Consider the following 53,363-nt stretch of genomic DNA (forward strand, 5'->3'; position numbering starts at 1 on the left):
TAAAAAACAATTTCAGAGGAAGTTAGGAATGAATTTAAGATAATGGCCAAAGGAAATCACTGAAATTCAAAGAGACCAAAATGGTTCTGAAAGTAGATTTCTCACAGGAAGATTTACTCAAAGGAATTGCCAGTATCCTTTCGACAAATCAAAAGTATAAATATAACAGGCATCACAAAACTTTTCTATGAGATCCTCCACAAGTGCCATGGGATAAGCATCAAATTTGGTGACGCTGTTAAGAGATCTATAATCTAACCTAACTGTACCATCTTTCTTACCCACTAACACAATCGGCATTGCCCATGGACTTTTAGTTTGTCTAATAATACCTAATTTTAGCATTTTATCTAACTCTTCTCTTACTGTGTACTATACTTGTGGTAACTTGTATGGATTCTGACGTGAGGAAAGTCTTTCCAATTAACCACTTCATGTTCCCCCAATCCAGTCAGTCCTGGTGTATATGTAAACTACTCACCATAACACTCTAGTAACTGTAATACCTCTGCACTTTTGTCAGATTGTCATATATGTTCCTTACTTTTTTTTCTTTCTTCCACTATATCGACGAAACATGCGTCTAATACATCATTTTCTTCTTTGACTACTTCTACTATATCCACAAAGCATGCAGTTTCCTTGCTTTTCTTCCAAGGCCTCAACATATTAATATGGTACACTCCACAAGTTTTCCCTCGACTACCAACATCCACCTCATAATCTACAGTTGCCATTGTCCTTGTTATTCGAAATGGTCCTTCTGCCTGTAACTTCTGACGTCTTGATGGAATATCTCCCTTCCACTCTTCTTTCAAAACAGCCAGAGGTCTCCCGTCCACTATCCCTTTAACACAGCCAGAGGTTCTCTTACATGTCTTCCGTATAATAACTTAAATGGAGCAAATCATGTGCTTTCTTGTGGAACATCTCGGTGAGCAAAACACATATCACTTATAAGTTTAGACATAAAATTTGTTCCTTGACCACTAAGTAACACTTTTGGAATGCCTACTTGACAAAATCTCAATTAAACAATCTACTACTGTTTCAGCTTCCATATTTGGAATTTGTAAAGATTCAGGATATCTAGTAGCACAATCACACAACACCAATATATATTTATTACCTGTTTTACTTCTTGGTAAAGACCCTACCAGATCTATTGCTACCTTCTGATATGATACATCCACAATTGGCATTGATATCATCATAGCACTTTTTATGAGCATGTCTCTTAGCATATTGTTCAGCACACATTCTGCAATAATGTGCAGCATCTGAGAATATCCCTGGCCAATAAACATGATCCAGTAATCTTTGTTTTGTGTACCTAAAAGACTAGCTAAAGGAATATCATGAGTAATCCTTAACAACTCGCCTCTACACTTTAACGGGACCACCAAGTGAGTCACCTCAGCTGCTTCAGAGTTCATGACGAAATAATAGACCAGCTTTCAAAACAAAAAAACACCTCTATTTGCTATCACCACTACTACAAGGACAATGTCAATGTTACATTTGATTGCTGCAATTGTATCTAACTCCTCTCGTCCCAATTTGAATACGTCAAATACTTCATCATCACTTACTGGTAACGGAATCTCATCTTTATGATTCTCAACTTTATCTAACTCACCTTGATCATCTATGCTGTCATTAGTATCACCAACACCAAAAACACTTTCTGGCAGTTGCTCCACTGGTCTTGCATGAACACCTGTGAATTGTTCATTACACCTTACCTTAGCATTTTTCTCTTAATGCTTTACTTTTTCCTCTTGTGACAACATAAGCTGCACTCTCTTGACTATCTGTAGTCATACATACATACTCATTATCCAAGATAACATCTTCAGCTAAGGCATCTAAACACCTACATCCGGTTTTCAATATTCAATTCAAATGCACTCTTACAAGTATGCACGTTTTCATACAACCTTGACGTTATCAATGTCTGAGTACAACCTGTGTCCTGTAAAACTAAAACTTATCTAATTCATCAGTCCCTTGCACCTATGTACATCCATAAAACTACCATATGAACAATTGTCTACAGTTTTCTACATTCACCAACAGAATAAAATACTCCACTGCCCTTGCCTGATCCACTATTTGGTCCCGGCTTAAGATTCATAGGACTTGTTGTACTAATATGACCAGCTTTACCACACACATGAGTTTAATGATGTATTAGCTTGACTATTCTTTTTAGATTATGAACAGAATTAGATTGCCAATTTATATTTTTTTCATTTGATGCCATTGACTTATCTGCTTTAGGTTTACCACGAGCAGCAATATACTGCTCAGCTAATTTAATTTAATGACCTCATCTTTTGATTTAGGTTCAAATTCAAATTCCATTTTGGCACCCCATTCGGTAAACGACCCACATCCCACTTACACTCCTAAATCTGCTCTGGTATTTCTCTGCTGTCAACTCACATTTCTGAAAGATAGCTGCTTTAACTAAATCATAATCATTAGAGTCCTTATTTTTTTTTTATTAATTATCACTCATATTAGAAAATGCAGCCCGTGCTTTACCCGATAAATGAACTACCAATTTCAAAGCCCACATGTCTCTTAATATGTTCTTAAAATGAGAAATGTTAGGATCCTTGTCTACAATTTCAGTATTATCTGTACTATGCTCCCTACCTTCCATACGTAACTTCTCTAATTCACAATCCTGCAACTTCATTTTCTCTTCACGTTTTCTCTTTACTCCTCGACAATACTTACTACTTCCATGTTTCCCTTCTTTAGCTTCTGTTTAATTATAACCATCTGCAATTCATATTCATGCTCTTCGCGCCTGAGCCTCACTGTATCATGATGCTTTGGATCCCGATCCTGCAAGTCCTTATTTAAATCCCAAATCAGAATGTGGTGGTCCCCCCTAAAATAATCAGCAGCATCCCCTGTAACATTCATGCTCACAACTCGCACACTGACAAGTATAAAATGCAGCTATGGTACTCACCTATCAACGCATTGAAGGTAGGCATAACAACCACCAGTTGCTAAGCGAGTGAAGTATCCTCACGAGATGTTCCATACAATGTATCAATATCAATATGCAAATAACTAAATAAACGTCATAGCCTCAACTCATCACAGGGATCCAATCTCTTATATTAGCATTGATGCAACGTACCCTGCTTTTGTAGTCAGAAGCGGGAACTTGTGATTTGGGTGTCCTCCTCTGTCCTTACGTGCGCCCTTCCATCGTCATTTCTCAGACTTGCCGGGATCGATTTGTATCAGAGTTGGTACAATACACGTAGATTGACGGCTATTTTTCCCGGCAAAAACACCTTAATCGATATATGACAAAGTTATCTCATTCAAACTTGTAATTGTCATAAATTAAGCTAAGTTGCTGAAGTAAGTCTTTTTGTTTCGCTATGTAAATCAATGTTGGTGACTGGCGGACATTTACTCGTTTTTCTGATACATTTTAAAATTAGTCCCATGGGTGATTGATAACGATGTTGGTTTAAAGAAATCAAGTATTCCAAAGTTCTAAAATGCAATATAGTACAAGCATATTCGAGCCTTATGGGTGCATCTTTCTCGCTCTACAGACAAATTTGAATCACGACATTAGATAATGGAGCTACTATATTCGGAACATGAATGATTGAATTAAACAAGGCTAGATTGTCCATACACAGATCTGGCATGTTAATCAACATGACATGTTTAGTTTATGAAATAAGAGGTACTTCACAACTGTGTTGATATGTAGTGTCAACAATATATCAACAAATTAATTATTGATAGACGCTTTAATACACAATTATTATGCCCAACAATCCACACTCTGACAAAATAAATCACCACCAGTCCGGAAGCAGTCAATCAACTAATCGTGTAAATAGTTGTTTCAGTGAGGACTGGCCAGTGGTTCGAGGGGTAAATATAGGTTTGTGTGCGGGATATTTTCCGCTTTTGGAAGGGTATATTTGCACGTTTGGATGCGTAATTGTATTTATTTTCATGTAGTAGGTAGCTTACAATGGGCCACTAAACAACTCCCACAGTTCACTTGGGCACATGTATTTTTGTTTGTCAATACTTACGTTCAGTACAACACATAGTCTGAGATCCCTTAGCAGGTAGGACATCCGTTCTTTTTACCCATCGCAACGACAATTGTGTAGTTTTCCTTTTGTGAGTGCAAAAGCTGTGTGTGTAGTGACGAAAGGGGAAGTTAAAATCGCCAAAGAGTGGACAAATTTGTAATTACACAGTGGGAGGGCACTTTCTGAATGGACTAGAGAAAGGAAACAACCGAGCAGCTTTTGGGGTACCATAACGTTCGTTAATAACATTCAAAATTGATAGGAACAATTACATGAGCATTACCAAATAATTTGAATAGAAATGCGCAAGATCACTCTTTGGCTGCTTTTAGCAGTTACAAATCTTCAAAAGCCTTATACACATAATTGCAAATAGTCTAGAAGCAAAAGTCGCCGATCACAAACATTCAGTCCAATTAATGCGATAATCCGAATACTGGCAACAGCAACACCTCAATGTTGCCCTGTTGTGACCAGCACCACACATATTTAACGTATATAATCCTACATTTATCAACATAAAGAACCATTACATAATTTATTTCATTTCACCCATTGCGAAAATGACTATCATACGATCTCTTAATATTTACAACCACGTATATTTGGCAAATTAGCGTCCCTAAAAACGGCTCATAGAATGGAGAACCGGAATTATTGTTTTTTCATAATTATGTATGTATATAATGATGAAGAACATGGTTGTTCATGAAACATAACTAAGCAATAGATGTTCACTAAATATTTTTTCCCGATCTCCTCTATATTTGCAATCGAACATGATCATTATCATAGATGAGCATCCATAAACGGATTAAACGTGAATTCCGTTACATAGATTAGAACATTTTTAACACTACAAACTACACATGACAAGTTCTTCCGTTTTAACTGTACAAACTTGATCAGATACATATAATACACACAGTTCTATAGATAATTTCCCGTTCACTCCGAGATCACGCGTAATGCATGAACGACGCGGATTGAACATCTGTCGCAAAACCGAATGATTTGACTTTAAACTTGTTAGGCGTGAAATAACCAACAATTTTGCGCTTTTCGAATCCCACATTCACTGCGACGCTATGACCTTAGTTTGTCCTGTTTTACGTTCGGTTTTGTACATAACGCGGGTCCTCTCAATGAATAAAAACAATTTGAAAGGTATTCTTAAAATTAATGAACATATTCTCATTTATCTAAAATAGAACACTCAATTTAAATCACAGTCAGTTTATGTACCACCAACAATATATAAAGATAGTAAGACAATATGAGGTTATTACGAGGATACCTCTAAGAAAAGACAGCTGGACGTGTTTATATCGCGCAATCTTTCTATATTTGGAATTTACGCTTCCTAAAAGAGTAGGATATAAAAACCACAACATTACGACACTCACAAGTATAGAGATACTCTGATTGATGTATACTACTATCATATATAGTAAGCAAGGTTTCAATTGATTCACAAGGAACAAAAGTATGCACATGCTATACACAAACATCAAGCGCTTCTCTCTCTGATCACAACTTGATATGGTTCAGGAACCAATGTTAGCCCTAAAACACCATCAGTGCTAGGTTTCTTGGCTCCGACCGGTAAGCTGAACTTGAATTGGTTTATCATGGCTGAGAAGTATAGAAACAATTCATGTTTTGCCAACTGTTCACCCATACATACACGTCGACCTGTAACGAACAGAACAATGAGTGGAACAACTACACACAAATATACTATAAGCAAATTGTACATACATAGGTATTTGATATTGTTACCTATACCACTGTTACCACTTTACTGTAAACCGTGGTATAAGTAACAATATCAAATACCTATGTATGCATGTATCAAATAGAAATCCACTGTGGCTAAATACTGTAGAACAATAATTATAAACTGTATGCAATGTGGCTTGGACATCCGTTTTATAATACCTGCAGAAAATGGCATGAAGTGCTCAGACTTCTTGAGTGCATTGTTCTTTTCATCATAAAACCTCATAGGGTCAAATTTGTCTGGATCTGGCCAAATAGTTGTCTCTCTGTGAATTGACCTGCGATAAAATTGTAAAATAACGTTGGTGTTAGGAATAGTAAACTCTCCGATGTCGAATATCTTCTTATGAATGTGTTGATAAAAAATCAAGATTTATTTATCTGTATAGACTAGACGTAGTGCAGCTACGAAAGTTCAAAGGAATACGTATATATAAAACCTACCACAGTGAAATAATTATTTCCGTCCCCTTAGGAATATTATATCCATCAAGCGAAGTGTCTTTCAACGCACAATGTGGTAGTGAGAATGGTGCAATACTACCAAATCGCTGTATTTCCAAAAGCGTGGCTTCTGTATAAGGCAAGTTTTTACGATCGTCAAGTCTCGGGAGACGGTTTTCTCCAACAACCTGGAATCATGAGAAACCGGGATTACAAACACCGTTCAACACAATGTCTCAATAGTTCGATGCAGATGTGGCTATTTCACAATTATGCGATTCAAGGAAAGATACATCAAGCTTAATTCGCACATGCATTGTGTATAGTACGTACCTGATCAATTTCATTAAACACTTTGTCCTGTATTTCTGGATGAAGAACCATTAATAGTAACCCCCATTTAAGTGTAGTCGCTGTTGTTTCAGTTCCGGCAGAAAAAAGGTCGACTAATGTGTGTTTTAACTGGTCGTCTGTAAGATCTTTATTGCCGTCTTGTTTCATTGTCTCAGCTAAGTATGCATCGATGAAATCACCGATGTTGTCTGGGTCGAATACTTCACGGTGTTCATCAATCTGCTGCTTGCAGAATTTCTTCAGATCAGCACCAAGTGTATTGTAGTTATGTATATTTGATCGATTAAATGGTCTTCGAAACGGTAGAAAATCAAGTTCGTACATAGTGCCCATGACCTCAAACCATTTGCCCATAGTGTCGATAATGAAATTGAATTTTGGGTCCGAATAGTTGAATCGTTTGCCAAACGTTATCGAACAAATTACGTTGGAAACACTTCTGTTAAGGATAGCGCCTGTGTCGATAGGTTTATCTTGAAGATCCTTAAAATATAACATAATACAATGGTGTGACATATAATATCGAGCAATTTCACAGACGGTGTTTTAGCTAAATATATCTTTGCAACCCCATGTACATTGACTTTACCACATAAACCTTTCTGGAAAAATTAGATCAAGTCTTACTTAATGCATGTAACACGAGTTCTGATTGGTTTGGCAGATGTATAGAGCGGATAGGGCCTGTGTCGATCGAATTTTAATACTGATCCTTACCCTAAATTCATCCAACAAGAAAGAGATTTCCTCACATATTTTACTCTCCATGCTTGTTTTACCAAATCCAAAGCCTCTAAGCGTTGTGTGGGCAAATTGTCGGCGACGTTGCCATTTTTCATTGAAGCGTCCATCAGCAATACCTGGCGATAGACGGACGGTTATTACATGAAATAAAACTATAGAGAACAAATGGCACTAATCTACTTTTTTTTATACAATAAGTGGTCCCAATCGTTGGCTGTTTTGAATTGTTTTTTTTAGTTAATTATTTACATTTGTAATTGATTTTAATTAGTACCTTCATATCTTGGATTATATTGTTCAACTATCCAAGAATATGGTCTATCAGCAAAATCGTTTCCCTTTTTTACCAGACATTCTTTTATGGCATTCACTCCATTTACAACAACGGATATGCGGGACCCCATCTTTACACTGTAAACATCACCATATGTCTTTGAGAGTTTCATCATGTCTTTGTGTATATCTGATCCGAAGTACATAAAGCTGCCAATGATAGGTAAGCCCCAAGGTCCGGGTGGGAAGTTCTTGCAAGGTGCCAGGTAGTGTTGGGTGGTTATCCATACTAACAACATTATCATCAACAACACCAGTAGTGATAGCGGATCAGTTGGCACAAACATCATTTTGGTACAACTTCACGAACGGATCAATCAATCAGATATTCTGTCAAAATAATAGTAAAATATTATAAAATATGTATAACATCTGGTAATACAAATGATATGTCAGCTAGTTATTAACATGCGAGTGAGACTACTACATAGACACAGAACGTAAGTGCCCACCAAGGTAATCATTATTTGGCGGTAGAGTTATTCTGGAAGGTTATCAGTTGTTGGTAAGTGAGGCATTGGAAACATTAACCATTTTATATTTATTCGTATGAGCTGATTGCATGTTATGTAAAATAGACTTATGATTTGGGCCCGGCCATCTGGTGTCAATTATCTGACAAACAGATTTCAGTCAAATTTGGTATTGACATCATACTTTATTTCAACATTCAACATTTTTATACACATACATTTTTTGTCAACTTTTGACCGACTTATCAAATTTTAATGAACATAGTGCATAGCTGCGCTGGGGTAATGCTCAGATCTGATTACATAATTTGCATATTAATTAGCCAATTTTAAGCATTGCACTTGTTTCTCACGTACCGTTCAATAGAATTTAATGAAACATGGTACATAGACATGGTCAAAATAATACATATTTCAATGATTATGCATGTAATAAACACAATCTTTGCTTTATGTGTATCAAATAAGTGCTTCTTATACAGTACATACAGTATTCCTTATATGTACTCCAATACCTTCTGCACACGGGAGTTCTTTCTAAGCTTTTTTTGATTTGTATATTGTCTCTTATTTTTCTGATACATGTAACCGAATTTACTTTAATTTGGCAAGGCAAGACATCATTTTCTAGTTCTTGCCGTTTTCTTTTTTGACAATTTACAAAAGATAGCTGGATAATACCATGTAAATTATCTTTTTCAGTCCCCATGTGCAAGGAGACAAGATTGAGTCCGCCATTTAAAACAGAGATTAAAACAAGTGAATATCTGTATTCGTGAAATCAGTCAACGCAGGTATGACACTGGCATGGCAATGATTGTCACCAGACACCATTCGACCATCTTGAATTGGTTAACCAAAGAAATGCGCGTCCATATGTGTGACATGGTACATGATATGTTGTGTGAATGTTATCTGTAAAGGCATCTCGGAGATATAGCCCCGTAAAAGTATCAATTTATACAATATGGCCGCTAGTGGGTCATTTAAAAAACTAAACTAAAACGTTAATTGGTTCCGATTAAACAAACAAAACGTGATATTTTCACTACAGTTTCTCTGAACTAATTCAGGTGACGCCATATTATTATTCATTATTGTGACATCCGCCTTCATCCTTGGGACATTGTCTTTATTTACGAGTAGCATTCTACCGTAAATAATACATGTTTAATGAAGATGAGATCAAAAATATAATAAATATTGAAAAAATATAAATTTACATCCCATGTAATTACAGCAAAGAGATATGACAGTTTGTTCAGTGTTCAGAATCGATATCCCATTATTCGTTGACCCCCGTGACTTCAAAAAACACTTTAATTTTTCGCTTAGTTTGATTACACATGATAGCAACAATATCCAGTTCACACTATTCGGTATTTACATTGTTCATATACTTATAGTATTTTGCCTTAGATTTGACCTCGAGACAACTGTCCCGTACGATAATTCTGTTCATAATTTAACGTTATTAATGTTCATTAGGTAAATTTGGCTCAAAGTCGTATCAATACTAGTACTGATACGACATTCAAAATGTAATATGTTTAATGGCAAGGTTATGTATAGCTTACATTACGTAATAATGACACAGAGAAGAACGACAGCATAATGAACACCGGTTACCAGCAATCTATACTACGTCAATAATTTCTGTTACGAAAGTACTCGACCGTACCTATACTACTCCAACATGTTACCTTGACTGACAGACAACATAAGTTCAGAGGACTGTTTGCTTGTCCGTTTGCCATGCGGATTGTTTGCATATCTTCCATATCGACTACATGTTTTTTGCAATGTATCCCGTTTAAAATCATCTGAGTAGCTACTATGCCGTAAATATACTGTATAGAGTGAGTAAAAAATATTACCTGTCGGTCGCAGCAGTGAACAAAAACTAATGTCCTCATTAAAAATGGCGGATAGGTCAAAGGTTCAGTGTAGTGCAATGCCCTGTACAAACATCATGCAAACCTGTGCTATCAGTTAGTCAATAGTGTTGATCCAGTGTGTGTGTGCCCAGGGTGTAGCCCCTTGTAAAAACAGTAAAGGTTACGCACTGATACTAAAATTTCATTGACCGGCAGCTGTGTGTGACTATTACTCATAAATTGTCGTATACTTGTATCCCATGGCTAAGTTAAAGGGTTGAATGCAGTTCATTGTCTTGAGACAGAGAAAGGTGTGTATGACCTCTATTTACCCAAATAACCCCATTTGCCGTGCATTTAAAGTCTAAATTACCTGATACCTTCTGTCTGGTTATCACCCACACCCACTCTCTAAACTAATAACACTAAACCTCTTCCTCATTGGTGTGCTGTTTTTGAAGACATACCATTCTGAATGCTAGAGTGCTACACAAAATTGTTTTAAAACATACAAATACATTATTAGTGAATAAATATGAAGAATGTTGGACACCTACGGCCATATGCACAAAGAGCATGAGATATAATGTTATATAAGCGCTTTGTTATCAAGTATCACTCGTTTTCATGAATACAAACTACGAACCATATACATATGATTGCCTGACTATATGATTATTGCAATTATTGGCAATTCTCATACGTTTATTTGGCTTCAACAAACTGACATTTAGAGGCTTTAATTGTTATATTACCTTTGTTATTATACTGGCGCTGTCAACAAGTATTGTTATTGCACTTCATGTTCAAAACAATAACCGCCGGTGAGATAAAACAGAATTAATGACACGTGCAGTTCTGATTGTCCTTACTGCGCGTGCGCGCTTGGTTTGTTCATATTATGGCGTCGTCTGCAACTTCGATTCTGTCTGCTGCCGGTGAGCCAAATTTTGATTTGGGATTTGATTTCTCAAATCTTGACGACTGAAATGCAGTCCCACGACATTTTGAGAGATGAATGACATGAGAGAACATATTCTCTCCCAGAAAACGAAGAAAGCAACTGCATGGAGTACGTACTGCATGGCAAGAACATCGGCAGTAATTTTGAAGACATTGACAAGGAGGAACATCGTTGTTGGCAGTGTTTTACATTGATGCTCGTAAAGTAAACGGATGCATTATTCTAAAACTTGCACGTTTTGTGATTATAACAAGCAATCAAAGCCATGACAGCTGAAGAAAGTTAGGAAAGTCAAAGTTAACCACCACCCAGAAATAGAACCTGACACCTCTCGTACTTTAGTACAGCGATATTCTTATCACTGAAAAACCAAGGGGATTGGAGAGGAAAGTATTTTTTGATCATATATTGTTCTTGTGTTGCCGAGGTCGTGAAAACCTGCTTTGTACGTCGTTTAGATGGCTTCGAATATATTTTCCAGGTAACCGATGAGATGGACAAAAAACCTGGAATTAATGACGGCATTAGTGATACGATTGGTGAATATCGCATTTATGTCGTTCCAACAAGAATCGAACAGAGACCCTAACAAACACTATTCATACAAGTAACCTGTAGAATACTGTGTGGGTAATATTTTTTATATCGATTTTTGTTGCATTTGCAGCAAATAGTTACCAAACAATGAGAAATCTATAGGATTGAATATACCCCACAGCTGGCTTCACATGCATTGTTCATAGTTCATATGGTGCTTACACCAGGATTTAATTACAGCACCTAGGCGGTATGTGGTTACAGCTTAATGTTCGAGTAATCGCAAGAAATTGACATGACAATAGAAATTCATTAAAGACTGCCACTCCCATGGAATTAACAGCGAGTGAAATTCCTGGGATTGAAACATATATTTTGAAGTCACTGATGTAGGCAACGAATAACTGCAGGTTGACATAAAGACGAGGTAGTTTATTTAATCAGTGGTCAACTAGAGGCTGAAATTATAATTAATTTGTTTATTTCAATTTCTCCTGACGTCAAATAGAATACACTGGTGAAACACGGTAGTAACTGTGGGTGAAAGGATGTTTTGGTGTGTAGTTTACATTGTATATGGAGTGGTAGGGTCGGGTGTAATGTGTTCATTTCAAACTATTATGAAGTCACGTAGAATTTCACTTAATTTATTTTTTCTGACATGTTTTCAAGCATTACATGTGAATCCAATTTTCACTGCGCTGTGTCTCAATAGAGTATGAGGGAAATGGCATATTCACTGGAATTTATTTCAGGGGAAAAATGTTTTCAGTGATAATGAAGTATTATGACAGATACCCTCCCCGTGGCTTTCATTGCGTATGGAAGTTATTTTCACGAGTGATGCGGTGTATCCTGCTGCCGTACTTTCACAAGCGAAGCCACGGGGAGGGTGTGGGGTTCTGTTATTATACACATGTCCCATATTTGATTAATTCATATTGAAAAAAGAACGTGCAACAAACCGGGATAGAAATTTAGATCGGGGAACCCAATTGCCCATTAATATGCTCCAAGACAGTGCTGCGACCTGGCAACGCTTGTCTATGGAAAGCCACAGCTATCTTAAGTCGTGAAATATTATGTCATGTAGTGCATTTACCATGTTGTGTAGTGCATTTACTATGTTGTGTAGTGCATTTACCTTGTTGTGTAGTGCATTTACCATGTTATGTAGTGCATTTACCTTGTTGTGTAGTGCATTTACCTTGTTGTGTAGTGCATTTACCTTGTTGTGTAGTGCATTTACCATGTTGTGTGGTGCATTTACCTTGTTGTGTCGTGCATTTACCTTGTTGTGTAGTGCATTTACCATGTTATGTAGTGCATTTACCTTGTTGTGTGGTGCATTTACCATGTTATGTAGTGCATTCACCATGTTGTGTGGTGCATTTACCATGTTATGTAGTGCATTTACCATGTTGTGTAGTGCATTTACCTTGTTGTGTAGTGCATTTACCTTGTTGTGTAGTGCATTTACCTTGTTGTGTAGTGCATTTACCTTGTTATGTAGTGCATTTACCTTGTTGTGTGGTGCATTTACCATGTTATGTAGTGCATTCACCATGTTGTGTGGTGCATTTACCATGTTGTGTAGTGTAGTTCGTAACCAGTCTTGTGATTGGTTCTTGAAAAATTCTGAACAGGCCACGCCACCTGTGCGTGCTTTCTGTGTAACCGTTAATTGTTCGTAAATGGATTCAATTTTTGTAGTTTTCTTGATTTATTCTAGTGATATCGGTAAAATAAGTCTTTGGCGAAATTTGAAAGAGCAACTAATATTGTTCAAGCTCGTATTTTTTATAGATTTTATTTTTTATTCTTTCCGTCTGTTTTTCGAGTTTAAAAAATATGGGCTCACTGGACCCTTCATCCCTTGTCTATTTCTTACACTAGATACCAGCCGATACCTCCACCGCCCCGCTCATAGTTACTGTGTACAGTTGATTATAGTTCCTGGGCTCCCTGTGGTCAGCCATGCCAGATACTATTTGTGGATCTATTGTTTTCTGCCTGGAAATTTTGCAGTATTGTATCCAATTCCAGCTCATACTTGATTTTACGATGTTTGCTGCAAAGGACCGCGCGAAGTGAGAGAATTATGATGTCATGCGTAAGAACCGTATTACGGCGTCGCAAAATTTTCATTGCCGTATTTCATTTTACGACTCACAGCACAACATGGTGAATGCACCACATAACGAGACGAATGGACATCATAACACAGTGTACCACAAGACAACATGACAAACGCACCACCCAACAAGACGAAAGGACATCACAACAAGATGAAATCACAGCATAACATGGCGGATAGTATGCATTTTTACGATATGATTTAGACTTGCATACAGTCTCTTGTTTATTTTGTTGATGTTTATAAATCCTATATATAAAATATGTTTTTGAAATTCAGTCCCTCACCCCTTGGCTATTATCGCCGATTTTTCGTCGCCGAAGTGATTTACATCGTCAATTTTGGTTCCCGAATGTCTGTAATAAATAACCTATTTAACCGCTTGACTGAATTAATGATATTATCTAAAAATTATAGAAGATTTTGCGAAAATCGGTCGTTTGTGGACGCATTTTCGCTCGGAAACGCAAGGGCGATGAGACTCCATTTTCAAGGACGCAGGTTGTTTGGATCGGACTTTTTGTTTTGTATCAAGTTCGTTGTAAGTCAAGAGACATAACAACGTTGTTTTAGTGAATACAGAATATGTGCTGTTTCAATACAGGATTTTGATATAGGGCAATTTTAACATTTCTTACTGGAGCGTCCCCTGTATAAATGGTTCTCTACTCTTCAAAAAATGGCAATGGTACTAGTCCAGAATAGACTTCCTGTTCAGCGGAATGGATGGAAATACCAGTTACATCACCCATGAAGATTGATGATTTGATTGCTGGCCGGGATAGATGTATTTAGTGTTCATTTCTATGCAATATGTCTACACTTGCGATTCTCAATTTCGATGTGTAAAATCATATCGCTGCTATGGACGCCGACGGCTGATGTTTTGGTTCTGCGCATGGCATGGGCACCGTCCCTCAACACGGTGGCATGGGCAATTGATTTTTGGGCTTCTTTTCTTTTGATATTCTGACGTTTACTTGGTTGTATTTGTTTATATACTAGTTAGACACTGACAACAAGTAAGTAAACTGGCCGAGACATAGTTTACATTACAATCTCATGCTTCCGAACAATCCGATATTTATGCTGGAGAACAAAGTATACAAGTACTGTCTACGATATACTGCAAAGTGGAAATAATATACCTATGTAACCGTTGTTGATTTGTACCAAATTCCAGGAACACAAAACAAAACAACTAACAACAATCGACAAAACAAAAAACACTACCCAGTCACTGTAGCCACGCCAGTGAGAAAAATATACTGTGGAACTCATGGCAAATGTAAATACAGAATAAATATATGTCAGTAAATACAATATGTATATATAAAAAATTGCAGTTTGCAGCCTCTATGGATAAGTTCACAGTTGTGAGCTGAACTTAAAATGTCATTAGGATTTCAACATGAAGTTACACAGATCGAAAAAAATGCAATATTAAGACAAGGAAAATGCTTTCTTGTCAAGGCTATATACTAAATTCCCTTATCCTGGGGGTATTTTTGTGAGCGTACATGCATGCATTAAAATTATCAAAACTTTAAACGTAATCATAGTACAAATGTAAAGTAAACAAAATTATCGAGTGATTTTGGATTTGGTGGGAAAGTAGCCGAAATGCTGTGAGATTGCCTGATTGGTGGTGGGAATTGCCAAGCCAGTTTATAAAATAGTGAACAGTGAAACATTTTCGTAAATATTACTGACCGCGAAAGTCGCCCACCGCGAAGTGTCTTGTTTACTAAAATAAATATAGATTTCACGCAGAGAAAAAACAAAAACACAAGATATCGATCAGATATATTCTCATTATTTTACACTCATTTCAGATTAACAAAAAGTTGTTTGTGGTTATTTTTTAAAAAAATATTTAGAAACTCAACATAGCGGTTGGAACCCATCCGACAAACGACATAAACTTTGAATGTGACATCGCATTGATTTGAGAGCCCACCGATCAGTTTCCTACATAGGGTGTGGTATCGAATCTATACAACTGCATTTATAAGTGTTTATACAAATATACAGTAACAGCAACCACAGGTAACCCCAAATTAAATTTGTTTATAATTAATACGATTTAATTTTATCGAGTGCGTAATTGATCGATGCACTACATAACGTGGTAAATGCACTACATAACATGATAAATGCACTACATAACATGGTCAATGCACTACATAACATGGTAAATGCACTACATACCATAGTGAATTCACTACATAACATAGTAAATGCACTACACAACATCGTAAATGCACTACACAACATGATGAAAGCACTACACAGCATGATGAATGCACTACACAACATGATGAATGCACTACACAACATGATGAATGCACTACACAACATGATAAATGCACTACATAACATGATAAATGCACTACATAACATAGTAAATGCACTACACAACATCGTAAATGCACTACACAACATGATGAAAGCACTACACAACATGATGAATGCACTACACAACATGATAAATGCACTACATAACATGATAAATGCACTACATAACATGATAAATGCACTACATAACATAGTAAATGCACTACACAACATGATAAATGCACTACATAACATGATAAATGCACTACATAACATGATAAATACACTACATAACATAGTAAATGCACTACACAACATCGCAAATGCACTATATAACATGGTAAATGCACTACACAACATGATAAATGCACTACACAACATGGTAAATGCACTACACAACATGATAAATGCACTACATAACATGGTAAATGCACTACACAACATGATAAATGCACTACACAGCATGATAAATGCACTACATAACATGATAAATGCACTACATAACATAGTAAATGCACTACACAACATCGTAAATGCACTACACAACATGATAAATGCACTACCTAACATGGTAAATGCACTACACAACATGGTAAATGCACTACATAACATGGTAAATGCACTACATAACATGGTAAATGCACTACATAACATGATAAATGCACCGCATGACATGGTAAATGCACTACACAACAAGGTAAATGCACTACATAACATGATAAATGCACCGCATGACATGGTAAATGCACTACACAATATGATATTGTACGACTTAAGATAGCTGTGGCTTTCCATACTAGTCGGTGTAGAACGCGTGTCGCTGTACGTGTGAAAATAAAATAATCAGACGTCTAATTTAAGTCATTGTCCGAATAAATAACTTGTGGATGTTTAAGCGCGGTGGTCGTAGCGCAGCGCGTGTTCGAATTTCATGTAAATAAACAATGTATTTTACACGCGTTGTATACGTCGCTATGAGTCCCATATCGAACAGGACGCGACACGACGACTGTCGCCCTTTAGTTGGGACCACGACAGAACCAGAACTTAAACTTGGCGACTACGATACACGGTTGATGTTGAAGTTAAAAGTTCCTCCACAGATCTGTGCATTGGCAAACATGCCGTGCAACTGCGGTACTCACCGGGTACTCCACTGACGGAATGACTTTCGTTGAAATCGGTCGTCGCTGACTCGTGAGCTGCACACTACAACCTCGTTTGTGATGTTGCTTGCTTGTCGTGGATAGACTGAGTCTTGGTTACCGGTTAAATTTTGCTAATTTGGCGTTGGTAATCTTTATTTGGAACTGAGTAACGCCGCAACGTCGCCAGCAGAAACCTCATGGTATATCGATGTTGATGGTTGCGGCTCCATATTAATCGGAGATTTTACTGCGGGTCCAGGCAGCGGGTGGATCTTCCGAGAGCCCTTCAAGATTTATAAAACTCAGATTCCAGGTGGTCAACAAACATTAAGTTCTCCCAATCCTAGTATTCTATGTGATGTACATCTAACATGCCAAAAATGCTGGTGAACGATTTGAACCTGACAAAAATACTTGAAATAGATACCAGGAAGGGGAGGGGGGTAAAAGAAAAGTTATATAACATTTTATTATTCAATAATTTATTAAAATACATAAGTTTGTCCAACTCCCTGTGATACAACACCTCAGACATAGCTCATTGTACTCGGCTTGAGTGTGGGCAAAAAGTTACTGTTTGAATTTTTGATATCTTTTTTCATTAATGAGAAAGTTGACCCCGAAGTTAGAGTAACTGTTCAGCAGGAATGGCTTTTTAACTCTTCTGTGATTTGTTTTGGCTTGGCTGATTTTGTCACGGTTCATACTTGACAGGCAGGTCGTACCATCACTAATTGGAAAAACAATCCTGACCCACCGCTACCATGGCAACAGCCAAAGTCTTGTAATAGCAGTGCCCAAATGATCATGCCTTTTATTTTGGCTACGTTGCGCACTGGTAAGAGATCACCGGCGCCGACATTGTTACCACTGTCAACGGAATCCCAACGCAGCTTTGAACTTTGAATAAAATGTAAATGCTGCCTCCAATCTAGAAAATGACTGCCATGTTATTTTGCGAACCTCGTATAAGGTGCCCGGTTTTAGTTATAAACAGACGTTAGCTTCACGTTCATGACCCTTCTATGATAACAGCCGAAAACATATTGCTTGTTTTTTACCGGTTTTCATTGGCAACCGAAGTATTTTTATTTTGTAAACACATTTTCGTCTGCTATTTTTATTCAGTTCAAATCGTTCAGCAACATTTTTGGCATATTAGGTGTACATCACATGGAATACTACGATTGAGAGAACTTGATGTATGTTGACTGATTTTTATCATAGTACGAAGTACCAGGAAGTTACAACATTTGACTGGTAATCAAGACTCATGTAATCCATGGCTAACAGGCAACATCACAAGCGAAGTTGTAGCATGCAGTACTAGTAAGTCATCCCGTCAGTGGAGTAGCGCAGTAACACGGCATGTTTGCCATCAGCATTGTATTCAAACGAATCACGTGGTGTGCCGTTCTCGTTCAGACCCGGGATTCGATCAATAGGGGAGTCCCATTAAAAAAACACATTGCAAATCATGCAAGTTCAACATTTTCAAACCAATATACTAAAACAGAAATGCTCAGAGATGCAAATGAAGGATAGATATTACTTTTCACTATACACATCTCTGTTGATACTATCCCTCACATATTCTACTCCCAATTACTCCTGCGTAAAATGGACTAGCCTCTTTTCATGTTGACATTCAGACTAAAATCACGTGACAGGCTGTTAAAATTGGCTGTTGCATACTCTTTCGCCGGTCTGGAAAATGTTTTTAATTAACTCACATTCAAGCAACAATGCAGATTTCCCAGTGGGAGTGAGACTATTCGACTCTGCCACTAAAAAATAGGGGTGTTTTCAGCAAAAAACGAATAACCCTGGAATACACACAATATACTGAATTTCGGAACAAATCGTGCATTACTTACAGCAGCAGAATACCACAGAAATATCAGACGAAACATGAAAACACTATATATTGTATTTCAGCCTGAACCCTCTATATTGCAATTCAAGGAATTAGCCCCATATGTGCATCCATTTCCCACCTTGGTATCACCCACCCCTGAAAACAAACTCTTAATACCACGCTGAAGCGTTTGGTAACAAGGATCCGATGTGAATAGCGCCCCCAAGAGTTGACTTTTGTTTAGATGTCTGGCCAATAACTATTTAAGTAGCACTTTATTCAACCAAATGCACTTACTCAATATGTGTAGAACTAATAAATAGAATTGTTCTATATATTGTCAAAACACATCTTTGTTGCCACATTTTTTCCCCAAAATTTAATTTAATTGATTTTTAATTATGATTTCATAATAATTTCTCTGTACATAGTTCAGTGGATAAAATAAATGTTGGTGGGAGGGCGGTGCGATTTTTGCACGTTTAGATTGCCAAAGAGAGATTTTTAATTACATAGTGGGAAGGCATTTTGTGAATAGAGTTGAGGGAGGAATCATAGAAGCAACATAGAAGCAAGACTCAGAAAGTCGCCGATCACAAACATTCAATCAAATTAATGCAACATATTTAGTGTTTTTTTACTACTAATGTTGGATGTCCACCTCAATGTGACCCAGTTGTGATGAGCATCACACATATTAACGTATATAATCCTACATTTATCAACTTAAGAAATCATTACATAATGTATAAGATTAATAATCGGAGTAATCTATTATTTCATTTCACTCAGTGCTCGTATTGTGCTCGACCAGTGCTCGACAGTGACTATTATACGACCTCTAGATACTCCTCCAAAAAATGACAACCACGTTTAGCGTCCTCAAAAACGGCTCAAAGAATGGCAAATGATGAACCAGACTTAGTGGTTCTTGATAATTATGTATGTACATAATAAGGAAGCCCGTGGCTGTCCAGTTGGAACATAACTCACGAATGGAAGTTCACTAAATAGTTTTTTTTTCGATCTCCTCCATATTTGCAATTGAACAATGCAGTGATTATTATCATGGATGAGCATTCATAAACGGATTAAACGTTGATCCCTTCACATGGATTAGAAAATATTTAACACTACAAACAACACATGACTAGTTATTCCGTTTTAACTGTACGATTTTGATCAGAGACATATAATACACACAGTTTTATAGATAATTGTCCGTTCACTCCGAGATCTCGCGCAATGCACGAACGACGAGGATTGAACATCTGCCGCAAAAAATCGAATGATTTTACTTTAAACTTGTTCGGCGTGAAATAAAGAACAATTTTGCTTTTGGCGAAACCCACGTTGAAGTCACTGCGACGCTATGGCCTTTTTTGTTCTGTTTTACTTTTCCTTCCAAATTGGGTAGGATATAAAAGAAATACGCTGATTGATGTATATTACTATCATATATAGTAAGCAAGGTTTTTATATTCAGACATGTTGCATTGATTCACAAGGAACAAAAGGTATGCACATGTTATACACAAACATCAAGCGTTTCTCTCTCTGATCACAACTTGATATGGTTCAGGAACCAATGTTAGCCCTAAAACACCATCAGTGCTAGGTTTCTTGGCTCCGACTGGTAAGCTGAACTTGAATTGGTTTATCATGGCTGAGAAGTATAGAAACAATTCATGTTTTGCCAACTGTTCACCCATACAGACACGTCGACCTGTAACGAACAAAACAATGATACTTTAAGCAAATTGTTGGTTTTCAGTAAAGTGGTAACAGTGGTATATGTAACAGTATCAAATACTTTTGTATGCATGTGTCGAATAGAAATCCCCTGTGGCTAAACACTATCAAACAATTATTATAAAATGTATCAATGTGGCGCGGACATGTTTGAAATCCGCTTTGTATCAGTGTCGTGGAGTTAGCTTTGCTACTGTTTCTGAGTTAAGATAGGCTACTGATTTGTAAACATAACAACATGCACTTACCTGCTGAAAATGGCATGAAATTCTCAGACTTCTTGACTGCATTGTTCTTCTCATCATAAAACCTCATAGGGTCAAATTTGTCTGGATCTGGCCAAATAGTTGGCTCTTTGTGAATTGACCTGCAATAAAATAACGTTTCTGTTAGGAATAGAAAACTCTCAGATGTCGAATATTTTAAAATTCTATACTGTTTAAATACGCATAAATATGAATGTCACAGTTTATCTGTTTATCTATACATGTATAGCCTCTAGATTGTACATGTGTATTTAAAACAGCCAGGTAGGAAGATTTTTGTGCAATTCGTACACTTTGCAGTCAGGACATCACGATGCAACCTAGGTATGCTCCTGGCAAAACATTGTAGTTTATAAACGTGTGTTTATGAAAAACGACGTATTTACAAAAACGTAAGAATTACTACCAAACCGTATCACTGCCTTGGCAGAATGACATTGCGAATCATTGCCAAATTGTATAGGAAACTAGATGATGAGGTCACTGACCTGACTACTGGAACAAAGGATTGAAATAACCTTTGTCCCTACTCCTGCACTCCTCCTGTAGAACCCCCAGTGTAATTGGCGACCGAGGTGTGAGCAGGTTGTGGTAATGGTCTATCTCTGAGAGTCGGGCCATGCTGCATGAAGACTGATCAAAAGAGCTCTACTAGGCCGATAACGGAAGCCACTAATAGTGATGTGAATATGCCAAGCCACGAAATTAGGCAGTGGGTTCTTCGAACCCACCTATTCACATAGTTCATACCCACCATAGACTCCGGTCAGTCAAAATGTGGGTCTACGGGGTCGATAAGGCGTCCCTGAGTCAGCAGTGTTATGTATGTTGGGAGCTCCACAGCTGAAAACAGCTGGGACTGACAACACAGCTAGGACTGACACTGATGGGGAACGCGTCCCCCTCCTTGTAGGAGACCATCGCTGTGTTGTCTGTGTGGAGCAGAACTCTGTGGTCTCAAACTACAGGTAGAAAGTGTGGTAGTGCTAAGTGCACTGCTTTCAGTTCGAGCCAGTTGATATGGCAGTCCCAAAACTAATGCAGGGGCCATATACATTGGTCTTGATCGTCCAATTGATGCGCTCCCAACCCAAGGGAGGCATCTGTTACCAGAGTCATAGCTGTGGTGAGTGGGTCCAAGGGGACCTCCTGTCCGATGCTGGCAAGTGACGACAACCAGGGCAGGGCTTCCTTCGCTTGGTCCGAGATCAATACCCACCTGTCTAGTTCCCGTAGGTGAGCTCGGTGTTGAAGCAATAAGCATTGTACCCTTTGAGCCGCATTAGTTCTTGCAGGGACACTGAGGGAATGCTGACCAGCTGTTCGGCTAGGCTGCTTAGCACCAAGCAACATGCTTGAAATAGACATACCAAGCCTACCTATGTGTCAAACTCAATGCCCAGGAGCACCAACTGTTGCATTGGGTAGGAATGGAACTTGTCTGATTTACTAAAGAGCCCAACTGGTGAAGTCAATTCTGTGTAAGCCTTACTTGCTTGGCTAATAATCGCTTGTTTGAGTTATGTAATAACCAGTCGTCTAGGTACGGATTGATGTGTACCGACGTTTGGTGAAGCAGCAGCACCACCTGTTCCATCCATTCTGGTGAAACGAAGCGGGCTGTGCATAACCTGAAGGGGGCACCCGAGATTAAAATACATGGCCCAACTGGCCAACTCGAAGGAGATGGCAACTCGCCGGGTACATTGATATGTGCAGGTAGGCCCCGCTCAACTCTAGTGAGGCTAGCCAGTTGAAATGGTGGATGGAGAGAATGCTGAATGGCGTCTCCATGCAGAACCGATCGAGGAGCACATACTGATTCAGTCTGCATAGGTCCAGAACTGGATGCCCACCACCTGTAGATTTGGAACTACAAACACATTTGAGTAGAAGCCTTCACTCAATGCCGGCTGATCTACCTTGTGTATGGCGCCCTTTTCCAGCAAACAGTCTACTTCCTGTCTGATTGCCTCCACCTTGCGAGAGTCCCCTGACAGTGCCCTCAATGGGGGAGACACTGACCGGGGAGATGGATAATTCAGCGGGATCCTGTAACCATATGTCACCACCTGTAAAATCCAGGGATCAGTCACCCGCTGCCTCCGAACTGGACTACACCGGCGAAATCTGTGTGCGACAGGGATATGTGTCCATGGGTTCAGCAGTTGCGAGGTGTGGGTGCTCTCTTCTCCAAAGAGGTGGATTTCCCCAAGGCCTGCAGTAGTCACTAAGTTGTGACCTGGCTATTCGCCGAACACATGCCCCCTGTTGCAGAGGTAAGTGTAAAACATGCTTCCCTCGCTGCTGGAATGGACGATCGCCCATCAAGGATGATGAGCCACCACCTGGTTCCTTCTTCTCTGGGGGTGCACCATTACTCTTCCCTCACGCCGAAGGGTATGAGCCCTTGCCTCCTGGCTGACTCTGGCTAGCGGATGTTGCCTTAGGGCGTTGTGTTTTCTGTGCTTGGGGCGCCCTCTGTTTACCCTTGTCAGTGACAAACTGGCTAGCAGATTTGATCTGAACCATCTGGTTTGTTGCACTCTGAAGCTCTGAGACTGCACCCGCCATCTCCCCATCAAAGAGGGTGGAAGATGTCCAGTCTGTGTAACTGAGGTGGTGACGTACTCCCTGACTCAGTTCGCAAGACAAAAACTCACGCGTCTAAGACAGCATCTCCTGACCCGAAAGTCCTGCCCCAAAATCGGAGGCTTGGCTGCCAGTATTCCCATTGATATTCAGTGCCGGAGGTTCCAGAAGCGACCCAGTGCAACTAGCCTGAGCCTTTGCCTCACCCAAATCAGTGAACGAGTCACAGCTGAGAACGGGAGGTTCACCGGAAGAAACATGTTTTGAATGCGAGCAATGCTTTTGTGTTTCTTCCTGCTTGTCGGCCGAAGGGCCGCAGTGGAGACAGCTCACTCCGACTGCATCTGATCTACCCAGCCTGCCAGGGACGATTTTTCATGGCTCTGGAAAACATCCCAGGCTTCAGAACTCCAGTGAAAAACACACGCCTTCAAGGCAAAAATCCTGAACGCTGCATGCAGTCATGGCAAAAATAGCATTTCAAATGCGGGTTCTATGCTGGTAAATTCTGATTATAACCACTGCACAGTCGCCTCGAAAAACGAGGAGACAAAACTGCATAAAATGAACACGACATGCATGAGGGAAGTGAAATATAGTTGGAAAATACGCAGAAAAAAACTTACAACGTGGTTAACCTGTGTCGCCGCGTTTTAAATTCTTGTAAAAAATTATACACAAAAAGGGGAAAACCGACACGGTGGTAAAAAATAAGGTAGCAACTCAAGCCAGAAACCTGGACAGAAAAAGGCAGCCTAGACTTCATCCCCATTGCTGTGGAGAAAAGAAAACAGTGAATGTCAAGGTGAGGTGGCGTAGCCACATTACCTCGGTCACGTGGTTTGTGACGTAAGGAAAAAATCTTAGGGTCATGGGGCTTCCCCTGACCTATATTGTATCTCTCCGTCATTTGCAGAATCGCTGATTAATGCCTACAGTTCAAAATAGTCATTTTGACTGACCGGTGTCTATGGTGGGTAATTAAACGTAGTGAATTATCGTGCTGAGCGAAGACAAGGAAATCACTGATTTCATCTTGATACCACAAAAGGCTGACTAGAAAGACCATGACATTTGCTGCCGGTAACTCATACACACATTCGTATTAGTGTAGGGAATTCCAGAGGCTGTAGTAATATTAATTGTTATTATTATCGATTGTATTGTTTGGAGATAATTATTTATTGTACGTGGTAATTTTATCAATATTGTGTTTTCATTACATGCGAGTGCCGTTATAGTCTGCATCTGGTTATTTATCGAAAGGTCCATATGACCCAGTTTATGAAGGGTAAAAAAAAGGACCCACAATCACGGGTATTGGGTGGTGTCCTTAACGGACCGGATTGTTTGTGCTGGCAATGTTGATAAAAAATCAAGAATATATTTATTCGCTAATCGACCGTTTTAATATTATCTAACTAAACATGTATATAGATTTATTTATTTATACAGACTACACAATTGTATATGTCCGTACAGCTACGGAAGTTCAGAGGAATACATATAGATGAAACCTACCATAGTAAAATAATTAGTTCCGTCCCCTTGGGAATAGTATATCCACCAAGTGAAGTGTCTTTCAACGCACAATGAGGTAGTGATAATGGTGCAATACTACCAAATCGCTGTATTTCCAAAAGCGTGGCTTCAGTATAAGACAAGTTTTTACGATCGTCAAGTCTCGGGAGACGGTTTGCACCAACAGCCTGGAATCATGAGAAACCGAATAGTGGTCGGGATTACAAACAACGTTCAACATAAGGACACTCAATAGTTTGAATCAGATGTGGCTATTTCACAATTATGCGATTTAAGATACACCCTGCTTAATTTGCACATGCATGTTGTATAGTACGTACCTGATCAATTTCATTAAACACTCTGTCCTGTATTTCTGGATGAAGAACCATTAATAGTAACCCCCATTTAAGTGTTGTCGCTGTTGTTTCAGTTCCAGCAGCAAAAAGATCAGCTAATGTGTGTTTTAACTGGTCGTCTGTAAGATCTTTATTGCCGTCTTGTTTCATTGTCTCAGCTAAGCATGCATCGATGAAATCACCTATGTTGTCTGGGTCGAATACTTCACGGTGTTCATCAATTTGCTGCTTGCAGAATTTCCTCAGATCATCACCAAGTGTATTGTAGTTATGTATATTTGATTGATTAAATGGCCTTCGAAACGGTAGAAAATCAAGTTCATACATAGTGCCCATAAGCTCAGACCATTTGCCCATAGTGTCAATAATGAAACTGAATTTTGGGTCCGAATAGTGGAATCGTTTACCAAACGTTATCGAGCAAATTACGTTGGAAACACTTCTGTTAAGGATGGCGCTTGTATCGATAGATTTATCCTGAATATCCTTAAAATATAACATAATATAATGGTTTCACATGTATTATCGAGCAATTTCACAGACGATGTTCTAGCTAAGGATATATCCATAATTTTGCTGCCCATGTACAATGACTTTGCTACATAAACTTTTCTCACAAATTAGATCAAGTCTTAGCTAATGCATGTAACACGAGTTCTGATTGGTTGCACAGATGTATGGAGCGAATGGGGCCTGTGTCGATCGAATTTTAATAGTGATCCTTACCCTAAATTCATCCAACAAGAACGAGATTTCTTCACATATTTTACTCTCCATGCTGGTTTTACCAAATCCAAAGCCTCTAAGCGTTGTGTGGGCAAATTGTCGACGACGTTCCCATTTCTCATCGAAGCGTCCACTAGCAATACCTGGCGATAGACGGTTATTACATGAAATGAAACTATAGAGAATAAATGGCGCTAATCTACTTTTTTTTAGAATTAGTGGTCTCAATCGTTGGTTGTTTTAATTAGTTTATTATTTTATTGAATACAGTTTTATTTGATTAGTACCTTCATATCTTGGATTATATTGTTCAACTGTCCAAGAATGTGGTCTATCAGCAAAATCGGTTCCTTTTTTTACCAGACATTCTTTGATGGCATTCACTCCATTTACAACAACGGCTGTATGAGAGCCCATCTTCAGACTATAAACATTACCATATTTCTTTGAGAGTTTCATCATGTCTTTGTGTATATCAGATCCGAAGTACATAAAGCTGCCAATAATAGGTAAGCCCCAAGGTCCGGGTGGGAAGTTCTTACAAGGTACCAGGTAGTGTTGGGTGGTTATCCATGCTAACAACATTATCATCAACAACACCAGTAGTGATAACGGATCAGTTGGCACAGACACCATAACGTTACAACTGCATGAAAAACAGTCTGTAAACATATATTCAAATACGTAACGGAGATTAATCGATGATGACAGCTAATTTAATGGCACCATCATTGTTCAGTTATGTGGCACAAGTTTAGAACTAATACTTCAACGATGGTTATGACCATTCAAAAATATATGTGTATAGTAGGAATGATATACGACCTGTCAAATAGCTCCACGGGGTTGATTTTGCTTTCGGGCCATCAGGGAGAAAGTCATATAAATTTGGCCGCACTTCGTTGACTGGGACAGCAATAATGTCCACTTTACGCTATAATAAAACTTAACGCACTGTACAAACAATTTTGTTTTGACTCTGGTGTGCCAGAAAGGTGTGCCAGAAATTGATCACAAATATTACAAATAAAATAAGTTGAGTAAATCGTGTCAAATGTAGCAGGACACGCTTTTCCTAACAGGTTGGAAACCAAATGTAAAGTAAACTTACGGAACAACAGAAGTAGATATATGGAATACCTAAATTATATTGAATACCTTAATTATCAATCTGATTTATACAACGAATCATTGTTAATAGTACTATAAAATATCATGCAAATACATTTTAGCCATGCTGTAAGGCAACTGAAAAATACAATGGAACGATTCAGTGATGAACGTATGCTATTTTATTTAAATACAGATATGTAATGTCCGCTTTGTAATTTGCCTGTGAATAATTCAATGCATACTACGACTATTCTAATACCTTTTCGCTTGTGTGATTTACTGGCTTAAATAATGACGTTATATTCGTCAACCATCACTTTTTCGTTGTGTTCCATTATTGAACGTGCAGATAAAGCAATGGGTCATGTGACCAAAGGTGGTATAAAAATAGTATAAAACCAACCTGCCATTGGTTTATATATACATACAGTTAACACAATTCAACATTTATGTACAGATTTCATTAAATAACATCAGTATTATTATTATTATTATTATTAATTGAGAATCATTATTTCAATTTACATAATTACATAGGTTAAAATATTGTTGTAATCTACATATTCGACACTGCAGATTTTTGCCATTTTTAGATTTTTTTAAATTTGCTAATAGTGTTACACTGGTTCGTGACAATGGCTCTCTGTTGTCCAGAGAGATCAAATGCCACATATTACATTTTTCAGGAATAAACTCAATGAATTCAATGGAAACTCGTCTCTCAATGGGTAAAACAGGGAATATGTAGAAAATACTAAAAATCAACCTACCCTTTAATGCTTTAATGATGGCTGAAATCACTCACTGCAGTCCACACAATGTTTAGTTTGTGCCACTATGTGTTTTGGCGCTCTCTTGCATGACGCCCTCATACCAACAAGCTATCGTGATGCAGATAAATTTTTAACACGTGTTACACATGTCGCATGGGACCCGTATCGAACTTGATGTAGCGTGACGACCATCGTCTTTTAGACGTTTGCAAAGCGCTTATTTTTAGTAAATTCATATTTAGACTCAGCTGTCATGACTACATCCATCATTTAAACAGATTTATTCCAATGTACGCTATAATAATCAATATAATATTCCCAAGTGTGGTTTGAACTAGATAATTATCGCAATTTTTGTCAGTTACTGTGGAGCTCGACCACATGCTGTAAATACAGGATATTGTTTCTAAAGTAACTTGATGGAGGACGAGTCCCACTGAAATACTAGATGTGAACCAGGATTTATACTTTACATCGCGTATCAATATCAAATTTGTGACAACTGTCACAAAGCAAATACGATAATTAAAAAAGATAAACAGATAAATATTAAACATAAGTTTCTTCTGATAAATCTTTTCTTGAACATACGAATCATACTTTATTTTCACTGTACGAGCGAATATATTGTAGCTTAACTAAAAATGCGACAATGGAATTTATTGTTAATAATGATTTAATCTAGTTATATGAACAATGAGATTTATGTATTATTAGCAAAAACATGAACATATGTCGCCTTTTTCCCGTCTAACTTTATAATATTATAATGAAAATTGTCAATGTATATAACCATGTCCACAATGCACTAAACCATTATATCCAGCTGATTTTAATATGGAACTCACTGAACACATCATTATTTAAGTTGATAGACTATTGGTCTGTCAGCAAAATCATTTTCCTCTTCACTAGGCATATGTATTGCATTCACTTCATTGACAACACATATTTGAGAACCCATCACTATATTTATAGTTTCATCATGTCAGATAAATAAATAAATAAAACTGCCAATGACTGATATAATATGGAATCAACAAAATCAATTACATCACTTTGTAACCATTTATAATATGAACACATATATATATAAATCAACATGCATTTGACACACAGAACAGTATGGCCATCGCGAATAAGTTTTCACCACCAAGTGATATAATTGTTTATACTAGATCTACGACACACTAAATCATGAAATGATGAGTGTTAATGTGTCTAGGTACACATTACTGCAGTTCTAAACCGTCACATTATGCACAAACAAACGCAATAACTCCACTTAGTAGTTTTTCTTTCAACAAAGTTGATAACATTGTGTACGATGAGATATTAGTTAATAGTTAGTTGCCATATTACGAACATGGCAGTTTATATGGTTGTTGCCATGGCCGATTGCAAATGTTACAAAACTCACGTAGGTCTACTAAACATTTCTTTATTTCCATTTTTTAGCAAAAGTGGATGTAGGTGCAGACGAAGAATGAATGCATCCGCGGCAGCAATCACCTTTTTTAGCTCCGATCTTCAATGACAACAAAGCTAAATAAATAGATATTCCCATTTCAGTTGTATCACAGTTATATCTTCGACCTCAATAACACGAGCTACGTCTTTATAGACGGTATGTATGTGAGGACTATTGTGCATGTTGTAGATTCAACTCTGCTTGATATACATCTATGCTTCAAATATATTTCTCTTACAAAGATTTGATTGTTCAAATTGCGAGGTTGTCACCCTATTTTAACAGACCAAAACGTATAATACTCCATAAGTGGATCGATCTGTTTTTAGAAATAACACCTGGTATTTGAAACAAAATAAATATAATCAATATTATTCAAAATTTTTAATTTTTACTTTGAGTTATGTGGGAAAATCTGCTCTTTAAGTGCAAAAAGTGTAAGTAAATTTGAATGTAACACCAGTATTGCAGTGAGTCAAAGAGGTCACGAACTTATAACAATATAATGCCACGCTGACCTCTGGATGAGTGTGCATACATTCACAATTGACATTCCGATTGATAAGTTCCACGTTTAAACCCTGAAAGACTAACAAGATCATTGAAAAATGACCCTTTCATGTTCAAATACACAAGCCACTGAGATAACGTAATGCGTCTTAGACGTCATATTAATTCCTGTGATTAATAAACAGTGACAATGCGTTATATGTTGACATGGTTATTGGATATGTATAATAAATTGAATCAAAGTAACGAAATCTATTTAGTCGCTGTGGCCTAATTATATCATGGCATTGTCGATATGTGTAGAATGTTATATAATATTGCTATTTCAGACGATATATATTAATAATTTGTTTCGGAAAATTTCGTCGGCTATTTTGACAAATAAAAAAATGATTTAACATGTCAGGTATTCCGCGATCGTGGTGTAAGAATAAGACCACAATATTCTAAAAAAACACTTCACATGTAAATAACAGTAAATGCATCAATAACGAGATTTCGACTATAGGAGCTTTCTGGTAGTTTTAAATTAAAAAATATATATTACGACTTCTATTTAAAGGCGTTATTCTCTTTCTCAAAACTGAACGGTTGGCGGTTTAGGTGAAATATACTTGTATACAATTTATACTGATGGGTAATCAGCGTGATCGAAATCACAATCGAGCGTTATAATATCCCGAATATGACTACAAATCACAAACCCGCATGAACTTTGAAGGCCGCCTACATTAAAAATACTTATGGGGTCTGAAGAGATCAGGGGGTACCTGATATTTATTTCAGTTGAGAGGGGGGTTTGAAATAAACTGTACTGTTCAGAGGGACTTAAAGTTTGTGTAATATCATCTACTGGTATGTACTTAAAATAATGTTAGTATCAACAACAAACTGCAGAAACTAACAATACTTTATTATTATTATATATATATTTATGGTCTTTATTTATAATAGAAGGCCATCGGCCCATAATATCTACATACATTATTTATATTTAAAAATAAAATTACAATTTTTAAACAATTGACAATACTTGTAGCTCTTTTTGCAATTTCATTGCGTGAAAAGTAAAGGCTCTCAGTCTTTGAAGAAGATCTGTATTTTTTGTACCCATTAATTTGTAATATTTACTGACTGTTGGGGGATTTAAAAAGTTAGCAGGAATATACTTTATTCTTAAATTAACAAAAAAGGAACAAATAAGTAAAAATGGTATTCATTTTCAATGTTGTTACTGTTACAAAGCAAGCAAATGCGTTCACTCCTATCTACATTATTTTTTCTATCTGTCTCAATACGAAGATAGTGGCATGAACAGCGGAGTCGAGCTAACATTTGAACATGAGAATGCACTTTCACACAAAATAAATACTTTTCAGGTTCCAATGAAAATTTAAATTCCCTATAAAATGTCAGTTTCTCTAAAGTACATACCTGGCTGAACCAATCAGTATATAAAACTTGTTTCATTTTTTTCTTAAAAATGCGCAAAAACACATTTACGTTATTGACAGTTTGTGATTCCCAAACATCATCTAAATTACATAAAAATAATATATTTTTGACATGACTAACCCAGGTTAACCTGGATCTAAGATTGGATTTTTCAATATTATATAACATAAGGTAGCATTTCTTTGGGTAACGGGTTTCTGGCATTTTTAATAATTTTGTCCAATACCTAATGCATTTTAATGCCGTGTGAAAATAAATAGGAAATCTGCCACACTCACCCAATACTGCAACATTTGGAGCATTGCAGGAGATACCCAAAAAATAACGACAGGCTAGAGATTGTACACGTTCCAAACATAAATGATTTTCAAAGCCCCATACCTCGGAACCATAAGTTAATATTGGTAACACCATAGTGTCAAACATTTTAAAAAATACATCAAAGGATAACATACCAGTAATTTTTGTAACCCTGGTAATATTGAAAAATGCCTTCTTTGCCTGTTGTGATAATATTTTTGTTGGCTTCAGACCAAGAAAGTCGGTTTGAAAAAATAACACCTAAATATTTATAATATGGCACCACTTCGATTTGTTCCCCATCGTAAGTCCATTCCTCATTGTTTGAAAGTTTACCCCCAGCTTTGAATACAATCACTTTAGTTTTAGATAAATTTACAATTAGTTTCCACTTATTACAATAAGAACTCAATGTGTTAAAGTGTCGCTGTAAGCCAATGACAGTGTCAGAGAATAAAGCGACATCATCTGCAAAAAGCAAGCACATAATTTCAACCAAATCCGGTGAAAGTTGTATGCCCCTCTGAACCCCAGAATGTATCTCGTGTGCCAATTCATTTATAAAAAAGGAAAACAAAAAGGGACTAAGCATACAACCCTGACGCACACCGGTTGGGCAGTTAAAATACTCAGTACAACTAGTAATAGATGTGCGCACGCACGACTTGACATCTTTGTACATAGCATAAAGCATTTTGAACATTTTACCTGTAACACCACCCCTCAGCAGAATATACCACAATCGTTGGCGTTCAACCGTGTCGAAGGCCTTGGAAAAATCGACAAATGCACAGTAAAATTTTCCACGTTTTTTAGACAGATATTTTTGAATAACGCACTGTAAAATGAAGATACTATCAACAGTTGAATAACCAACACGAAAACCAGCCTGTGATTCATCAATTTTTCCGAAGGCCTCCGACCAGAACCCGAGACGTCGGTTTAAAATAGACGTAAATATTTTGCTAAATATACTTAGTAGAGATATTCCCCTGTAATTATCGGGTCTGTTTAGTGAACCGTTTTTGTGAAGTGGTACAATGATAGCCCTTGACCACTGCTGAGGAAAAATACTTAATCAAATAATCTGTTAAATAGCACAATTAAGTACGGCAAAAGATAATCTATATTCGATTTAAAAAATTCCCCTAGTAATCCATCCGGTCCGGGTGATTTGCCATATTTTAACTTGCGAACCGCTACTATAATTTCTTCACCCAATATCGGACTATTTAAAAACTCGCAGTTTGCTTCCGACTCTACTCCAAAAGAAATATCAACACTGTTAATTAAATTTAAAAACTCGTCAGAAGGAGGGAAATCATCCTGTCCTGGTGAATCACAGGGAGTAAATAATTTACTAAAATAATCAAACCACTCATCAGGTTGGATAGAGTTAATACTAACAGGTATGGACGATAAACGTCGCAAAATGCTCCAGAACTTTTTTGAATCTTTCAATCCCAATTCCAATTCAATCCTTTTTTCACAGAAAAAGGCACGTTTTTTCTCTCTACACACAAGTTTGAAATTTCTTTTCGCGGCTTTATACAAATTTAGCGAATCAAAGCTATTATCAACTCGGAAATTTCTCAACAATTTATACTTCCCATACTTCAAAGCTTTACACTCGTTGTGAAACCAAGATGGCTGACTAGGATACTGTGATACGTTTTCGGGTGCCCGTCGACCCATTCCACACAAATCAGCTGTCCTCGTAAAGATATTACTCAGATTATCAACAAAATTAAAAATGTCATAATTAGGGTCGGAAATAAAGCTGTCAAGACCTTTGTCAACTAAACTAGATTTGGGTTTGTGAGAAAAAACATGTTCTTTACTCAGTGACCAAACGTAACGTTTTAAAACTAATTCATTTGTTTCATTCTGAGTGGTAGTCACATTTGGTACACTGGCATTTAATGAAAAAACAAGGGAAGGTGATCGGATTCCGTACCAACTGCAAAAGTGGACAATATTGTAAACAAAATAGAGGACATAATAGTATAATCAACCACGCTGGCACCCGAATTGGCGATGCAAGTGAATTCCCCGTGTTTGGCATCCTCGCCTAAGCGGCCATTTATAATATGCAAGTTAAACGTACAACACAGGGAAAGTAGCGACCTCCCGAAACTATTTACTGTTTTGTCTTTTGAAACCCGTGTTAACGCAAAATCATCTTTGTCATAAAGGAAATCGGAATCAAGCATATATTTCGTATCATCATCTATTATATAATCAGGTAATTCGCCTGTTCGAGCATTCAGGTCACCAGTAATTATAATGTAAACATCGTTCAATTTAGTTAGAATGTCCACAAGTTCATTTTCTAAAAGTTCTATGCCATTTGACGAAGAAAGACTATTATAGATGACTGAATACTGAATAAATGCTACAAAAGAGAACATCTTTATCTAACCCAAAAATATTTCTATCAAACAAAAGAAATATACAATCATGTAAAGCAGAATTTAAGCGTTTGACATACCTGGATAGATGGTTACGCACTATAGTGCAGACACCCCCAGCGTATCTACCACATGTAGTGTTACGTTTACGGGATGTACTGTAAAATGTAAATCCTGGGAAATGTTGGTCAAACTGATCATCATTTTCTGCCCATGTTTCAATAAAAGATACTACATCAAAATTTTTAAAATTTAAAGAACTAATTTTGTTATTCAAACCTTGAACATTCCAAGTTTGAAAACTTACTATGTTTGGGCCAAGGCCACACCCCTAGTTTGTTATGTTTGTCCTGGCGTTTTCTTTTGTGCGTTTCTGTAGCCGTGTTTCTGGACCTTGTAACTCTGTTGTTTTCTTTGTACTATTCATTTCTATCTTCTTATCTATTACAACCAATTTTCCACTCTTGTAATAAGCAATTTTACTTTGCTTCTTATAATCCGTAACGGTTTTACGTTGTCGCTTTGTAAGGTCGTTGCCAATGCCGATACCAACCTCCTTAAGTTCCGATCTGGCCGCCAACGCAATCATTTTATCGTCCCAGTGGTGAAACTTTACGATAACAGGACGCGCACTATTTGTTCTACTACCTGGTGCTCGATGTGCTCTTACTATATCACGAGGTACCCACTGCTTTTTGTTCACATGCATATTCAAAATACGCAATACTTGCTCCTTGCATTGGTCAAACGATTCATCCGGTATCTCCTCAATTCCGTCCAGCCGAACATTTTCTCTCCGCAAGATCGATTCCGATTTATCTGCATCATTTTCTACGGTTTCTATGCGATCAAATAAAAGTAGTACACCATATCTTAATACATGGCCTACATGTGTTGTATTTAGATGTTCACAAAAGTTCATTGAACTAACATGTTCAATAACATAAATAAATTTGTTATAAAAGTGGCTTTGGTTGCATAAACATGTTCAGTGAATTAATACAATGAAGGGAAGGGGTTTTTGTGATTTACCTGTGATCATTCTTAAGGAAATATCATATAACTATCAATTTACCAGTTTTAATATGTCAGTCATGGATTTCTGTTTTCATTGAAAATTTTACCAATTTGGCATTGTCATAAATCAGGCTAGGTTGCCGAAGCACGTCTTTTTGTTTCGCTATTTAATTCAATGTTGGTGACTAGCGGACATTTACTCGTTTTTCTGATACATTTTAAAAATTAGTTACATGAGTGAATGATAACCATGTTGGTTTAAACAAATCAAGTTTAAAAAAGCTTTAGATACTGGAACTACTATATTCGGAACATGGATGAATCAAACAAGGCTAGATTGTCCATACACAAATCTGACATGTTAACCAAAATGACATGTCTAGTTTATGAAATTTTTGTGAACACAAGCGTTGTGTTCAGGGATCGGGGAACTTCGTCTTGGTTGGCTGATGTCACTTACACGTAGAGGTACCAGATTCGACCCTAATGAATACACATAAGTTCATTACAGGTGGTCCAGCTTTATTCACACATTCAGTCAGCCGAGGTAACCCCTCGCTGCACCGTTCTCTCGTTCTCTCTCTCTCTTAACAAAGTTTACAAATTTTATATTATAAGTAAAATCTCTAAGGCGTGGCAAAGTAACCGTGCGACCAGCCAATCGCTGCAGTCGTTGGCACGAACACGTGATTACCAGGGATGTGCCTCACGGTTAAAGACTTGCAAATTTGCCACTACTAAATACAATAAGTAAACAATCTATTAATACAATTCCTGTAATATATGTTTAAATTCTCAACCCTAAACATGCAAGTTGTTTATTCTAAAAAATAGCCTAACGGCGTGTGAACCGTATGTGCAAACGTGAAGTCGCTATCATAACAAAATAAAAGGTACAATTGTGTTGATATGTAGAATTAACAATATATCAACAAATTAATTATTGATTTATGCTTTAATACACAATTATTATGCCCAACTATTTGACTTATATCACGTATCCACACTCTGACAAATTTATTCAGTTCAGAAGCAGTCAACTAATCGTGTAAATAGCCAGGGGCCGACGGGTGAATATAGGTTTGCTGGCGGTATATTTTTATCGCATTTGGAATGGTAGTTTTATTGCTCTGTACATAGTTGAGTGGATAAAATAAATTTTGGTGACATGGCGGTGAGATTTTTTTCTCGTTTGGGTTGTTATTTTTATTTTTATTCATGTTGTAGGCAGTTTACAATGAGCCACTAAACAACTCCCGAAGTTCATTTGGGCACATGTATTTTTATTTGTCAATATTTACGTTCGGTACAATACATACTCTGAGAGCCCTCAGCGGGTAGGACATCCGTTCTTTTTACCATCGAACCGACCATTGTATCACTTCCCTTGATTGCAGAAGCTGTTTGACTAAAACGTTCAGTAGTAGGAGGGGGATGCATGCACCTCATGTTTTCTGAATGGAGTAGAGGGGAGGAACAACCGAGCAATAATATTCGTCAATAATATTCCAAATTGATAGAAACAATTACATGAGCATTACCAAATAATTTGAATAATCAACATAAGGAACCATTACCTAATGTATGTAGTTAACAATGGGAGTAATTTATTAGTTCATTTCACCCAGTGCTCGTATTGTGACAGTAACTATCATACGACCTCTTAATACTCCGCCAAAAATTGACAATCACGTACATTTGGTAAATTAGCGTCCTTACAAACGGCTCAAAGAATGACAAATGATAAACCGGACTTATAATTATGTATGTATATAATAAGGAAGCCCATGGTTGGCCAGTTGGAACATAACTTAGGAATGGATGTTCACTAAATATTTTCTTGTCCGATCTCCTCCATATTTGCAACAAAGCAATGATCATTATTATAAATGAGCATTAATAAACGGATTAAACGTGAATTCCTTTACATAGATTAGAAAATCTTTAACACTACAAACTACACATGACAAATTATTCCGTTTTAACTGTACGATTTTGATCAGAGACACATAATACATATAGTTTTATAGATAATTTTCCGTTCACTCCGAGATCTCGCGTAATGCATACTATGAACTTGTTAGGCATGAAATAACCAACAGTTTTGCGTTTGTCGAATCCCACGTTGAAGTCACTGCGACACTATGACCTTTGTTTGTTCTGTTTTACGTTCGGTTTGTATATAACGCGGGACCTCTTAATGAATAAAGAGTGACATACAAATCAATTTGAAAGCTATTCTGCAAATTAATGGACATATATCCTCATTTACCTAACACGAAGACTCATGTCAGTTACTATTTAAAAGATCTGTATGTATCATCAACAAGATATAAAGATAGTAAGATAGACATTATGAAGTAATTACGAGAATAACTTTAAGTAAATACAGCAGGGCGTGTTCATATCACACAATCGTTTTATATTTGGAATTTACGCTTCCTAACAGGGTATGATATAAAAACCACAACATTACGACACTCACAAGTATAGAGATACTCTGATTAATGTATACTCCTATCATATATAGTAAGCAAGGTTTTTAGATTCTGACATTTTGAATTGTTATACACAAACATCAAGTGCTTCTCTCTCTCTGATCACAACTTGATATGGTTCAGGAACCAATGCTAGCCCTAAAACACCATCAGTGCTGGGTTTCTTGGTTCCAACTGGCAAGCTGAACTTGAATTGGTTTATCATGGCTGAGAAGTATAGAAACAATTCATGTTTTGCCAACTGTTCACCCATACAGACACGTCGACCTATAAGAAGCAAAGCAATGAGTGGTACACACAGAAATTACTTACAAATATATTATAAGCAAGTTACTGGTTTTCAGTAAAGTGGTTACAGTGGTATAAGTAACAGTATCAAATACCTATGTATGCATGTATCAAACTGAAATCCCCTATGGCTAAATACTATCGAATAATAATTATAAACTGTATTCAATGTGGTTTGAAATACGCTTTATATCAGTGTCTTGGAGATAGATTTGCTACAGTTTCTGAGTTAAGATTTGTAAACATAACAACATGCACTTAAATACCTGCAGAAAATGGCATGAAATTCTCAGACTTCTTGACTGCATTGTTCTTTTCATCATAAAATCTCATAGGGTCAAATTTGTCTGGATCTGGCCAAATAGTTGGCTCTTTGTGAATTGACCTGAGTTAAAATTGTAAAATAACGTTGGTGTTAGGAATAGTAAACTCTCAGATGTCGAATATTTTCTTATAAATATCGGAACACGTCTTAAAGTTCTATACTGTTTTACCGTATAAATATGTTGACAAAACATCATAAATATATTTATTCGCCAATTGACCGTTTTAACATTATCTAATTAAACATGTATATAGATAGATTTATTTTTTATACAGACTACACAATTGTATATGTCCGCGCAGATACGAAAGTAAGGAATACGTATAGATGAAACCTACCATAGTAAAATAATTACTTCCGTTCCCTTAGGAATATTATATCCTCCAAGTGAAGTGTCTTTCAACGCACAATGAGGAAGTGTGAATGGTGCAATACTACCAAATCGCTGTATTTCCAAAAGCGTGGCTTCTGTATAAGGCAAGTTTTTACGATCGTCAAGTCTCGGGAGACGGTTTTCTCCAACAACCTGGAATCATGAGAAACCGGGATTACAAACACCGTTCAACACAATGTTTCAATAGTTCGATGCAGATTTGGCTATTTTACAATTATGCGATTCAAGGAAAGATACACCCTGCTTAATTTGCAAATGCATTTTGTATAGTACGTACCTGATCAATTTCATTAAACACTCTGTCCTGTATTTCTGGATGAAGAACCATTAATAGTAACCCCCATTTAAGTGTTGTCGCTGTTGTTTCAGTTCCAGCAGCAAAAAGGTCAGCTAATGTATATTTTAACTGGTCGTATGTAAGATCTTTATTGCCGTCTTGTTTCATTGTCTCAGCTAAGTATGCATCGATGAAATCACCTATGTTGTCTGGGTCGAATACTTCACGGTGTTCATCAATTTGCTGCTTGCAGAATTTCCTCAGATCATCACCAAGTGTATTGTAGTTATTTATATTTGATTGATTAAACGGCCTTCGAAACGGTAGAAAACCAAGTTCATACATAGTGCCCATAAGCTCAAACCATTTGCCCATAGTGTCAATAATGAAACTGAATTTTGGGTCCGAATAGTTGAATCGTTTACCAAACATTATCGAGCAAATTACGTTGGAAACACTCCTGTTAAGGATGGCGCCTGTATCGATCGATTTATCTTGAATATCCTTAAAATATAACATAATATAATGGTTTCACATGTAATATCGAGAAATTTCAGAGACAATGTTCTAGCTAAGGATATATCCATAATTTTGCTGCCCATGTACAATGACTTTGCTACATAAACTTTTCTCACAAATTAGATCAAGTCTTCCCTAATGCATGCAACAGGAATTCTGGTTGGTTGCACAGATGTATGGAACGAATGGGGCCTGTGTCGATCGAATTTTAATAGTGATCCTTACCCTAAATTCATCCAATAAAAAAGAGATTTCCTCACATATTTTACTTTCCATGCTGGTTTTACCAAATCCAAAGCCTCTAAGCGTTGTGTGGGCAAATTGTCGACGACGTTGCCATTTATCATTGAAGCGTCCATCAGCAATACCTGGCGATAGACTGGCAGTTATTACATGAAATGAAACTATAGAGAATAATTGGCGCTAGTCTACCTTTTTTTAGAATTAGTGGTCCCAATCGTTGGCTGTTTTAATTAGTTTTAAATTATTATAGTACCTTTATATCTTGGATTATATTGTTCAACTGACCAAGAATGTGGTCTATCAGCAAAATCGGTTCCTTTTTTTACCAGACATTCTTTGATGGCATTCACTCCCTTTACAACAACGGCTGTATGACATCCCATCTTCAGACTATACACATCACCATATTTCTTTGAGAGTTTCGTCATGTCTTTGTGTACATCAGATCCGAAGTACATAAAGCTGCCAATGATAGGTAATCCCCAAGGTCCGGGTGGGAAGTTCTTGCAAGGTGCCAGGTAGTGTTGGGTGGTTATCCATGCTAAGAGCATTGTCATCAACAACACCAGTAGTGATAACGGATCAGTTGGCACAAAAATCATTTTGGTACAACTTGATGCGGAATAGTCTGTAAATATATACTCAATATAGATTAAACGATGATGATAAACGGCGGTGAATCTAATTGCACCATCATTGTCCAGTAGTGATAACGGATCAGTTGGCACTGAGACCATAACGTTAGACCTGCGTGCAAAACAGTCTGTAAAGATACAGTCAAATACGTAACGAAGATTAAACGATGTTGATAGCTAGCGAATTTAATTCCACCATCATTGTTCAGTTATGTGGCACAAGTTTAGAACTAATACTTCAATGATGATTATGACCATTCAAAAATATATGTGTGTAGTAGGAATGATATACGACCTGTCAAATAGCTCCACGGGGTGGATTTTGGTTTTGGGTCAGGTGCTATCAGGAAGAAAGCCATATAGATTTGGCCACACTTCGTTGACTGGGACAGCAATAATTTCAAATTTGCGCTATAATAAAACTTAACGCACTGTACAAACAATTTTGTTTTGACTCTGGTGTGCCAGAAATTGATCACAAATACTACCAATAAAATAAGTTGAGTAAATCGTGTCAAATGTAGCAGGATACGCTTTTCCTAACAGGTTGGAAACCAAATGGGAAGTAAACCTACGAAACTACGGCAGTAGATATATGGAATACCTAAATTATCAATCTGATTTATACAACGAATCATTGTTAATAGTATTATAAAATATTAGGCAAATACATTTTAGCCATGCTGTAAGGCAACTGAAAAAATAAAATGGAACGATTCAGTGCTGAACATGTGCTAATTTATATACATACAAATATGTAATGTCCGCTTTGTAATTTGCCCATGAATAATTCAATGCATACTACGACTATTCTCGCTTGTGTGATTTACAGACTCTGACTCAAATAATGACGTTATTTCCGACAAGCATCACTTTTTTGTCGTGTTCCATTAATGAACGGTCAGATAAAGCAATGGGTCATGTGAGCAAAGGTGGTATAAAAATAGTATAAAACCAACCCGCCATTGGTTTATATACATACAGTTAACACAATTCAACATTTATGTACAGATTTCATTAAATAACATTCAGTATTATTATTATTATTATTATTATTATTATTATTATTATTAAACTCAGGAATAAACTCAATGAATTCAATGGAAACTCGTCTCTCAATGGGTAAAACAGGGAATATGTAGAAAATACTAAAAAACAACCTACCCTTTAATGCTTTAATGATGGCTGAAATCACTCACTGCAGTCCACACAATGTTTAGTTTTGTCGCTGTGTGTTTGTTGGCGCTCTATTGCATGACGCCCTCATACCAACAAGCTATCATGATGCAGATAAATAACAAAAATTGTTAACACGTGTTATACATGTCGCATGCGACCCGCATCCTACTTGATGTAGCGTGACGACCATCGTCCTTTAGACGTTTTTCAAGCGCGGGCTGCGGCTATCTTGAATTCACAAATAGTCCCTCTAGAATTTCTGTGCTATGAGTATATTATTGCATGGTATGCTAGGTTGAAATACCGGCATCTCCGCTGTTCGTAATGTACCGATTTTGTCGTATATCCTTGCCGAGGTTGTTGTGGTTGTCGGCAAATAAAGACTCGATTGATGCAGAAAACTGATTCTGATTAAGTGCTCTAATTTAAAGTAATGCGATTAACAACTTGGTATATTACCGAGCATCATTCACTCCCCAGTTTTACTGTAACTAGCCCACTTATTTTTAGTAAATTCATACTTAGATCCAGCTTTCACAACTACATACATCGTTTAAACAGATTCGATCCAACGTACGCTATGATAATCAATATAATATTCCCAAGTATGTTTTGAACTAGATAATTACTGCAACTTTTGTCAGTTACTGTGGAGCTCAACCACATGCTGTAAATAAAGGATATTGTTTCTAAAGTAACTTGATGGAGGACGAGTCCCACTGAAATACTAGATGTGAACCAGGATTTATACTTTACATCGCGTATCAATATCAAATTTGTGACAACTGTCACAAAGCAAATACGACAAACAAAAAAGATAAACAGATAAATATTAAACATAAGTTTCTTCTGATATATCATTTCGTGAACATACCAATCTTACTTTATTTTCACTGTACGAGCAAATACATTGTAGCTTAACTGAACATGCCACAATGTAACTTATTGTTAATAATGATTTAATCTAGTTATATGAACAACGAGATTTTAAAGTATTATTCAGCAAAAACATGAACATATGTCGCCCTTTTTCCGTCTAACCTTATATTATAATGGAAATTGTCAATGCATATAATCATCTCCACAATGCACTAAACCATTATATCTAGCTGATTTTAATATACAACTCACTGAAACACATCATTATTTAAGTTGGTGTATTGCATTCACTTCATTGACAACAACAAATATTTGGAAACCCTCGCTATATTTATAGTTCGACCATGTCAGATAAATTAAACTGCCAATGATTAATAGACCAATATGGACTCATATAATATGAACACATATATACAAATCAACATGCAATTGACAGTATGGCCATGTCGCATACGACTTGTTTACCACTTCCGTGTGACTGAGAATGTTCTAGAACCGTACTGTGTCTGGGTGGAATTTTTAGTTGGTTGAATTGGTAATAGGACACTGTAGAAGGCAATAGAAGGTAATGGAACATTCTAGAAATTTGTAGTAAGTTCCAGACTCATTATGTATGCTGATGTAATGGTCTATTTATAGACAGTGTGGGTATATATAGGGGAGTTGTTCAGCACTGAGATGAGATCGGAGATCTCGTTGAATTGTATTGGAGTTTAAGTATCTAGTTATTGGAGTAGTGGAGTTTTACCGCGTTATTGTACTTGATGTTTGCAGAGTATAATAATACCAGTACCAGTTGAAACCTCATCTGTTGGCTCTGTGTTCGTATTTTATCATCGCCGCCAGGGAAGTCTTTTTGTTACTGTTGCCATTTTGGTATTTGAACCATCACATCTGTACTATACCAATTACGGTAACATTACGTTGTGTGTGACATCTGGGGGCTCGTCCGGGAACAGTGAAGACATATAGAAGACAACATGGCCAGCGAGATAAAAGATATGTTGAAACAAGTGTTGATGGAATGGGCGGATGAACTGGAAATGACTGGAGAAGAAAGGAAAAGTTTCGTCTGGAAGCAGAAGCAAAACAGCGAGAAAAAGAAAGGGAGATTGAGGAAAGAAAGGACAAGTTACGGCTGGAAGCCGAAGCAGAATAGCGAGAAAAGGAAAGGGAGATTGAGGAAAGAAGGGAAAAGTTACGATTGGAAGCGGAAGAAAAGGAAAGAAAATTTGAGTTGAGGAAATTAGAGCTGCAAGCAACAATGCCGGGGTTTCAACAGGCTGATTTCAGTGGTCAACGAAATGTGGTCAGTGATGCACAGTCACCAAAGTTGCCTGCATTTGTTGATGGTAAGGACGAACTTGATAGTTATTTATTGCGGTTTGAGAGGTTTGCAACGAATGCGAGTTGGCATAGAGATGGATGGGTCACAAAATTGAGTGCGCTGTTGACTGGTAGAGCACTGGAAGTATATTCCAGGATGTCCGACACTGATGCAGTTGACTATGATCGTGTGAAGGTGGCGCTGTTGACAAGATACGATTTCACAGAGGATGGGTACAGGAAGCGATTCCGTGAAATTAAACCTGAAAGTTCCGAGAGTCCTGACCAGTTAATTGTGCGGCTTAAGAATTATTTTGCTAAATGGGTTGAGTTGTCAGGCACTGCAGCAACATATGATGGTGTTACCGACTTGATGGTGAAGGAGCAGTTTATTGGTGCCTGTACAAAAGATCTTGCAGTTTATCTTAAAGAAAGAGCACCCAACGATTTAGATGAGTTGGCAGTAATAGCAAAGCAGTACCTAGTGGCACATGGTCGACAGTTATCCACAAAGGACCAGGTGAGGCGTAACGATAATAAGACGGCCATTAGAAATACTGATGTGGGACAGGGTAGTAGTATCCGGTGTTATGTATGTCAGGGTGTTGGTCATCGAGCAGTACAATGTCCATCCCACGTTACTGATGTCAACCATGACAAAGATGGACAGTGCCTTCAGTGTGGTGCTATAGGACATGTGGACATGTGTTCTGCCGTAGTGGACAACACAGGGGTCAAGAAAGAAAGAGTGTCAAATCCAGCACTACTACTGGTGCAGCTGCAGTGGTTAAAGAGGAGTCTAATATCAGTGCTAGCTGTGCTGTTCAAATTAACGGTGACGTGCCTAAAATGGTTGAGAAGGACCATTTGTTGTTAGCATCGGGGAGCAGTTAAAGGTTGTGAATGGTGCATGTATGGAACGGAGTGGCGTTGTGGAGGACAGGACTTTGCCTGTGGGTCAAGGGAAGGTTGGTGACACAGTTGTGACCATGTTGAAAGACACTGGGTGTAATGGCATTATAGTCAGGAAGAGCTTGGTACCAGATGACCAGTATACAAAAAAGATGGGTCATATGTTGATGGTTGATCATACTGTAAGAAGGGTTCCAGTCGCCATGGTGGAAATTGATACACCATATTTGAGAGGCACGGTTGAAGCATTATGTGTGCAGGACCCAATCTATGAGTTAATTGTTGGAATGTGCCCGGAGCAAGACCACCAGATGACCCGGATCCAGTGTGGAATGTGAGTGGAGCAGTAACAACCAGAGTGCAAGCGAAGAAATCTGGTAAGGTGAAGCCACTCAAAGTGTGTGATGTAAAGACTGGAGCACATGTAACAAAAGACAAATTAATCGAGATGCAGCAAGCAGACACATCATTGAAGAAGTATTATAGTAAGAGAGAACCAGAAGTGAGAGGGCATCATACAACCGAGTTCCAAGTATATGGAGGCTTGTTATATCGTGTGTATCGAGATCGTTCAGTTCCAGGAGGCAAGACGGTACGTCAAGTGGTTGTGCCGAAACTGTTGAGGACTCGTGTTATGGAGATTGCCCATGATTCAATATTTGGTGGACACATGGGGATAAAGAAGACAGAAGACCGGATTGTGACTAGCTTTTATTGGCCTGGGCTACATCAAGATGTTACCAGTTTTTGTAGGTCGTGTGAAGTGTGCCAGAAGACTGTTTCAAAGGGATCAGTTGTGAAGGCCCCATTAGGTAAGATGCCTTTAATTGATATGCCATTCAAGCGTGTGGCTATAGATTTGGTTGGACCAATTACACCAGCCAGTGACGGGGGTCATCGATACATCTTAACTATGGTGGACTATGCTACACGGTATCCAGAGGTCATTCCACTTAAAAATATAGATACGGAGACTGTAGCCGAGGCGTTGATTGACTTTTATAGCCGATTGGGGGTTCCAGAAGGAGTACTAAATGACATGGGGACTCAGTTTGTGTCAGAATGCATGCGAGAAGTATCAAGATTGCTCAGCATTAAGAGACTGACGTCTATGCCCTATCACCCCATCTGTAATGGACTGGTGGAAAAGTTTAATGGTACTTTGAAGAAGATGTTAAAGCGGTTGTGCCATGAACAACCAAGGCAATGGCATCGGTATATTAGTGCTTTACTCTTCGCATATAGAGAGGTACCACAGGAGTCAACTGGTTTTCCCCATTTGAGCTGTTATATGGTCGAACAGTTAGAGGCCCGATGAAGATCCTTAAAGAGTTAGGGACCGATGAGAGCGATACTCCTGAGATAGTTAATAGTTACCAGTATGTGTTTGAGTTGAGAGATCGGTTAGAACAGACTTTAGAGATTGCTCGAGAGGAATTACAAAAGGCACAGAACTGATACAAGTGTTTCTATGATCGTAAAACGAAGAAACGAGTGCTTAAGGAAGGAGATAGGGTGTTAATTTTGCTGCCAACTGACAACAACAAGCTATTGATGCAGTGGAAGGGTCCTTATGTGGTGGAGCAGGTAATAGGCGAAAACGATTATCGAGTGAGGGTAGATGACAAAGTGAAGACGTATCATATAAATATGTTAAAGTTGTATGTTGAGCGGGAGATGTCACCTCAACCAGATGGAAGTGAGACAAGTTACTCACCAAATACGGCCATAGACTTGATGAATGCTATGCGCGCAGCTACATTCAGATGAAGAGAATGCTGTAGACGAAGATGATCTTCTAGAGATGATCTTCTAGAGTTAGGAACTTGTAAACCCAAGGAGTCAGGTAAAGATGTTCAAATTGGTACAGACCTGACAGAACACCAGAAAAAAGAACTGGTGGGTTTAGTCAATACTTATGATAAGGTGTTTACTGACTTGCCAGGAAAGACCAAGATAATCAGTCATAAGATTGACCTGACAAATGATACACCAATACGATCTAAGCCATACTCACTACCATATGCAATAAGGGAGAACCTTAGGCAAGATATTGACGATATGTTAAAAATGGGAGTAATCAGGAAGTCCACATCACCCTATGCGTCACCGGTGGTGATTGTAAAGAGGAAGGATGGATCGAATCGCATATGTGTAGATTATAGGAAATTAAATAAGGTCACTGTAACCGACCCTGAGCCAATGGTAACAACAGGGGACATATTTCAGAGGCTACATAATAGTAAGTTCCTGTCAAAAATTGATTTAAGTAAGGGTTATTGGCAGATACTAGTAGCTGAAGAAGATATACCAAAGACAGCATTTGTTACTCCTGATGGAACTTATGAATTTTTAAGGATGCCATTTGGAATGACGAATTCGGGAGCTACTCTGGTGCGGGGAGTCAGAAAATTATTGTCAGGTATGGAGGGGGTTGGAAGCTATATAGATGACCTGATAGTTTATTCAAGCTGCTGGGATGAGCATGTGCAAGTATTATCTGAGTTGTTACGAAGACTGAGGGCAGAGAACATAACAGCTAGACCATCCAAGTGTGTTCTGGGTGCAACATCAGTAGAATTCCTGGGTCATGAAATTGGACACAATTGGGTGAGTCCAAGTCACGACAACATGGAGAAAATTCGAGAAGCGCAAAGACCAGCGACCAAGATTACTACAGAGACCACATCCCCTTATTCGCAACTATTGCAGCACCCCTGAGTGATCTACTAAGGAAAGGACAACCCAACAAAGTTGTATGGGGAGAGGCCCAGGAGAAAGCATATAACACTTTGCGGGAATACTTATTGGGCAAACCAATTTTGAAGTTGCCAGACCCACAAAAACCGTTTGTGTTGCGGACGGACGCGTCTCAGGTAGGAATTGGAGCAGTACTTATGCAGAATCATGGTGAGAAGCTTCATCCAGTTGCGTATGCAAGTAAGAAGTTATCCGATGCAGAAAAGAAATATTCAACTGTAGAAAGGGAATGTTCAGCCATTGTATGGGGCGTGAATAAATTTCGCCTATATTTAGCCGGTGTGGAGTTCATTTTGCAGACGGATCATAAACCATTGTCTTACCTGGATAAAGCCAAGTTTGCAAATGACCGAGTGATGAGATGGGCGATGACTCTGCAAGGATATAATTATCGTGTTGAGGATATTCCTGGACGGGACAATGTGGTAGCGGACTACCTGAGTAGATTGATGGACTGAGGAACTTCTGAACAGTATAGTAGAATGTTATTCGTTTATGACTGTATTTCATATTTTATTATATTCTACTGTATGTGATTTTCGAATTTTTGTACTCAGAGCTTTATTCAGTTCGATTTGATATATTGTATTGTTGTTTTATTTGGAATTGTTATCGTATTCGTATCATTGACGTCGTTGCTAGTCATGTAATATTATATGTTATAATATTCTTGAGAGGGGAGGCATGTCGCATACGACTTGTTTACCACTTCCGTGTGACTGAGAATGTTCTAGAACCGTACTGTGTCTGGGTGGAATTTTTAGAAGTTGGTTGAATAGGTAATAGGACACTGTAGAAGGCAATAGAAGGTAATGGAACATTCTAGAAATTTGTAGTAAGTTCCAGACTCATTATGTATGCTGATGTAATGGTGTGGGTATATATAGGGGAGTTGTTCAGCACTGAGATGAGATCGGGGATCTTGTTGAATTATATTGGAGTTTAAGTATCTAGTTATTAGAGTAGTGGAGTTTTACCGCGTTATTGTACTTGATGTTTGCAGAGTATAATAATACCAGTACCAGTTGAAACCTCATCTGTTGGCTCCGTGTTCGTATTTTATCATCGCCGCCAGGGAAGTCTTTTTGTTACTGTTGCCATTTTGGTATTTGAACCATCACACCAGTACTATACCAATTACAGTAACATTACGTTGCGTGTGACAGGCCATCACGAATACGTTTTTACCACCAAGTGATATAATTGTTTCCACCAGCTCCACAACACACCACATTTTGAAATGATGGGAATTTGTCGAGGTGTGATATTTAGACAACCAGCGAATTGCACAAGAAACACGTTCTTTTACCAGAGGGATGGGATAGACACACATGGATTCCTCTTTGGATCACCCTTCCCATTTCCTCTAAAGCCTGTAGTGAACTTGTGAAGTGTCGTTGCAAAAGCCAGCGTGGTTGAAGTGGCAGGTGTGGATGCAAAAAGGCAAACTGGATGTGCACAAAACTTTGTCATTATAACTGCGAGATAAAGTACCTGATTACATAATACTGTCCAACATGCCATTAATAGGTCCCAGGTGAGATTCGACTATTTACTTTTCCACACAAAGAATGGTTGTACAATACAAACATCTGCATCTACATGACTAGCAAGAACATTAATTCACCTTTGAGTCACAGTACAAAATGGAACGTTAACATTTTGAAAGTAATATTTTAAGATATGTATGGGTTACACAAATTGTGTAACTTGCTTGAGCGACCATTTTGTGAATAGAACTTCCTTTATAAGTACATAATATTGATCATTATTACGCCATTGACATGCTCATGCCATCAGAAGTATATTACTACCCTATAGCACCCACCAATTATCATAAAATGACCTTTAGCTGTAATTTTAGTATTTTGGCGGTCACTAATTTTTGCTTGATAGGTGAATATTGATACAATATGTTTCTCATCACACTGATCACATATTGTTACATATACAGCACTAAAGTATCCATTTCAGACCAATTGTACGACTTTTTGATGTGTCGTAATGTATCAAGGGAGGTGATAGCCAGTGTCTGTGTGTCCGAATACATCTTTAGTACAGATGGATATAATAATACACTGCACTAATGTGAATATATTACAGTAAACATATATGTGAAGTAATTTTCAACTGTTTTTAATTCATGTTTAGATTTATCCAGCTGTGGTTATTATGATGTAGGAGACATGTTATCCAAATACATGCCTTATTATGGTGATCATTTAGCAACTATTAAAGGGTGGTGGTTTTCTTGCAGCGCATGCTTGAATTCAATATAAATAAACAATGTATTTTAAGCTCGTTATGTATGTCGCCATGCGATCGATATCGAACATGACGAAAGATGGTTGGCTTTGCAGCAGATGGGGCTAACGTTATGGATTCAGATATGAATGGGGTAAGTGTTTTAATTCATCAGGACAACCCTTATTCTGTATGCATACATTGTGTATGTCATCGTTTACATCTAGCAGTCAGTCAAGCATACCAAAATATCCCTGAAATGGTGCTACCTTATGGTACCTTATCTACACTGTATGTCTATCCAGGCTCTAGCCAGAATATAAAAAAAATCTGTAAAAAAAAATTATGAAGTCCTACCGACGCCCGAACAAATTTCTGACACTTCCCAATGCCAACAATCCACCCTCAAAGCCTTTAGAAATTTCAGAACTGCTATTTTGCAAATAATAAATCTTTTGTCAATTGACGAATGACAACAATTAAAAAAAATCAAATCAGTATATAAATGTATTTTATTGTTAAATTTGTACACTGTTAGTAATAGTAAAATTCAAAGAACTGAGCTGAATGGCATATCATATTTATATTCTTCTGACAACTTACCTGTTTATAGCACTCCTATAACACATTTTACACATTTCTTTTTATTTATTTTTGAAAATAGGCATGTTCAACCTGATGTTGCTGGTCTTGTGAATATTGGTTGGGAATGCAGAGGCAGAAAGGGTGTTTGGATCAGCTCATTCGTTTAAGCTATGAGGCAATACTTATTGAGGAATTCCCCTTTCAAAGGGCACTATTGTTGTTTGATGCCTAGCTTGATAACTAGGGGAGTGTCAGAAATTTGTTCCGTCCAAAAATTGCATAAAAAACATCTGCAGCAGTGTTATATTCCCAAAGTGCCCATACCAAAAGAGGGGGACACTATTCTCCCTAGACCCACTTCCTTTGGCCTCGGGCGATGGGCGACGCATTTTGTCAACAACCAATCACAAGACTGGTTACGAACCAGTTGAGCAAGGCTAACTGAGCCGTGGCCTCTGATGAACAGGCCACGCCTCCAACTGTGCCGTGCGTTCGGGCAAACCGTTAGGAATTCCTAAATGGAGTCAATTTGTGTAGTTTTCTTGATTTATTCCGCAGATATCGGTAAAATGTAGCCAAGGCTTTGGCGAAATTTGAAGGAGCAACTAATATTATTCAACCTGGTATTTTTTTAGATTTTATTTTTCATTCTTTTCGTCTGTTTTTCCGAGTTTAAAAAATATGAGCTAGCTAAAGCCTTCATCCCTTGTCTATTTATTACACTAGATACCAGCCGATACCCCCCCCCCCGCTCATAGGGAGTGCGTACAGTTGATCATAGTTCCTGGGCTCTCGTGCTTCAGTGCTTGGAAGTGTTGAGTGATATAATATTAACGGTTGACCCGAACGCACGGCACACTGGCCTATTCAGAATTTGTCAAGAACCAATCTCAAAACTGGTTACGAACCAGTTGAGCGAGGCTAACCGAGTCGTAACCTCGGCGTGGTTCGTAACCAGTCTTATGATTGGGTGTTGACAAAGTCTGAACTGGCCACGCCTCCAACTGTGTCGTGCGTTCGGACCAACCGTTAATTATTCATAAATGGAGTCAATTTGTGTAGTTTTCTTGATTTATTCTGCAGACAAAGGTAAAATATAGGTAAGACTTTGGCGGCATTTGAAAGAGCAACTAATATTCTTCAACCTGGTATTTTTTATAGATTTTATTTTCATTCTGTTCGTTTTTCCAGTTTAAAAATATGAGCTGGCTGAAGCCTTCATCACTTGTCTATTTTTTACACTAGATACCAACCGATAGCCCCCCCCCCCCGCTCATAGAAACCGTGTACATTTGATTAGGCCGGTCGGTCGGACTTTTTTTTAAACTTAATTTCAAATTTAATAGTTGATCCAGGTTTGGCACACAGCAAACGTGTTCGCCATGTTCGCTACCGCTGTACACATGGACGTACACACGATGACAAACCCGGAAGTGAGATTACAATTCCAGGCACTGATTTGACGCTGAAGTAGTGCTAGATGTTGATAACTTACTACAATAGGTTACACACTTTGTTTTCAAATTTACAGAAGTTGTAACTAGAAATATAAACATCGGCTGCAAAACAGAGGAATGATTGACAGATATTGCCCACAATGTTTTCTATTTTTGATAAAAAGTTCGATGCCTTGTATTTTCGTGGACTGTCATTTCAAAGCAGACAGCTTATAATATCGTCAAACGGTTTGTTACCACCGAGAGTATCCTGCCAGGAAAGCGTAAGAGCGACAAATCCGCGACTAAAAAACTAAATGACAACGTTATAGACTACATGTATGTCGAATATTATAAAACATTGAGACCGCGCATTTACGGACGGGAATTTCGACAAAAAATACTTGAAAACGGTGTATGTACGGCGGCAACCCTCCCCGGACGTGTGACCGTGTGTTGCCATTGATAAGCTTTTTAAATTCCTCCTTATATAACATCCCATCATTCTATTTACTTACTTCTAATCGAAAAACAACCAAGGGAGGGAGGAGTATGTAGCACTGTATTTTCACAGCTACATGTTCACAGCCTTCTGCCTTTTACCACCATTAAAACAATTAATATTATGCACTGTGAATCGATCTTTGTGGAGACACTCATTAATAACAAAATTATTGCAGGCGTCATTTACCGTAAACCAACTACCCCTTCCAATGAATTCCTTGACAGTTTGGAGGAATGTCTTCACCTGTTGTCGGTCAAGGGCACCGAGTGTATTATTGTTGGCGACGTAAACATTGACACAACACAGAATATCCCCTCCCCCTTCGACACAGTACCAGCCCCGATTTAACACGTATGATTTTCTTCAAATAATCAACACTCCCACTGACGTTTATTGAGTCAGAAATCATCGAGCATTTTCCTGTATTTTGCACAATCAAAGGCCTTAAGCATATTTTATCGCCAAATAATATAAATAGAATTTACGACTTTAGTAAATATGATCTATGCAACATGGTCAATGAGTCATGGCAGTCGGTTTATGACTGCTCAGACCCAAATGAAGCTTATTCGGCATTCTACGACAAATATTACAAAATCCAAATTTCAAATCCACTCGTATTAAGTTTAAATTAAACGGAAAACCCTGGCTCACTAACGGTATATAAACTAAAAATTTACAAAACTACTCAAGTCGGCAAAGAAACGCTCATGAATTGTGATCAGTCCAAGGTAAAACTTGGAAAGTAATTAATGAAAATTTGAATAAAACATCTACTAACATAGACCTTCCCAGGCTTGACAGTATATTCCCTAACAAGTATAACTAGTGGATATATAGCTACCGAGTTTAACGAATCCTTTACTAGAATTGGTCCAAACTGGCATCAACAATTAAATCGAATCACAATGTTCATAAGTACCTACGTGGTAGTTACAGTAACTCATTTTTTCTTCGTCCTGTGAGTGAACAGGATGTATTCATTGAAATCAAACACTTAGATATAAGCA

General features: G+C 37.7%; 3 protein-coding genes across 6 annotated transcripts; all 3 read right to left on the minus strand.

Moving 5' to 3' along the window:
- Positions 1–4,311: 4,311 nt before the first annotated feature.
- On the minus strand, positions 4,312–10,170 carry LOC100370626 (cytochrome P450 2U1-like). Its single transcript, XM_002740419.4, has 7 exons — positions 10,102–10,170; positions 7,693–8,081; positions 7,392–7,534; positions 6,654–7,157; positions 6,321–6,508; positions 6,036–6,154; positions 4,312–5,789 (listed from the first exon to the last, which is right to left on the minus strand). The coding sequence occupies exons 2-7, from the start codon at positions 8,039–8,041 to the stop codon at positions 5,605–5,607; spliced, it is 1,488 nt and encodes a 495-aa protein (XP_002740465.1). The 5' UTR covers positions 8,042–8,081; positions 10,102–10,170; the 3' UTR covers positions 4,312–5,604.
- A 10,350-nt stretch (positions 10,171–20,520) lies between these two features.
- Positions 20,521–28,285, minus strand: LOC144358261 (cytochrome P450 2U1-like). Of its 4 annotated transcripts, none has more exons than XM_085506745.1 (7): positions 28,182–28,285; positions 26,586–26,944; positions 26,299–26,441; positions 25,555–26,058; positions 25,214–25,401; positions 21,083–21,201; positions 20,521–20,808 (listed from the first exon to the last, which is right to left on the minus strand). In XM_085506745.1, exons 2-7 carry the CDS (start codon positions 26,932–26,934, stop codon positions 20,624–20,626), a joined length of 1,488 nt encoding a protein of 495 aa, XP_085362871.1. In that variant the 5' UTR covers positions 26,935–26,944; positions 28,182–28,285; the 3' UTR covers positions 20,521–20,623. The 4 variants fall into 4 exon arrangements, with proteins under 4 accessions (XP_085362871.1, XP_085362870.1, XP_085362869.1 ...); XM_085506744.1 differs by having other exon boundaries at positions 26,586–26,960; positions 28,182–28,238; XM_085506743.1 differs by lacking the exon at positions 28,182–28,285 and having other exon boundaries at positions 26,586–27,267.
- Positions 28,286–37,913: 9,628 nt separating this feature from the next.
- Positions 37,914–41,701, minus strand: LOC102801751 (cytochrome P450 2U1-like). Its single transcript, XM_085507344.1, has 7 exons — positions 41,692–41,701; positions 40,146–40,520; positions 39,875–40,017; positions 39,131–39,634; positions 38,798–38,985; positions 38,401–38,519; positions 37,914–38,113 (listed from the first exon to the last, which is right to left on the minus strand). Exons 2-7 carry the CDS (start codon positions 40,492–40,494, stop codon positions 37,914–37,916), a joined length of 1,503 nt encoding a protein of 500 aa, XP_085363470.1. The 5' UTR covers positions 40,495–40,520; positions 41,692–41,701.
- Between the last annotated feature and the right edge of the window lie 11,662 nt (positions 41,702–53,363).

Source organism: Saccoglossus kowalevskii, chromosome 13 (genome assembly GCF_978046115.1).
Source record: "Saccoglossus kowalevskii chromosome 13, keSacKowa6.1, whole genome shotgun sequence".
NCBI classification, from domain to species: Eukaryota; Metazoa; Hemichordata; class Enteropneusta; family Harrimaniidae; genus Saccoglossus; species Saccoglossus kowalevskii.

Excerpts from the sequence above, each read along its gene's own strand:
- LOC100370626 (XM_002740419.4), bottom strand. The coding sequence starts at position 8,041 with ATGATGTTTGTGCCAACTGATCCGCTATCACTACTGGTGTTGTTGATG. Across the intron at positions 7,535-7,692 it reads ATATAATCCAAGATATGAAG|GTATTGCTGATGGACGCTTC; the intron begins GTACTAATTAAA and ends GTCTATCGCCAG. Across the intron at positions 7,158-7,391 it reads TCTTGTTGGATGAATTTAGG|GATCTTCAAGATAAACCTAT; the intron begins GTAAGGATCAGT and ends TTATATTTTAAG.
- LOC144358261 (XM_085506743.1), bottom strand. The coding sequence starts at position 26,970 with ATGTTTACAGACTGTTTTTCATGCAGTTGTAACGTTATGGTGTCTGTG. Across the intron at positions 26,442-26,585 it reads ATATAATCCAAGATATGAAG|GTATTGCTAGTGGACGCTTC; the intron begins GTACTAATCAAA and ends GTCTATCGCCAG. Across the intron at positions 26,059-26,298 it reads TCTTGTTGGATGAATTTAGG|GATATTCAGGATAAATCTAT; the intron begins GTAAGGATCACT and ends TTATATTTTAAG.
- LOC102801751 (XM_085507344.1), bottom strand. The coding sequence starts at position 40,494 with ATGATTTTTGTGCCAACTGATCCGTTATCACTACTGGTGTTGTTGATG. Across the intron at positions 40,018-40,145 it reads ATATAATCCAAGATATAAAG|GTATTGCTGATGGACGCTTC; the intron begins GTACTATAATAA and ends GTCTATCGCCAG. Across the intron at positions 38,986-39,130 it reads TGTTTAATGAAATTGATCAG|GTTGTTGGAGAAAACCGTCT; the intron begins GTACGTACTATA and ends TCATGATTCCAG.